Here is a 65660-nt window from a genome sequence, read left to right as displayed (position 1 = left end):
GTACATTCGTACATGGTATATAACTATTCTATACCACACTGTATATTAAAGGGGTTATCCAGGAAACAAAAATAATATTGTGAACTATCCCGCTTCCCAATACCATCCTATGTCTAATATACATGTATAACAGCTTGCACCCTTTCCCTGTTTTTGTCTCATTCTTATCCTCTCTGGATGTCTAAAATCATTTTCTCTATGTCCACTCTGACAACGCTCAGCTCCCTCTTCCCCCCTCCCTTTTTAGACACAAGACATGCAATCTCTGGGGGCCTTGTTAACTGTCTATTGACTTGGAGACATCATCTGCATTATCTCCATGCACCTGATCACTGCTAGCGAAAGTGCTGCTTCCATAGACTTACATGTGTCCCTGAGCCTAGGTTTCTGTAATATGAAAAGTTATAGTTCTATCTCTGCTTGCTGTCAGTGAATGCAGACATAGGTGCCTGTTTTTCTGTCACAGCTCTGTATATTGTAAGGGTAATGGATGTTCTTAGAGCCTATATGAAACTTGAATGTTTTCATTCACAGTCAGCAAGAGCAGAGATCTAAACCTACACTAAACCCGTGGTAAACAGATGCCTGTTATACAGCACATAACTACACCATGTGTGCGTCAGCTCAGCTACATCATCAGCTAGTATGGAATACATATTGGGGTGATGTAATGCAAAATCAGTGAAAAAAACCGCCCAGTGTTTACTGTGCAATAGTAATGGCAGCAGTGGACAGGAAAGAAAGCTAAGGGAGCGAGTAGGCAAACAGGGAGATGCATTATGGGAAATGTAGTTTCCTGGCCGCACCATTTCGGATATAGATCAGCTTTTAGAAACACTTGTAGCACAGAAACGGCAGCAGCTAGAAAGACAGGAGATTTTTTTTTCTTGCTTTCTAAAATGGCAGCCGCCATTTTAGAAAGCAGGAAGTGTTCTGGGCGGAGAGGAGAAACATATAGTGATTGAGAGAGAAAAATAGAGAGTGCGAAAGATAGATAGGTAGATAGATTAGGCATAGGAGAGCAAAGGGTGCATAGAACAAAAACATGCTATACAGATATCTAAGTACTATACTGTCACCCTTGCGAGAGTGTATATGACATAGGTGTTTTCCTGAGGCACAAATATATACCTTGTGCATGTGTGTAGAATAAAATGCTAAAACTATAGTTAGACCCTTGCGTGAGTGTAGTGTAGAGACTGCTCCTTTACTGCATTTGTGACCTTTTTCCTGCATAGACCCTGTAATGGTGAATTTCCTGCATAGACCCTGTAAAGGTGAATATTGACGTCTAAAAAAAAAAAATTTAACTTTGAGATATTGAAAAAATAATGATGTTACTGACATGTAGAGCCCTAAATTCAACCAAATACACTACCCCCGTATCATATAGATGCTTTAAACTATGAAATCCGAAGAAATCCGAAATTCAGTCGAACCGAACTTTTTAAAAAAATCCGGAAGTCCGGTCGCAACAAACTTATATGTGCACACTACGTAATTTCCGCAGAGACTTCAAGCGGATTACGCCATGCGACCTCTGCTTAAGGTGCCGCCTGTTCCATAGACTCAATGATATTTGCCAGTGAATGCCACCGTCAGCCCAAAGAATTGACATGTTAATTCTTTGGGTGGACAGTGCAATTAAGTTTATGGAACAGGCAGAACTTCAAGCAGAGAATTCCGCCCTCCACCTAAGGAATTGACACGTCAATTCTTTGGGTGGACAGCGCAATTCACTGGCAAATATTATTGAGTTTATGGAGCGGGCAGAACTTCAAGCAGAGGCCACCTGGCGGAATCCGCTTTAAGTCTCTGCGGAAATTACGTGGTGTGCATGTACCCTTACAGTAGAGGTCAGAACTGCTAGAAACGGCAATGCAGAGTTATTCTCTTTGTTGGTAAGGAGTGGTCCAGGTCCTGGTAAGGACTAGACAGTTCTTGTACCTCCCTACAGTCTTCTGATCTGAGAAAAACAAGCTAAAATATCTGTAGTATAAAATGAAATCCTTCCTGTGACAGAGAGATTCCATTATTAGGCTTCTATCAGACAAAAAACAATATTTTGTGCAGCCCATTCTATATATGGCATTAAAGGTTGTTGTTTTTTTTTGCAAACGTAATAGTTAAAAACCATATACCTCCCTTTGGAGAAAAAAAAAAAAAAAAAAAGGACACATAATTATCTCCCCCGCTGCTCCAATGACGTCACACTCTTCTACTTAGCCTTGTGACTGGAAAATCCTAAAGTCAAAAAGTCAGTACATAGGTGAGCTGAATCTCAAGAGAATGTAAATCATCCAGCAAGACAAGAACTCAATGCACACAGGTCATTCAAAGAATGTTTGCATTCGCAGGTCCTGTAAATTACGAGCCCTACGGACGATTCCCCACCCGTCATGATTTATTAATATCATGGCGGCAGCGGGGAAACTTTTTGAATCCCTGCGGCACTGTAGTGACAGAGACACACGGTACGGATCACGGCCATGTACACACCTACAGATCTGTGCATGGGGCCATTGAAATACATTGATCCTATTTTTTGTCCGCAATCACTGACAGAATTGCGGACGTGTGAATAGGGCCTTAAGGGGGTATCCAGGATTAGAAAAAACACAGATACTTTTTTGCAGGAACTGCATCACCTCTGTCCTCAGGTTTAGGTTTATTAGGATTCAGCTCCACTCACTTCAATGGAACTGAATTTCAAAACCACGCTCGTACTGAGAACAAGAGTGGTGCTGTTTGTGGAAGAAGGCGGCCTATTTTTCTAAGGGCCCTATTACATGGAGCGATAATCAGCCAAATCAGGCCGATTATAGCTCAGTGTAATAGAGAAAATCATCATCGGCTGATCGTGTCAAATGGTCTGACACCAAAATCAACAGCCGCCAACGGCGCATCGCTACCATTGTAAGGGGGGCCATTGCTAATGATTGACTAAACTGTTACACATAACCTCTCTACGCTCCTGGAGTTCTCCTGGTCCCGGCCAGTGATTAGTTGAGCGGCCTGTCAGCAGAGGGAAGGTGGACACCAGGAACATGGAGAGGTAACGTATTAATAGTTTAGGGCAAAAGCTGCAGCCCTAGCTAGACGATGCCAGGGTCTGTACTGCTGCACAATTTTTTTGCGCAAATTTTTTTAAAAAAAAAAATCACACATATCTAAAGAAGAAGCTAATTTACACCATTCCCCTTCTCAAAAATAAAAATTTCAAAATTGACTCAGCCAGCGTAAACCTCTCCAAAATTACGCAAACACCAACATTGCTTAAAAAATTATGCAAACACCAACATTGCTTAAAAAATTACGCAGTGTGAAATAACGCAAAGTTAGCCAAAATAATGTCGCAAAGACAATGATAAAAGTGCCCCTAAAATTTTTAAATTAAAGTACTGACTTTATTCCAATAAAAATTATGTTGAAGATGTTTTGTACTGAGTAAGACCCTATTCACACGTCAGCAATTCCAGACAGAAAATAGGATTAATGTATTTCAATGGCTCCATTCACACATCCGTAGGTGTGTACAGGGCTGTGATCCGTACTACGAAAAAAAAAAGTCCAGGCCCTAATGCGGACTGAAATTCCTCCACGGACACACCAATAGAACTCTATGAGATCAGTATTTTTGGGGATGCGATCTGCAAAAATATGGATCAGCAAATAGTGACTAGGTTATTATTAACCACATTTTTACATTTTTGCGGATCAGCAAAAAAATACAGATGCGATACGGTTGGAAATTTGCGGATTGCTAATGAAAAACAACGGACTCAAATCAGTGAAAAATATACTGATGTGTGAATAGACCCTCATGGGCTACAATTCCTTTAAGTCAGGTGCAGGACTAATAAACAATAATGGTGCGTTTACACAGAGAGATTTATCTGACAGATTTCTGAAGCCAAAGCCAGGAATGTATATGAAAAGAGGACCCATTCCCTGTTTATGGTCCATTCCTGGTTTTGGCTTCAAAGATATGTCAGATAAATCTCTCTGTGTAAATGAACCTTATAAGGAAACAATTATGGTCTGTTTACATGTAGCGATCATTCGATCATTAACAATTTTTATGCTGATCGGCATTTAGAAACAGAGATAAATCGTTCAGAAAAAAAAAGCTCCTACGATCGCTTTAACCCCTTGCCTCTTAAGCATGTTTTGGCCCTAATGCCCAGGGCCTATTTTTCAAATCTGACCTGTTTCTCTTTATGTAGTGATAACTCTGCGGTGCTTTTAATTATCGCGGTTATTCTAAGATGGTTTTTTCGTGACATCATCCTCTTTATGTTTGCGGTATACTTTGGTTGACTCAGTAGTTTTTTGTAAAAAATTGTCACAGGACCAGACCCTAAAGGGCCCCCCCGAACCCCGCAAGCGCCACCGGCGGAAAAAGTGGACGCCAAGCAACACAAGTGTGAACAAGCTCTTACCTCTCTCCATTCCTCTGCAGGTAGAATGGGAGAATACTAGGAGATCCTCCCCTTATGGACACAGGTGCTTCCTGCTAATTTGGATTACATGGGTCTTACAAAGCACGAGTGCTAGCCACAATGAAAAAAGGGACAGACTACATAAAATATGCACAAGCCAAAAAGACAGAAATGGCTGCACATCGCACCCATGGCTGACACAAAAGCTTGTTCAGCTACATTTAAAACCAGTTTAAAACCAGTTCTGAAGTGGATCTGTGGGGCCTGTATGTTAGTTATCCCCATAAATCCCTCCACTGTAAAAACTGCACCCCTCAAAGTATTCAAAGTAACATTTCATAAGTTTATTAACCCTTTAGTTGTTTCGCAGAAATTTACGCAAGTTGGAGGGGAAATTTAAAATGTTAATTTTTTTGGCAGATATTCTATTTTAAATAATTTTTTCCTCTAACACAGCAAATACTAACTGAGAAATATCACTCACTATTTATTCCCCTTATTCCAGTGTTTCTAAAAATCATTTATTTGTATGGCACTGTAGAGCAACGGCTGTTGTGTGCTACATAGTGAGCACAACAAATTTAAACCAATGTAAATGAATGCATGCTGAAAATTACGGTTGTAGTTTTCCCATTCATTTACATTGTGTGAACATAGCCTTATGTTGTTTAACTATTTTATTAGTATACTTCATCCCACACACCCTGAAGTCAAACTCTCACTGAAGTCTAGCGCAAGGGTGACAGGTGTCATGCACTGTAGTGCGAAGATGACGTTAATGATTCAAATACGCATTCAAGGATTAGTATATATAGTACGACTGAAATTAGGAAACATAGTTGAAGCCTAATTCCAGCATTTTGCTGTGTAATTAGATCTAATGTCTTCTAAATCCAAGTGGATAATGACTGTGACTATGCTGTCAATATGCACAAGTACAATATACCCTCCTACACTTAAAGCGACTCCGTACCCACAATCTGACCCCCCCCAAACCACTTGTACCTTCGGATAGCTGCTTTTAATCAAAGATCTGTCTTGGGGTCCGTTCAGCAGGGGATGCAGTTATTGTCATTAAAAGCAACTTTTAATCCGTCAGCGCTGTGTCTAACGGCCGGGGCTTACATTTATATATGCATTTGGCTGGCACAACCTCTCTGTCCTTCCTCCCCACCCTCCTCATTATTAGGAATACTCCAGGCAGATTGCTTCCTATTCCCCACCTGTGGCAGCCCGGCACATGGGCCTGGATCGTTAATACACCTGTGCAAAGCTCAAATAGCAGTAAATGTTCCTGGATCATTCCTAATAATGAGGAGGGTGGGGAGAAAGGACATAGAGGTGGTGCCAGCCTAATGCATATACAAATGTAAGCCCCAACCGTTAGACACAGCGCTGACGGATTAAAAGTTGCTTTTATGACAATAACTGCATCACCTGCTGAACAGACCCCAGGACAGATCTTGGATTAAAAGCAGCTATCCGAAGGTACATGTGGTTTGGGGGGGTCAGATTGTGGGTACGGAGTCGCTTTAAAAACAGAAAATTGGCTTGTGAACTGGGATGTGACAACCCCAGAAGTGGCCGCACAGCTGGGACAGAGCGGTGTGATACCAGTGGCGGTGTGGGAGCCAAGGAGTTGTTGTTTTTAATTATTGTTTTTAATCATCCCCCCTTTTCGAGCAGATAAGTTAAACTCCTCTGCCCGGACAACCCTATTAACCCCTTTCCAACATATGAGGAACCGGTACGCCATGGAAGTGAGTGACTTCCTGCCTTATGCTGTACCGGTAGGCCATAATGCGCAGGGGCTCTATGAAGTGAGCTTAGGAGGTGAGCTAACCTCATAGAGACTGAGAACCGGCTTCTATCAGCCAGGGTCTATGCCTGGCTACATTCAAACGCTTGGCTGATAGCACATGGTAATGTTTTTTTCACTTCTGCCCAGTGTGGTGTGGTTCCATTGGTGGCCATTGCTCTGGCAGCACTCTGTCTGGGGGTGGTGTTGCCCAGGGGGGCTATGACCTGCAGCATTAGGGCTGCTGGGTGACTGGGTTGCTGCCCCCTCTGGTGCAAATGTTGTTGTGTTGGCTGCTGTGTGGGGCTACCGCAGTTTTAGTTAGGTGCCCACAAGTATCATGAACCTTGACGCGGTGTGTGGGCTTATGCACTTTGATCAAAATGTAACTAACTCCTGATGTTAGTAGTATATAGTGCTGAGAAGCACAGTGATCAGTCATAAGTATATGGACGTGCGACCATGTCTGTTCTTTCTATAGAGATTTAAAACATTACTTTTATTTACATCAAAACCATGTGACCATATGCACTATACGCGCAGATACAATACATTCGCCGATAATCCAAATTACCACAGTGCTGCTACACTGTCGTCCAAGAGGGAATACGTGCCAGGAGCCAACACCACCAGTATGTATAAGTATAAATCTATCTTTGTGGGTGGCCATGGCCCGGCACCTATAAGTCCTCTTGGGAGGGTGGGAGGAGAAGAAGACTATAGAGATACAGCCTTGGGGTATCAATACGTACTTAGCGTGAGTTCTAAAAATGTCAATGGGGAGTGGTTACTGAGATGTGTCACCTAATTCACCCTACACTGTCGTGCCTTAGGCAGTAAATACCCCTATAAGGATGGTCCCATTCCGGAACCTACTTGTATCCTCCTACTTTGCCCTTGGCTAAAGATGGCAAATACCTGTGACTAGAGTATGTCAGATGCAGAAAAGTTATATACAGCTCTGAAGATAGTCTTACCCTAGATGTTTCAGTGCTATTCCAGCCATCTTAGTTCATATATGAGCTACAGTGGACAAGATTTAACGTTAAAGGGGTTGGCCACTTTATAGTAAAATACAGTGAAACCTCTATGAGCCAACCACCCAACTTTGCACAAAAAATTGGTCTTTCATGGAGGTAGTCTTCTCAAAGAACAAGGTATAGAAAATGCAAAATTAAGTGTCTAATTGAAACAGAAACATGAACAGAATACATTTATACACATATAATGATGAAAGAGCACACAAAGATGTATTTTATCATGTGTCTAATGAGACAGCATTCATACAGCAAAGAGTACTGTATTATGAACTTTTTTTCATACATCCTTACATATGGAAAGTATTGGCCAGCCCTAAAACTATTCTTGGAACTAAAGATAGTATAACATAGGTACAGTACCAGCTGTATATATAATTCTATTACATCACTGGTATCAGGAGCTCTACACACTATTCTATTACATCACTGTATCAGCTGTATACACACTATTCTATTACATCACTGGTATCAGCTGTATACACACTGTTCTATTACATCACTGGTATCAGCTGTATACACACTATTCTATTACATCACTGGTATCAGCTGTATACACACTATTCTAATACATCATTGTTATCAGCTGTATACACACTATTCTATTACATCACTGGTATCAGCTGTATACACACTGTTCTATTACATCACTGGTAGCAGCTGTATACACACTATTCTATTACATCACTGGTATCAGCTGTATACACACTATTCTAATACATCACTGTATCAGCTGTATACACACTATTCTATTACATCACTGGTATCAGCTGTATACACACCATTCTATTACATCACTGGTATCAGCCACCAGTGGCAGGGAAGAGGGGGGCAGAAATTGCGGCAGTGCACTCTGCCAGCCCTTCCCTCTCTCCCTGAGGCCTCTGTCCATGGCTACCATCAGGTCTCTGCGATCATATCACAGAGCCCCGTTGGTGAACAGAGGGAGCTCTACAGATGCTGCGGTCGTGCATTTATAGAGTTAAAGGGGAACTCCACATAAGAAAACTTTGTTTTTTATTAAAAGTACATTAAAAGTTATATATATATATATATATATATATATATATATATATATATATATAATGTATTACCGTATCTGCGGTTCTGCCACACTGGTAGCTGATAGAAATCCAGGAAGTGAAGAAAAATGGCCCCTGTGCCAATTCACATTGTGTCCTGCTGCCACTGCTCTCCCACCTTAGGAGACAAATCTTCCATGCCTCTGTCTCACATTGTGTGTTTGCTGAGCACAGGCTGATGATGCAGACAGGGGGCAGGGCATGATGTCACAGGAGGTGGGACTGGATCCCCCATTCTCCTGAGTGATTCACCATCTCTGACGGGCCAGAAGCAGCTCCTGCAAGAACTGTAGAGTGTGATGAACAGCTGAAGGAAAGCATTGCATTCTGGAACCAGTACTGCAATTTTAGGCTAGGTTCACACTCTGTATCTGTGCGGCTGTATTGCGGGCGGTAAATCATCGGCCGGATTTTTCCGGTTCATGCGTACGCTGGAAAGTATACGATATGCGGCTGCACAGCGCACACTATGTATGAATCTACGGCCCTATCGTAAACGGACCCGTAAAAAATGAACAAGACCATTGTTTGCAGCTGGAAATGCGGCCGTGGATTGACAGGCGGTCCGTACGGAGTACTTCAAAAATAGCCGGCAATGATGCCGAATGCCGATGCCTCTAATAGTTAATATATTAAATTAATAAAACACATTTTCTTTGTAATAAAGTCCCTTTCGTTGTTCAATAATTTAATTCTAACGAATCCATCATTGTGCAATTAAATATACTGTTAAAATAAATATATATATAAATAAATGTATATTTATATATATATTTATTTTTTGACAGTATATTTAATTGCACAATGATGGATTCGCTTAAATTAAATTATTGAACAACGAAACTGATTTTATTTCAACGAAAATGTGTTTTATTAATTAAATATTAATTAGTACAGGAAGCTCCATAAGCCCTTAATTCATATTGCCCGCAATAGAGCTTTCTGTACTAATCATCACTTTACTTTAATTAAAACATCAAATGTTTCTTCTAATTATGTTATCACAATAGCATTATTAGAAGAAACATTTAGAATTATATGTGCGCTCAGCTGATTGGCTGATCGCACATATAATTAGCGGGTCCGCAGCACAGTGACTTCATTGTGCTGCGGACCAGCGAAGAGGACACATCGGGGTGAGTATAGAGCTCTCCCCACCCCCTCCCCAGCACTGCACCCCTCCCAGCAAGGAAGGGGGGTCACTTAACCCCTTCCTTGCTGGGATGGGTGCAGTCTGACATCAGTCTGGCCCCCAAGGGGTTAAGGGGGATACAATACATCCTCCCTTAACCCCTTGGGGGCCAGACTGTAAGCAGCGATCTGTAAAGATGCTGCATACTGTAAGGAGCACAACACCACTCACAATGATGGGTGTTGTGCTCCTGTTTGTGTGTTTCTCCCTTTTTGTTTTTCAAATATCGGTATCCTGTGGATTACGTCGGATTCCGTGGACTACGTCGATGACCAGCGGTTGTTTTTTTTTTTTTTTTAATAAAATGGTCAATGAGGGGTGTGGGGGTGTTTTTATTTGAATAAAATTTTTTTTAACTTGTGTCTTGTCTTTATTTCTTTACTTTATAGACTTAGTAGTGGAAGCCGTCTAATAGACGGAATCCATTACTAAGTCAGGGCCTAGTGTTAGCCGGTATAAAATGGCTAACACTAACCCCCTATCATTACCCCAGTACCCAATGCCACCAGGGGTACTGGGAAGAGCCGGGTGCCAGTGGTCCCGGAGCGTCAGAATTGGCGCTCCTGGACCGGGCGGCAGCAGGCTGGTAAGATTTAGGCTGGGGAGGGCCTAAACCAATGGCTCTTCCCACCCTGGTGTTACCAGGCTGCTGTCGTTCGGTTTTTAACCCGGCTAGTTATAAAAATAGGGGGGACCCTATGCGTTTTTTTTAATTATTTTTTTTAAAAAACGCATAGGGTCCCCCCTATTTTTATAACCAGCCGGGTTAAAAACCAAACGACAGCAGCGTGGTAACACCAGGGTGGGAAGAGCCATTGGTTTAGGCCCTCCCCAGCCTAAATCTTACCAGCCTGCTGCCGCCCGGTCCAGGAGCGCCAATTTTGACGCTCCGGGACCACTGGCACCCGGCTCTTCCCAGTACCCCTGGTGGCATTGGGTACTGGGGTAATAATGGGGGGTTAGTGTTAGCCATTTTATACCGCTAACACTAGGCCCCAACTTAGTAATGGATTCTATTAGACGGCTTCCACTACTAAGTCTATAAAGTAAAGAAATAAAGACAAGACACAAGTTAAAAAAAATTTTTATTCAAATAAAAACACCCCCACACCCCTCATTGACCATTTTATAAAAAAAAAAAAAAAAACCCAACCGCTGCTCATCGACGTAGTCCACGGAATCCGACGTAATACACAGGATACCGATATCTGAAAAACAAAAAGGGAGAAACACACAAAAAACACACAAACAGGAGCACAACACCCATCATTGTGAGCGGTGTTGTGCTCCTTACAGTATGCAGCATCTTTACAGATCGCTGCTTACAGTCTGGCCCCCAAGGGGTTAAGGGAGGATGTATTGCATCCCCCTTAACCCCTCGGGGGCCAGACTGATGTCAGACTGCACCCATCCCAGCAAGGAAGGGGTTAAGTGACCCCCCTTCCTTGCTGGGAGGGGTGCAGTGCTGGGGAGGGGGTGGGGAGAGCTCTATACTCACCCCGATGTTGTCTCTTCGCTGGTCCGCAGCACAATGAAGTCACTGTACTGTGGACCGGCTCTTTATATGTGCGCTGAGCCGATCAGCCAATCAGCTGAGCGCACATATAATTCTAAATGTTTCTTCTAATAATGCTATTGTGATAACATAATTAGAAGAAACATTTGATGTTTTCATTAAAGTAAAGTGATGATTAGTACAGAATGCTCTATTGCCGGGAATATGAATTAACGGCTTACTGGAGCTTCCTGTACTAATTAATATTTAATTAATAAAACACATTTTCGTTGAAATAAAATCAGTTTTGTTGTTCAATAATTTAATTTAAACGAATCCATCATTGTGCAATTAAATATACTGTCAAAAAATAAATATATATATAAATATACATTTATTTATATATATATTTATTTTAACAGTATATTTAATTGAAAAATGATGGATTAGTTTAAATTTAATTATTGAACAACGAAAGGGACTTTATTACAACGAAAATGTGTTTTATTATTTTAATATATTAACCATGAGAGACATCGGCTATAGTGCAGAGGATCGCAAACCCCGGTAATAGCAATTCATGTAAACTGTGTTCCCTGCTTTCCCAGATGCATCCAGAGGTGTTTCCATCACTTTCTTAAGATTTTATTTGTTATTTTTAGTTGAACCAGATTTCCAAGTAAATGACCGTATGTTTTCAGCCGCATGTCTATTTTTTCCCACGGCCGTAGTTTCAGCCGCACATTTACAGCCGCATAAAAAATACAGCCGCACACATACATAGTGTGAACATAGCCTTAACATGTAAGTCCTGCTTCTGGTCTTTTTATGGGGGTCTTCAACTACAAAATCTGCACAAAAAAGTGGTCTTTGGTCTGCTAAGGGGGTGGTCTTCTCAAAAAGAGGTAGTGTCCATAGGAAATAATGGTTAAAAAAATCGGTCACAAAAAAAAAAATCGATCTGGAAGGGGGGTGGTCTTCGCAAAAAAGGGGTCTGCTCGGGAGGTTTCACTGTAGTTCAGTGTACAGTATTATTAAGTGTACTCACTGCACTCACTGGCAGCAGCTCCCTGTGTACCTCAGAGCTAGAATCAGTCTTCCCTCCTCCAGGCTGTGCTGTCCTGCTCTGTGGTGTTTCCGTCCATAAGATGGCCGACATGGAGGAACATGTGACCATGACCCACTCCCAGTGTCCTCCATAGACATATACAGGCTCAGTGGTGGACACAGATCAAATCACATTTAAAGGGGAACAAACCAACTTAAAAAAACTTATGACATTAAAAGTCCTATCTATGCTGTACTGCACATGTCCAGAATAGCCTCAGACTCAGCAGACATGCACAGTACAGTGAAGATAAGATGCAGGAAGTGGTGTATTCTTTCCAGTCTGACACAGTGCTCTCTGCTGCCACCACTGTCTATGTCAGGAACTGTCCAGAGCAGCAGCAAATCCCCATAGAAAATCTCTGGGCATTTGTTAAAATACTTTTGAAAAATTTTCAATAAAAAGATTGAACATAAAATCTCTCCTGCTCTCCAGACTGGAAAGGATACACCAATTCTTGCAGGACATACGGTAGCTGATAAGTACTTGAAGACTGGAGATTTTTTTAATTGAAGTAAATTACAAATCTCTGGCACTTTATGGCAACAGTTGATTTAAAAGAAAAAAAAATTGTGAGTAACCCCTTTAATTTTCTCTCTTTGCCTTGGGTCCGCTTTTCTAGTGGTCCCTTCTTCTCTTTTCTTTTAATCTTGAGCCGTCTTGACTCTGGAGTCTCCTCGATCCGCTAGTTCTTATGTTACAGAGATGTAAAATGTGAAGTTGGGGCACCGCATTATTTCACATGAGCACTTTGATTCCACTGTATTCCTGTTCAACTATGTGTCTGTGTTGCTATGTACTCATTGTGCTTATACATTCATGTTTGCCTATGGGGATGTCCCCACTTTGCTGACTTGCCAAAGTTGTGGTTTTGTATAAATAGAACACAACAGGAATCAATACAAGAATGTTCTCTCTGTATACCTGCCAGGCGGCCAGATATGCTTGCAAATGGCATGTATTGCATGTATTGCAGTTAATTAATAGGGTTATAATAGTTTTTTAGGTGATTGGTTCCCTTTATGTACATTTGTCTGATGTATCTGATTAATGTACTGTATATATATTATTAAATACATTGCTTTTTATATTACTTTTTAACTTGATTAAAATAAATGTATACCTTTTTTTTGTTTATACATCAACCTCTGTTGAGTGGCTGCAGTAAGGGGCGACACAACCCCTCTTTTCTTACCCTCATCCTCATCTGAACTGTGACCCTGCTGTTGTCATCAAAGTGCAGACACTTTCCCACAATCCCCCTTCTAAGGATACTTGCTCCCCAAATGGAGGGCACCAAGCAGGGAGGGAGAGGGGTGCCGGTGGATCAAACTACCTCCTCCCTCCATCTCTGCTTGGTGCAATGGGACAGATAGCTATGAGCAGATTATGGGAAAAGTAGTACCAGAGACATCCCCAGCACCAAGCCCCCTCCTCGTCTGACATACCCCCCCCCCCCCCCGACACACACACACGCACACGGTAATCTCCTGGTCCCCATCAGGGAGGGAGAAAGGTGCCAGTGCCTCTAACTACCTCCTCTCTCCCTCCCTGCTTGGTGCAGTGGGATAGATAGACACTACTCCTCCCATCATCTGCTCATAGTATGAGCAGATGATGGGAATAGTAGTACCAGAGACATCCCCAGCACCAAGCCCCCTCCTCGTCTGACATACCCTCCACCCCACCCCCCCCCCCCCCGACACACACACACGCACACGGTAATCTCCTGGTCCCCATCAGGGAGGGAGAAAGGTGCCAGTGCCTCTAACTACCTCCTCTCTCCCTCCCTGCTTGGTGCAGTGAGATAGATAGACACTACTCCTCCCATCATCTGCTCATAGTATGAGCAGATGATGGGAATAGTAGTACCAGAGACATCCCAAGCACCAAGCCCCCCCCTCAGCTGACAAATCCCCCAACACACCCTCCGCCGCCGTCGGTAACCTCCCAGATCCGGTTCCCATCACCAACCCCGCAGCCTCCCCCACCGCCGGACGACCGCCCACTTCCCTGCCGGTCCCGGACTGCCAGATCACTGCTGCCCCCGTGTCCTGCCGACTCAGTCCCGGATGTCACCCCCAGCAGCTCTCATCATCCGGGACCGAGTCGGCAGGACGTGGGGGCGGCAGTGATCTGGCAGTCCGGGACCGGAAGGAAAGTGGGCGGTCGTGCGGCAGTGGGGGAGGCTGGGGGGTTGGTGCTGGGGATCTCTCTGGTACTACTCCTCTCATCATCTGCTCATACTATGAGCAGATGATGGTAGGAGGAGTAGTGTCTATCTATCCCACTGCACCAAGCAGGGACGGAGAGAGTAGGTAGTTAGATGCACCGGCACCTCTCTCCCTCCCTGCTTGGTGCCCTCCATTTATTCCATACACAATGTCCATTACTAAAGTGTAGTTTTTACATTACATTTAGAGATGAGCAAACAGGGTTCGGGTTCGAGTCAATCCGAACCCGAACTTTCGGCATTTGATTAGCGAGGGCTGTTGAGCTTGGATAAAGCTCTAAGGTTGTCTGGAAAAACTGGATACAGCCAATGACTATATCCATGTTTTCCACAAAGCCTTAGTGCTTTATCCAACTTCAGCAGCCACCGCTAATCAAATGCCGAAAGTTCGGGTTCGGATGAACTCGAGCATGCTCCAGGTTCGCTCATCTCTAATTACATTATATACTTCATATACTTCAATACAGTCCATAAGCTTTTACATATACTGCGCCCCCTGCTGGACACTCCATAGGAATTACACCTGATTTGTGACATCACGGTTTTTGAGAGAATTTAAAGGGGTTATCCAGCGCTACAAAAACATGGCCACTTTTCCCCCTACTGTTGTCTCCAGTTCAGGTGCAGTTTGCAATTAAGCTCCATTTACTTCAATGGAACTGAGTTTCAAAACCCCACCCAAACTGGAGACAACAGTAGGGGGAAATTGGCCATGTTTTTGTAGCGCTGTATAACCCCTTTAAAGTCTTCATGATCTAATAAATTAGGGGAAATAACCCTATATATGCATTTCCCATAATTAATGTACATTAGGAATTTGCCTAACTTTCCATAAGTAATAACATATTAAAAAATACTTTTGGCCGAACTTTTCCTTTAACGTGTCACTGTCGTTACAAAAAGCTTTTGACATGTCATAGAGAAATGTCCAAAAATTTGATTGGTCTGGGTCTGATTGTACTGCGTGTCCACTCTATACTGAGTTATAACTCAAAGCTGAGAGTGGATCTTCTCCCCTTTCGTTCTCACGATCGGTGCGGGTGTGAACACTCAGACCCAGACCATTCAAAATTCTTTTGACATTCTCTATGACATTTCAAATGTTTTTTTTGTAATGACAGTGACACTTTAATGAGGTATAGTGTTCTGTGTCCCCCTGAACAGTGTTTCATACTCGCCTGACCTGTTCCTGCTCTGCAACCTGCTCTTCAGGTCTGGCTCCTGGTGTAAGATTGTGGCAGCTGATAACCTACCTGTCTCTATCTCTCATAGAGTGGTGGTGCACTTACACTGCCAAGTGCTCGCAAACGCAGCACATGTCAGTAGCTATTAAAGTGACAGGGAGGGGTGTGTTTGTGTGGAGGGGGCTCCATATACACAGAACTTTGTTAGGAAATATAACAGATTAGTGTATATAACCCCATATACCTGCTTATACATTCATGTTTGCCTACGGGGATGTCCCCACTTTGCTGACTTACAAAAGTTGTGGCTTTGTATAAATAGAACAGAACGGGAATCAATACAAGAATGTTTTCTCTGTATACCTGCCAGGCGGCCAGATATGCTTGCAAAGTTTATTATGGCATGTATTGCAGTTATTTAATAGGGTTATAATAGTTTTTTTAGGTGATTGGTTCCCTTTATGTACATTACACTCATTTGTCTGATGTATCTGAGTAATGTACTGTATACATATTTTTAAATACATTGCTTTTTATATTACTTTTTAACTTGACTAAAATAAATGTATACTTTTTTTTGTTTATACATCAACTTCTGTTGAGTGGCTGCAGTAAGGGGCGACACAACCCCTCTTTTCTTACCTTCATCCTCATCTGAACTGTGACCCTGCTGTTGTCATTAAAGTGCAGACACTTTCCCACTAATGGGACAGATCAGGTGACTGCATCAGCATAGGTGACCCCATCTAGTGGATGTGGGAGGGCTGAAACCAAGGGCAACAGGGTATCAAAACAAGACAGGCACATGGGGGATTAGTGAGTGGAGCATCAGTATAGACCTAGTTTTCTTTGTGACACCGCCCCAGTTTGTATAGGAGGAGGGGGCTTGTATAGTGCCCAATTTGTATAGTAAATAAAGTGTGGATTCTAACCTGCTGCACTGCAACCCCCCCCCCCCCAATGAGGTATAATGCACTGTGCAACCATATTACCTAATGAGTTATAATGCACTGCAACCCCCCCCCCCCATGAGGTATAATGCACTGCACACTCCCCTCCATGAGGTATAATGCACTGCAACCCCCCATGAGGTATAAAGCACTGTGCCACCTTAATGCACTATGTACCCAGCCCCCCACCTATCCCATTGATGAGATGTAATACACTATGCACTCCCCCACCTCACTGCCGTTACAAAAACTTTTATAGACATGTCAACAAATTTGATCGGTCCGGGTCTGAATGTTCACACCCACACCGATTGTGAGAATGAGCGGAGAGAAGATGCGCTGCAGCAAGTCCACCCTCTGTTTTGAGTTATAGCTCAGAGCGGACGCACAGAACACTCACTCTCCCACCTTAAAGTGTCACTGTCATAGAGACATGTCCAAAAATTTGATTGGTCTGGGTCTGAGTGTTCTCTCTCCACTGAGTTATAACTCAGAGCTGAGCGTGGACTTGCTGCAGTGCATCTTCTCCCCTTTCGTTCTCTCGATCGCTGCGGGTGTGAACACTCAGACCCAGACCAAGTTCTTTTGACATTCTCTATGACATTTCAAAAGTTTTTAGTAATGACAGTGACATGTTAATGAGATATAATGTTCTGTGTCCCCCTGAACAGTGTTTCATACTCGCCTGACCTGTTCCTACTCTGCAACCTGCTCATTAGGTCTGGCCCCTGGTGTAAGATGGTGGCAGATGATTACCTACCTGTCTCTATCTCACATAGAGTGGTGGTGCACTTACACTGCCAAGTGCCCGCAAACGCAGCACATGTCAGTAGCTATTAAAGTGACAGGGAGGGGTGTGTGTGTGTGGGGCTCCATATACACAGAACTTTTTATTGAAATATAACAGATTAGTGTATATAACGCCATATACCTGACCTTACTGTGTGGTACATATAATAGTGTATAGAATGCCATACACCTGACCCCACTGTGTGGTATGTATAGTAGTGTATATAACACATCATATACCTGACTGTACTGTGTGGTATATAATAGTGTATATAACACCATATACCTGACCATACTGTGTGGTATATATAATAGTGTATATAACGCCATACACCTGACCCCACTGTGTGGTATGTATAGTAGTGTATATAACACCATATACCTGACCATACTGTGTGGTATACATAATAGGGTATATAACGCTATATACCTGACCATACTGTGTGGTATACATAATAGGGTATATAACGCTATACACCTGACCCCACTGTGTGGTATGTATAGTACTGTATATAACACACAATATACCTGACCATACTGTGTGGTATATATAATAGTGTATATAACACCATATACCTGACCATACTGTGTGGTATATGATAGTGTATATAACATCATATACCTGACCATACTGTGTGGTATGTATAGTAGTGTATATAACACATCATATACCTGACCATACTGTGTGGTATACATAATAGTGTATATAACACATCATATACCTGACCATACTGTGTGGTATACATAATAGTGTATATAACACATCATATACCTGACCGTACTGTGTGGTATATAATAGTGTATATAACGCCATATACCTGACCATACTGTGTGGTACATATAATAGGGTATATAACGCCATATACCTGACCATACTGTGTGGTATATATAATAGTGTATATAACACCATATACCTGACCGTACTGTGTGGTATATATAATAGTGTATATAACACCATATACCTGACCATACTGTGTGGTATATATAATAGTGTATATAACACCATATACCTGACCATACTGTGTGGTATATATAATAGTGTATATAACACCATATACCTGACCATACTGTGTGGTACATATAATAGGGTATATAATGCTATATACCTGAGCGCGCTGTGTGGTACCGTATATAGAATAGTGTATACAACACTATATACCTGACTGTACTATGTGGTGTATATAATAATATATATAACGCCAAATACCTGACTGTACTGTGTAGTATCGTATATATAATAGTGTATATAACACCATATACCTTATCGCTCTGTGTGATATATATAATAGTGTATATAACACTATATATAATAGTATATATAACACACCATATACCCAACTGTACTGTGTGGTATATATAATAGTATATATAACGCCATACACCTCATCGTACTATTCGGTACCGTATATAGAATAGTGTATATAATAGTGTATATAACATCGCTGTGTGGTACATAATATAGTGTATATAATAGTGTATATAACACGGCTGTCAGGTACATATAATATTATATATAATAGCATATATAACACTGCTGTGAAGTACATATAATAGTGTATATAACACTGCTGTGTGGTACATAATATAGTATATAGAATAGTGTATATAACATGGCTGTCAGGTACATATAATAGTATATAGAATAGTGTATATAATAGTGTATATAACACCGCTGTGTAGTACATATAATATTATATATAATAGCATATATAACACTGCTGTGAAGTATATAGAATAGTGTATATAACACGGCTGTCAGGTACATATAATAGTATATAGAATAGTGTATATAACACGGCTGTCAGGTACATATAATAGTATATAGAATAGTGTATATAACACCGCTGTCAGGTACATATAATAGTATATAGAATAGTGTATATAATAGTGTATATAACACCGCTGTGTAGTACATATAATATTATATATAATAGCATATATAACACTGCTGTGAAGTATATAGAATAGTGTATATAACACGGCTGTCAGGTACATAATATAGTATATAGAATAGTGTATATAACACCGCTGTCAGGTACATATAATAGTATATAGAATAGTGTATATAATAGTGTATATAACACCGCTGTGTAGTACATATAATATTATATATAATAGCATATATAACACTGCTGTGAAGTATATAGAATAGTGTATATAACACCGCTGTCAGGTACATATAATAGTATATAGAATAGTGTATATAACACTGCTGTCAGGTACATATAATAGTATATATAACACCGCTGTGTGGTACATAATATAGTATATAGAATAGTGTATATAACACCGCTGTCAGGTACATATAATAGTATATAGAATAGTGTATATAACATCGCTGTGTGTTACATAATACAGTATATATAATAGTGTATATAACACCGCTGTGTGGTACATAATATAGTATATAGAATAGTGTATATAACACCGCTGTCAGGTACATATAATAGTATATAGAATAGTGTATATAATAGCGTATATAACACCGCTGTGTGGTACATAATATAGTATATAGAATAGTGTATATAACACCGCTGTCAGGTACATATAATAGTATATAGAATAGTGTATATAACATGGCTGTGTGGTACATAATATAGTATATAGAATAGTGTATATAACATGGCTGTCAGGTACATATAATAGTATATAGAATAGTATATATAATAGTGTATATAACACCGCTGTGTGGTACATAATACAGTATATATAATAGTGTATATAACACCGCTGTCAGGTACCTCATGTACCTCAGACGCCCGCGGCATCCCGTGGTCTCCACCTCAGGCGGGATGCGGCCGCGCTCTCCTCCCCGGGCCCTCCCCCTCTCCTCCCCGGGCCCTCCCCCTCTCCTCCCCGGGCCCTCCCCCTCTCTTCCCCGGGCCCTCCCTCAGCTCCCTCACTACCTCAGTCACACACAGCGGTCTCTCATCTCCCGACTCGTCGCAGCCCAGGCAAGATGTCGCAGTGGTGAGTGCTCGCTTCTGGCTGTCCGCAGCTTTTATCCCTAATCTATCTTTACTGTGAGCCCGTAGCCGTCTTCACCTTGTATTGGCCATATGCAGCATCCCGTACAGCTCCAATAGCGATGTGTGCGGCTGCTGCCTGGGATGAAGTAATGGTGGTATCAGTAGTAGTCATCCCTTATAGCGGGATCCCAGACTCCTACTGAGAGACCTTGCCCCAGCCGGGTCAGGTTACTGGCAGCAGCTGCTTGTTCTTTAGGTTCCAGGTTCAACTTTTTGTAAAAAAATTTCTGTTGTGATCGACAGGTCTGCACAGGGCTCTGTGAGGTATGAGAGAAACGCATCTATACTGCATAAAAGGATAAGAGAGTGTCCTAGTGCCCTACATTTATAGTATATATGGTCATTTACATTCATTTGCATCCTATAGTGGTTCAAACTACTAACTATAGAGAAATACATGAATGTTCAATGTATATATTATAGTATATATATAATATAGTATAGTATAGTATAGACCCTTATGGTCCGTTTACACTTAACGATATGTATAGTATAGTATAGTATATAATATTATAGTATAGTATATAATATTCAAGGTATCTGGCAGACGGATGTCAGTGAATGTGACCCGACAGGTATAGTGAAAACTGGAAAATACAGCTACAAAAGTATGGAGGGGGGGGGGGGGGGCTTTCACGTCCAATGTAAACCAGTGTAAAGAAAAAAAACTATAAACCTTTGCATGATGCTTGAACTTTTTGCAACGCACAGGAAAAGTCGCAAGTTTTTGACCACTTGAGCAGTTGCGCAAAAATTTGACAAGTTTACACTAAAAACAGGGATAAATTCGTCGCTATGTGCCTTTCCTCCTTCTTAAAGTGTACCTGTCACTCCAAAGACTTTTGACATGTTGTACCGACAAAAATAGAAAAAAAAAAGCTGCAAGTGTCAGGACTCTCCGCATATACTGCCTGCAGCGTACATACAATACAGAACCTCGGCTAACGTTTTTTTTTTTTTTTTTAGTTTTTTTTTTATAAAAATGAGGTTCTTAGCAAACCATTTGAGCAAATAGAACGTACCATCTCACCACGGTAAGAAGGTTGATACGTTTAATTCGATCAGATGGTTTGCTAAGAAACTTTTTTTAAAAAAACAAGATTTTAGAACAGAGTCCTGTAATGGGGGGGGGGGGTTGATGTGCTCAGCCAGTCACTGCTAATACCTGCTCTATGTGCATGGCAGGAGGTGGTCCTGTACACTTTCTATAGAAGTTTTAAAGGGGTAATCCAGCGTTAGACAAAAATGGCCGCTTTCTTTCAAAGACAGCACCACTCTTGTCTCAAGTTTGGCTGCAGGTTTTGTAATGGTTTGTTTACACCAGGGATGGGGAACCTTCGGCCCTCCAGCTGTTGCAAAACTACAATTCCCATCATGCCTGGACAGCCGAAGCTTTAGCTTCGGCTGTCCAGGCATGATGGGAATTGTAGTTTTGCAACAGCTGGAGGGCCGAAGATTCCCCATCCCTGGTTTACACGGAACGGTTATTGTTGGAAATTTCGTGATAACGATCGCATTTGAGCAATAATTGGCTTATATAAACACATCGAACAATCATTTGATCAGCGAGAAATGATTCGTCGCGATTTTTAAACATGTTCTCAAATCGTCGTTGGTTGTTTGTGGATCGCTTCGTCTAAACAGTCTTTCAACCATTCACCCTATGTGTGAGACGGGCTGAAGCAATCTGAAAAACGATTGCAATAACTATTTTTCCAAACGATATATCGTTCCATCGCTGATTGTTATAAAAACACATAGGGTGCCTTTACACGAAGAGATTTATCTGACAGATTTTTTTAAGCCAAAGCCAGGAACAGACTATAAACAGAGAACAGGTCATAAAGGAACGATTGAGATTTCACCTTTTTTTTAAAATCCATTCCTGGCTTTGGCTTCTAAATTCTGCCAGATAAATCTTTCTGTGTAAAGGCACCCTTACTTCGAAATTGCTAATAGTTTGATTGGGCACATATCGTTAAGTGTAAACGGACCATAAGGGTCTATATACACAGAAAGATTATCTGCCAAAGATTGGAAGCCAAAGCCAGAAACGGACTATAAACAGAGATCAGGTCATAAAGGAAAGCCTGAGATATTTCTTTTTTTTTTCAAAACCATTCCTGGCTTTGGCTTTAAATCTTTGGCAGATAATCTGTCAAATAATCTTTCTGTGTAAACAAACCCTAACACGGAACGATTATAATGCGAATTTGCACGATAACGATCTAATTTGAACGATAACCGTACGTGTAAACGCAGCAAACGATCGAGCGACGAGCGAGAAATCGTTCATTTTGATTTTTGAACATGTTCTCAAATCGTCGTTGGTCGTTCGCAAAAAATTTGCAGATGGTTCCGTGTAAACAGTATCTCACCGATTTAACCTATGTGCGAGATAGACTTCAAGAGGACCTGTCACCCCCCGTGCCGGGGTGACAGGCTCCCGACCCCCCGTTAGATCCCCATATACATACCTCATCGCGCCGGGTCCCGCTTTCTGAGCCGGTCGGGTGCACGTGCTGACAGGAGAGTCTGGTGCCCATAGAGAATGAATGGGGAGTCCGATGCTCCGTCATTCTCTATGGCTTCGGGCGCTGAAATCTCAGTCACCCGACCGGCTCAGAAAGCAGAACCCGGCGCAATGAGGTAAGTATAGGGGGATCTAACAGGGGGTCGGGAGCCTGTCACCCCGGGGGGTGACAGGTTTCCTTTAAGCGATCGCAAAACGATTTTTCTGGACGATATATCGTTCCGTCTAAACGCTGATCGTTATAAAAAAAAAAAACATCATTACTTCGAAATCGCTAATAGTTTGATTGGGCGAATTATCGCTCCGTGTAAACGGGCCATTACTCTTTTATCCATTGAAGTAAATGGAGCTTATTTGCAAACCACACCTGACCCTGAGACAAGAGCGGTGCTTGAAGAGAGCGCACTACAGGAGACATTTACGAAGGCTGCACCATTGGTGTATACCAGAGAGAAGACGCAGATCCACCCCCTTGGTGTACGTCAGCCATATCCCCCACAAGCCCGATTTGGGGGGGGGGGTGCAAGGAGGAAGCATGAAATATATTTCTGTGACGGAATAGTAACCATCATTGAAAACAACAAAGTAAAAAATGGGGAAAGCAGTTGGTAAGATACTTCCTATCTTCAGAGAACAATACAGTGCAGCAAGGTACTAGTTGGATTGGGATCAGACGCGTCCGTGTATAACAATCACCTGACGCTCTGTAGAACTAGTTTCTTCCTCCTATTCTTGTGATAACCAGATTCTGTGTGGCTAGGGCTCGGAAGGAGGTGTTCTATTGTCTCACAGTGTCTTACAACACGACGGTACGCTCGGTGATGGAGCAATTGTTGATTGATTCCAGTTTGGCGACCGGCATGTGAGTGTCGTGTTTCCAGATCTGATAAACTCCTGTCTGTGTGTAAATCTTGTCACCAGGATACAATGTGTCATTTTATGGCGTCATGATTCTGACTCATTCTATCAATACTCCGGGCTCACCCTTCACCTGATCCTTGATCTACAGGTTGTGGCGATAGATTAGTATAGAGGGCTTTACGTTTACAATGTACAAGCTTTCATAAAGCGCTATATTAAAGGGTTTCAAGTTCTTTCAAATCAACCGGTTTCAGAAAGTTATATAGATTTGTAATTTACTTCTATTTAAAAAATATTAAGTCTTCCAGTACTTATCATCTGCTGTATGTGCTGCAGATTCTTTCCAGTCTGACACAGTGCTCTCTGCTGCCACCTCTGTCCATGTCAGAAACTGTCCAGAGCAGGAGAGGTTTTCTATGGGGATTTGCTGCTGCTCTGGACAATTCCTGACATGGACAGGGGTGGCAGCAGAGAGCGCTGTGTCAGAGTGGAAAGAATACACCACTTCCCGCAGGACATACAGCGGCTGATTAGTACTGGAAGACTGGAGATTTTTTAATAGAAGTAAATTACAAATCTGTATAACTTTCTGAAACCAGTTGATTTGAAAGAAAAAGATTTTCGTTGGAGCACCCCTTTAATATTTCCACACCAATCTTATGCATGTCTGCAAGCACGATTCCAATGTTTTGATGTCCAAACATTTTTTCAATAAATCTGCATATGAATATTCCTCTGAAAGTAAATATATAATTTTTTTTTTTTTTTCATACAATCCCCTGTAAAGACACACAAAGACTTGCACGAAAGTTTATATAACTGTTACAGTATAAAATGCTGAATGACAATGTACTCTAAAATATATTGCCCAAAGAAATACATTTTATTTTGCCATTCAAAAAATACGGTATTTACAGAGAAGTTATTGTGACTGCAGGGCCCAAGTCATACCTAGTTCTGTCTCTTGCCAAATGCACATGACGTGGGACATGTTCTTAAGAAAGAAAAAAAATGACATTTAAAAAATATTGCGTGTACTTTTAGCAAATTTATATCTGAACACCTTATGTTTGGAGCCTTTATCTATTTACAGGGCAAGTATAGTTTTTGTTTTCTTTTTGGAGTGGTTTCACCCCTTATGGACACAGTGGATTTGAATTTTTGCCATGTAAGGGCTTTTTTTTTTTTCAGAAACAAATGTACTTTGTAATGGTGCCTTTCAATCTACCATAAAATATATGGCAAAACCCCCAAATATATTATTTATGAGGAGTAATAGAGGGAAAAAAGCAATTTAGCCAATTTTAGGGGGTTTCCGTGTTTATGTAATGCGCTTTACGGTAAACCTGACACCTTATCTTTATTCCATACCTCAGTCTTAATACAACTCTAGTCATGTTTACATAGCTTTACTATATTTTAACTGTGAAATTATTTTTTTTTGCAAATAATTATGATTACTTTTTTTTCATATATTTTAATAGATCGGACAATTATACATGCTATAATATCAAATATATTTAATTATTTTTACATGTCATCTGTAAAATGAGAATGTGGGTAATTTTAACTTTTATTGGGGGAGGGGCTTTGGCTTTTTTCTTTTTTACCTAATTTCTATTATCTTTTATTTTTTTAAGTCTACATGGAATCATTAGATTGCATACACTGGTCAGTGCTATGCCAATGCATAGCATTGATCAGTGTTATCTGCCTGAGACAGACTCTATGAGAAGATCACCGATTGGACTGCAGAGATCAAGTACTCCATCTCCGGCAGTCGGGACCCCTGCAGTCACATTTAAGGGCCCTATTACATAGGGAAATAATTGCTCTGTGTAAAAGGACCAGCATTCAGCTGACGAACAAGCAAACTTACAATTTTCAGCATGCCTCATGCCATATAATAGGGCCCCAAAAGCCCCTATACACCTTATACTTTTGTCCGCCATACCCGCCTGCTCACGGGTTTGTCTGTCAGTGTAAGGCGTATGGGGCTCTTTCGACCATCCCCCAACAGATGATATCGGTGGAGATGATGGCCAGGTGTGATGGGAAAGATCAACTGTCTGTGTAAACGCACTTTTACATATTTGTCATTTTTCACTACCCACATTTACACAATGTGTGCACATACGCCTGTTTTTTTCCATAGACTTTAATATATCCCATTCTATATCTTTTTTACCGTCGTATTTCAATTATTTTCCTTGTGTGTGTGTAGATATAGCCTTAGGGTACGTTCACACTACAGGATTTGCAGCAGTTTTGTTTTTAGTCATTTATTTACAATATTACAGCATCTGCCGCATTAAAATCTGCAGCAGATTCTGTACGTGTGAATGGAGCTTGAAAAGTCGCTGTAAATTAACTCTTTGTTGTCCTGTTTTGGTGCCTCATCTCCCTCTACCCCTCCCCTTTCCATAGAGAACAGTGAAGACAGGGGGGAGAGCTTCAAACTGCTTTTTCATGATAAAAATGCATTTTTCGGCTAATAAACCCAATTACAAAGTTTCTTAAAATCGCCTGTACTATTGATTTTTACAAAAAAAAAATAAAAAATTAAACAACAGTGACACTTTAAAATTCTTTAGTACCATTAGAATAAAAGCTGCCTTTTCCGTTTCATGGAAGTGCAGAGGGTTCTATACCCTAAGGGCCAGTTCACACTGAGCAAACACGGCGCAATTCCGCTCTCCCCGCCGCGGAATCCTGCCGTGCTCAGTGTCCTGCTGTTAAGTGAATGGAGAGGACGCGCGCTCGTCCGCTGCCGCCACTCTTCGCTCAAAGAATGAACACTGAGCACGGCGAGATTCTGCGGCGGAGAGAGCGGAATTGCGCCATGTTTGCTCAGTGTGAACCGGCCCTAACAGTGTCGGCAGTGTGGAACATGAATTGCAGCCGACAGATTCCCTTTGTTATTACGCTATACAGTACGAGGGAAACTTAGAGTTTCATATAAAAGTTTTAGTGAATCATAAATATATATATCTCTATTGCTTTACATTCTAAACTTTGCTCTTTTGTATAGATTTAGAAAGATAACCATACATTACATGCAATAAATGAGGCATAAGGAAATATAGGTTTTATTTCCCCCTCGGTTCAGAGCCGCAGTATAACCTTGTTAGAATGACAAAGCTATAAATCAGGGATAAGGTCTAGCGTTCTGCTGCTCGGGGTTCTGCTCAAAGTCTTTAACCCCTTGTAATCTGCACCAAAATTCTGCAACGAGCGCAACCAGTGATAATGTAGTATATGCTGCCGTTTGTTCTGGGCATGCTGTAGATTTTCTGATCTGAAGCATGTCCAGTCTATTGTAGCGTCGTAAGAGAAATGGGGATTATATATTATAAACACTTAAAGGGGTACTCCGGGCTGGGGGGCTTTCTTGCGTATGGCTGGGGAGGAGGTGGATAAGGGCAATGACGTCCCCTAACCTCCCCGGTTCCAGAGTTGTGTCCGGCATCGTGCCGCTCCAGTCCGCGCTGCCTGGCTACTTCCTGGTCACTGACACAGGCTTGAGACGTTATGTTTCAAGTCCGCTTAGGCAGTCAGTGTCAGAGGCGGGATCCCGCCTCTGCTACTAATACTGACTGGCTGAGCGGATATGAAACATCTTGTCTCAAGCCTGTGTCAGTGACCAGGAAGTGGCCAGGCAGCGCGGATCGGAGTGGCGCGATGCGGGACACGTCGCTGGAACTGGGGAGGTAAGGGGACGTCATTGCCTTCATCCACCTCCTCCCCGACCATACGCAAAAAAGCCCCCCAGCCTGGAGTATCCCTTTAAAGATCTGAGTGAGTGCCAGAGATTTGTAACTTCAATTAAAAAATCTCAAGTCTTCCTATACTTCTCAGCTGCTGTATGTCCTGCTGGAAGTGGTGCATTTGTTCCAGTCTGTAGCGCAGGAGAGGTTTTCTATAGGGATTTGCTGCTGCTCTGGACAGTTCCTGACATGGACAGAGGTGGCAGCAGAGAGCACTGTGTCAGACTGGAGAGAATACACCACTTCCTGCAGGACATACAGCAGCTGAGAAAGTGGCATCAATTTATGTTGAGGACTTCAAAGGTACAATATATGTAATAATTCGCTTTTGAGCCTTATTCACATTCATCATTAAAGATTCATGCCGATTTTGTATCAATTTTCAATTTAGAGAAGCAAAGAATAACATAACAATTGTGCTGATATGGTTCTCTGCAGCGCAGTACAATCTACTGTGCATCTCCGGGCACATACCAGCCATGGCTGTACTTTTATTCTGAAGTTCGAGGCCTGTAACTTTTCATCTGGGCCGTGACTAGTCACCACTCTCTACTCTGAGCTGGCCGTGACTAGTCACCACTCTCTACTCTGAGCTGGCCGTGACTAGTCACCACTCTCTGCCTGTCAGCGCGCTCTGCAGGGATGATTGGCCAGTAAACGTTCTCTCTGCCTTTCAATCATCCCCACACTGCTTGCTGACAGGCACAGAGTGGTGACTAGTCACGGCCAGCTCCCTATGACTAGTTGACTAGTTCCCACCCCTCTCCCTGTCTTGCAGGGCAGAATGAAAGTACTTTTTCTCCTTACTAAAGCTACTGCATGTACGTGCCCGCAGTAGCTCCATACTATGATTCTGGTACCATATCAGCACAATCTGATTGGTTCCCTTTTATAATGTTATTCTTTGCTACTCTGAATAGGAAATTGACATAGTTTTACTCTGTGTGAACATACCCTTGAAGTGGGCACTATGTCATTGCTATTAGCCATACGTGGATGCGCGCTGTTGCCAGGTCTAAGATTTCTTGGCCGCTGCAGTGTAAGTGCGTCTTATTCTATTATGTTCATCACTTTCCAATAAGAAACAATTCTTATCTGAATTTGTAGCAGCTTAGATCAAGGCAAAAAGCTCTTTTCCAGTTATTTGTTCTGATCTATTACAAATAACACAGGAGGCAGCTTTAATATAGCAAATGAGCACTTGTGGCCGAATAGAGGCCGTGCAGTAATAACATTCCTTAGTAAAAAAAAAAAAAAAAGTAATTTGATCTCTGGAACTTGACTCATAAAGATTCATTGTTGGATCACACAGGTGCACTAGCTCACATACATTCACATATATGATCAGGAATAGAGAGATCAAATGGCTTCTTTATTGCAAGAATCTGGGACAATGTGTTCTTCATGGAAAATCATAAAGTGTAAAATAAAGTGCGGAGTACCCTCCAAGTAACTCGTAAATACTGTAAGAGGGTGTGTTACTTGTTATTATCAAAAGGCAACTTGTTTCATATCATATCAGTGGTGCGTTTGTAAGCTAACACCTTTTTATTCTTTAGGAATTACACAATTTTTTTGTTTTGTCGCTCGGTCATGAGAATCAACCATGGTGGTTAAACTAGACTTGCTGGTTAGGTAACAGAGGCTTAGGTCTGGTGATGGATAAGCTTGGATAGCTTCCTTATTGCTGAGTTGTATTTACATTTTGCATTGTTGGGCTATTGATAAGAGCCATGCATTCTCCAGATATAACAACCTAGTTCCGGCTCAGAAACCTCAAATTTATTGTGCAAACACTTTTAGATGGATGCCAAGATGCCATTGCCTACTGTTTGTTCTGTAAAGGGAATCTGTCACTAGGTTTATGCCGCCTTAAGTGAGGGCAGCATAAACTTGTGACAAATGCTGAACCGATCAAGGTATTACTTATATCATTCTCCTCAGCCGTTCTCCTAATATGCAGGAGAATAGGAATCTTGCCACACCCCTCCCCCCGCCCCCCAGCTGCTGATTGACAGTTGACTGCCTATACACAGCATGGATAGATAACTGCCAATCAGCAGCTGGTGGGCGGAGTTTTCTGCTTCTCATGAATATCCAGGATTACCTGCAGCCGGTAAAAACCGGCAACTGGTCTACCGACCTTGGCAGACAACAGCCATCGAACAACCTGGAATTTATTCTTATGTCATTTTATATTATATTGCACTTCCTCTACAGTAAAATGCAATTCATAGTGAGTATTGCATGCGGTATGTTAATATGAATGCATTGGTGAGATTGGCAGTTCAAGATCATTTTAAACCATAAAACGTTAATAAATTAAAGGGGAACTATCATCAGGTTAGACGAATCTAACCTGCTGATATGTCCCAATTGGAGATACTGAGGAGGAAGATGATGTCTCTTGCCTTCATCCTCTGTGTCGTCCTGTGCTTCACGGTCTGGTTAGATAGTTAGGAGCACTGCCGCCCCCATAGCGCCGAGGCAGATTGGTGCTATAGGAGTGGGCAGCGCTCCTAATGGTGCACAGGACCGTGGAGCAAACTACTAACTGCATCGGAACAGTGTCGAGGATGAAGGTAAGAGACATACTATAAGAGACATACCTTCCTCCTTGGTGGTGTCTCCTGTGCTGTATCAGCAGGTTAGATTTGTCTAACCTGCTGACAGTTCCCCTTTAAAGAGGACCTGTCACCCCCCGCGCCGGGGTGACAGCTCCCGACCCTCAGCTAGATCCCCTTATAGTTACCGCATGTCGCCGAGTCCCGCTGCCGGAGCCGGTTCCGGGACGGAGATATCCCGGTGAGAAGCCGGCGCGCGCGCTGTGGAGATGGGTCCAGCGTCCATAGAGAATGAATGGAGCCGGACTCATATCTGCTACGCGCGCACGGCTCCATTCATTCTCTATGGACGCCGGACTCATCTGGACAGCGCGCGCGTCGGCTTCTCACCGGGATATCTCCATCCGGGGACCGGCTCCGGCAGCGGGACTCGTTGACATGCGGTAACTATAAGGGGATCTAGCTGGGGGTCCGGAGCCTGTCACCCTGGCGCGGGGGGTGACAGGTCTCCTTTAAGGCCTAAAATGAGAAATACTTGGAGGCAATATGCAAGTTGTCAGACCTTGCTATAATTGTCACTTAAAGAGTAAGGCAACCTCTTATAAAGTAGTCTCCCTTATATCTACTCTGCCTTTTCGAAAATGCCTCGTGAACCGTGGTCTTATTTTTACACCCCTCAATAGGTATCCCTGTTACAAATACATGTGTCCTCCTGCCAGAATGCTTACAAAGCCCAGTTTGATTTCCACGTCCTATTCCCTTCCCGTTAACCAGCATTTTACTGCGCATGGAGTAGAAAGACGTCTTTCATTGCAAAAGCCCCATTTAATTGCTTCGAAACTGAAGAGGCTTCTCTGTAATGTAAACGTGCCAGGCCGGGTGTGTGTGAGGCGTTTTAAAGGTGATTCGAATCATGCTAACCTCTGAAGCCTCTATCCACATAAGATCAGGAAAGCTTGCTTGATAATTGTGCTATTCACTCCGAAAGGCTAACATACCAGTTCTCACATCCCCCCCCCCCCCCAACCACTCTTAAAAAAAAAAGTACAAGACAAGCATTAGAACCAGTGGTAGATATCCTAAACTAATGAAGAGATGCAGAGAATCTGTCTACATGCTACAAGTATCTTATATTACATCTTCTTCTATGTTCTTGAGGGTTTCAAGAGTACTTGTAAGCCAGCACGTTCTGCTCTACATGACACAGTATCTATACTTCACACAAAAAAGGAGCAAATCTTTCCATTACAGTGGTGCCTTGGATTACGAGAATAATTCCTTCCGGGACCGTGCTTGTAATCCAAAGAAAATTTTCCCACAAGGGTTCCACACCCTAAAAATCACTTTTTTTTTATTCTGAATAACAGGTAAAACTAATGAAGCTAACATTTAGAAAGCTGGATATGTGATATTATAAGTTACTGTACAGTATAACAATCAGCATGTGGAGTATAATGTATAGTAAGTGCATAAACTTGAAAAAAACAGCAGCTGTTCAGAGATACAGGATGGAGTTGTAGATCCCCATAATGCAGTAGTGTAGTACAACAGGCTAGAATAGATAAGCAGGGCTGCTGTCAGAGGTCTGTGTGGTCACAGGACAGCAATGGGGAAGGGGGTGTGTTCAGCATGGGCCAATCAGGAAGTCAGAATCACAGCTGTGCAGGAGGACAGAGACAGAGACTTCACTATACAGTAGTGTGAATGGCTGTGTATAAGTGCAGTCACGTTATAGGAGCAGTGTGTATAGCTGAGTATAAGTGCAGACACATTATAGGAGCAGTGTGTATAGCTGTGTATAAGTGCAGTCACGTTATAGGGGCACTGTGTATAGCTGAGTATAAGTGCAGACACATTATAGGAGCAGTGTGTATAGCTGAGTATAAGTGCAGACACATTATAGCTGGAATGGAGAGGATGGGAAACACAAGGACTGACAGAGACTGCAGGGAGCAAGAAGGAATGAGCAGGACAGATGTGGGCACAGTACAGCAGCACTCTCTGTCCGGGGAGAGAGGGGTTACAGCTATGGAGAGATTACTTCCACAGTTCTGTCCCCTGATGTAAGCCCCAGCCTGAAGTGGATCTGCTATGATTTGGAAGGTGAGGGAGACTTCCTGGGTCAGAGTACAGTGCTGTAGACCCGCTATGCAGACCATACCCCTCCCTCACTCCCCCTCCCACCCAGTACAGGGAGCTCTTAAACCAAAGCAATGCTCCTAAACCAAGTTACCATTTTGAAAAACTTGAAAAGGTTACTCTTAAACCAAGGTACCACTGTATAGTCTTTCTTTGTCTGTTCCACCTCTGGCTAAAAAATACTGACCAAAACACTGTGTGAGAACACGGCCTTAATCTGATATTAAGAGACGTTCAGTCACATCCATTTTTTTAGCTGGGGAGGATAAAAGAAATAGCATGCTCTTACCTCCCCTGCTCCAGCGCTGGTGGTCGCGTACCGCCGCTCCGGCCCCCGGGCGCCCAGCTACTTCCTGATCTGAGCAGGGACCCAGGTCGTAACATGTGAGGGCCGCTCAGCCAGTCAGCAGCTGTAGTGGGGTCCGGCCTCGGCCGCTGACTGGCTGAGCAGACTGTACACGTCATGACCCGGGTCTCTGCTCAGATCAGGAAGCTGCCAGGCACCCAGGGACCGGAGCGGAGGTATGTAGCAACCAGTGGGGGAGGTAAGAGCATGCTATTACTTTTATCCTTCCCCTCACCAGCACTGGCTAAAAAAAGTGACTCTGGCTGGACTTTTCCTTTAAATTAAGTGTAAGGGTATGTACACACTGAAGAGTAAAATTTCAGATGGTTTTTGGCGAGACAATACACATCTAAATTCCATGTGGAGGCACAACTAGAATGTGCTGGGCCTTATCCCATCCTGAGCTGTTGAGCATTCAACAGCTCTGTGTGAAAGTCACTTGTGCTCACATATCAATACAGTAAGGTTATATGGTGGACACATAAATATAACATTTTGGTGCCTTTTGCAAGTAGCAAACTAATAGTTTGTGTTAACTTAAAGGGGGTTGTTCACCTAAAAACAAAATTCTTTCAAATCAACTGGTGCAGGAGATTAGTAATTAGTAACTTCTATTAAAAAATATTCCAGTACTTATCAGCTGCTGTATGTCCTGCAGGAAGTGGTGTATTCTCTCTAGTCTGGGGTTTTGCTACTGCTCTGGACAGTTTCCTGACATGGACAGAGATGGCAACAGAGAGCACTGTGTCAGACTGGAAAGAATACATCACTTCCTGCAGGGCATGCAGCAGCTGATAAGTACTGGAAGAGTTGAGATTTTTCTTAAATGTAAATTTAAAATCTCTGGCACTTTCTGCCACCAGTTGATTTGAAAGAATTTTTTGGGGGGGTTAACAACCCGCTTTAAGCGAGACTACAAATTAGACAGATATATCCGCTTAAAGGAGTCCTGTAACCCAGGCTCCTGGTGTGAAGCCCACTGACCCCCCTGGTGGAGCCCCTTATACTTACCCCTTCCTTGAAGTCCTGGTCCCGGACCACGCCCCGCTTCTAAGAAATCCCCGTCGGAAGTCGTGCGTGCGCTCACCAGAGATGAGTCCGACACCTATAGAGAATGACTGCTCATCTCTGGTGAGCGTGCGCAAGGCTTCCACAGATTTCTCAGTGTCGGGACGGGGTCCAGGACCGGGACTTCGAGAGGGGGATAAGTATAAAGGGCTCCACCGGGGGGTCAGGCGGGCTTCACCCCGGCAGCTGGGGTGACAGGTCTCCTTTTAAGGCTGGGTTCACACTACGTACATTTCAGTCAGTATTGTGGTCCTCATATTGCAACCAAAACCAGGAGTGGATTAAAAACACAGAAAGGCTCTGTTCACACAATGTTGAAATTGAGTGGATGGCCACCATATAACAGTAAATAACGGCTATTATTTCAATATAACAGCCGTTGTTTTAAAATAACAGCAAATATTTGCCATTAAATGGCGGCCATCCACTCAATTACAACATTATGTGAACAGATCCTTTCTGTGTATTTAATCCACTCCTGGTTTTGGTTGCAATACTGACTGAAATATACGTAGTGTGAACCCAGCCTTATGCCCCTATTCCACGAGTCGTTTGGAGGAGCAAACGAGCGCTATTAGCGCTCGTTTGCTCCTCGTTCCCCGCTCGCTGCCGCCGCTATTCAACGCGGCTGCAGCGAGCGGGAGGGGGCGGCGGGGGGGCTGCCCGGGGGATCGCTGATCGTCTGGGCAGCCCATAGGATATAGCAGCATCTGCTGCCGATGCTCCTATTCAACGGAGCGACGGCAGCAGATCGCTGGTATATCAGTCGCTTGTTTTTCAACATGTTGAAAAACAAGCGACTGCAACGATCAACCGACATGAACGATGTCGGCTGATCGTTGCACTCTATTCCACGGGACGAATATCGTTCGTAGCGGCCGATATCGGCCGAATACGAACGATATTGCTCCTCTAAACGACCCGTGGAATAGGGCCTTAAGGTTGCATTGTCTACAGGTTAAATCAATATTAAATTCCTACCAACGTGTTTTTGACATAAAATCCACATGGAATCCATGTAAAGAAAAAAAGTCAATATGAACATATTTTAAGTGTTACATTAACTTTTTGTGCATGTGTGGATCTGTGTATATATAAGTCTTACCAATGAGTTTGTTACATTTTACACATTATGGGGGGGGGGGGGGAGTATTACATATCCTTCGAGTTACGTTAAGAATTATATCATTTTACATGTGGAAGACAAAACCTTTAAACCTTGACATTTAACACCTAAGAAATACAGGTAATAGAAACTGTTTATGTAATTAGGTGGGACCATCTGCCGAAGGGCCAGAGAAGATCTTTTGTACAGTCGGTATAGGATAATGTATAGTGTTTATGAAGTCTTTTCTTTCTGTACGTACTGTATAGTGAAACTCTAATAATGGTATCTGATCTGTTTGCAGGAAAAAGAGAGTCTACCAAAGTGTGTGCATCTCATTCTGCTTAGTCATCATGTTGACCATCTTCCAAAGAGGGACATCCCCGGGACATCTTTTCACTCAAAGTAATACGGATTCTGAAGAGCTTTTGAGTGCTGTGAAAAGGGACACCTATCCCGTCCCAGGTGGGTTTTGGGCAGGCAAAACAGAAGAGTCGACCGCAGCTTCTATTACTAATATACATCCTAATGAATGGGATGTAACGTCTACCAACTGCACTGCTAATGGGAACCTCACCAATTTGGACTGGTTTAAGTCACTGGAACCTAACTTCCAGCAGTTTATTTTGTATCGCCACTGTCGTTATTTTCCCATGATTATGAACAACCCTCAGAAATGCTACGGAGACATTGATCTTTTGATCGTGGTTAAGTCAATAATAACTCAGCATGACCGCAGGGAAGTCATCCGTAAAACCTGGGGAAAGGAGAAAGAAGTTAACGGCAAAAAGATAAGAACTGTGTTTCTGCTCGGAACTGCCATGAAAGATGAGGAGCGAGCAAACTACCAAAAATTGTTGGAATTTGAAAACCAGATATACGGAGATATTCTACAGTGGGATTTTTTAGATTCCTTTTTTAACTTAACGCTAAAGGAAGTACATTTCTTAAAGTGGATGACTATCTACTGTGAGCATGTATCCTATATTTTCAAAGGGGATGACGATGTGTTTGTCAGCCCCGATAATATTTTGGACTATTTGGATGGTAATAACAGTCCGGACCTCTTTCTAGGAGATGTACTCTACAAAGCACGACCCATTCGGAGGAAAGATAATAAATACTACATTCCAACCTCACTGTATGACAAAAGCCTTTATCCTCCGTATGCTGGTGGTGGTGGCTTTGTCATGGCAGGTTCTTTGGTGAAGAGATTGTTAAAGGCTTCCGAAACCTTGGATCTGTATCCGATCGATGATGTGTTTCTGGGGATGTGCCTAGAAATTGTTAAGGTTAACCCTATAATGCATGAAGGGTTTAAAACATTTGGTATTGTAAGAAATAAGAACAGTAAGATGAACAAAGATCCATGTTTTTTCCGTAGTATGCTGGTCGTGCACAAACTTCTGCCTCCTGATCTACTACAAATGTGGGAACTTGTGCATAGTAATTTAACCTGTTCACGGAAGGTCAACATGCTTTAGTGGCTGGAAGAGGACAGGAGAGAAATCCTGAAACGAAAAAAAAAACAAAAAACTTTTATTTTTATAATAACTTTTCCTGGCAGGTTTCGGGAGAAAACGCATCATAAAAGATTTATTTTCTTAGTTCTTGTACATATGGGCAATAGAAGTTTGTGACCTTCTTGTTAAGAGATTTATAAGAGCCCTCTCCTAGGTACGATAACTTATGTGTCATGAATGGAACCTTGTTTTTAAGCCCTGGATTTGTATATGTGACGTGAAGGATGCTTATATCGCAAAACTTTCTATGGACGAACCAAAAGAAAATTCTATAGATTATACATTTAACACTGGGTATAACTGTAACATGGAGAAAAGCCATGTAGAGTTCGACAATTTTCTACAATAAATGGTGCTGTCTGTTTGTGGTCCATGGGGTGGGTTTAGCTCTCCGGACGTTGCGGTCTCCGGAAAGCTGACCTCTAAACGCTTGAAACCATAATTGTTTTATAATATTTATATTCATATTGTACTGATGATTGATCTGTGTGTTTAATGATTTTAAATATTTTTGTTCTGATAATTGTTAATTTATAAAAGTAAATGTTAAATTAAAACATTGAGCATCCTAATAGTTTTTTTTTAAATGCATAAGTGTATTTACCTAGTAAAATAGTTAATAGGGTTAAAAGAAGACAAGAGTCCATCAGGTTCAACCTGGAGAAACCCTTCTGCGTTGATCCAGAGAAAGGCAAAAATAAAAACCCTAAGAGGCAGATGACAATTGCCCCATCACAGGAAGAAAACTCCTTCCCAATTCCAATGGCGATCAGAATAATCCCTGGATCAGTGTACCACCAGAGATGTAATGCCCATATTTTGAAATATTATATTTTTGAAGAAAAGAATCCAGGCCTCCCTCTCACTTATTTAATGATTTAGCCATGACAACATCATGTGGCAGAGAGTTCCACACTTTCACTGCTCTTACAGTAAAGAATCCGGGTCTGTGCTGATAGTGAAACCTTCTTTCCTCTAGACGTAGAGGATGCCCCCTTGTCATTACAGGCCTAGGAGTAAAAAAGACCACTACAAGATCTCTGTCCTGTCCAGTCATATATTCGTACATTGGGATCGGATCGCCCCTAAGACGTCTTTTTTTTTTCTAGCGTAAATAACCCCAAGCTTGATAACCTGTCTTGGTACTGTAACTCATTCATTCCCTTATTGACCTTTGTCGCCCTCCTCTGCACCCCCTCCAGTTCACCGGTGTGCTTCTTATATACTGGTGCCTGGTGCTGTACACAGTATTCCATGTGTGGTCTAACCAGTAATTTATAAAGAGACAAAACTATGTTCTCATCTTTAGCATCTCGGCCTCTTTTGATGCATCCCATTATTTTATTAGCCTTGGCAGCTGCTGCCTGGCACTGATCACTAAAGTTGAGTTTATGGTCCACTAATTCCCCCAGCTCCTTTTCAGAAGCAGTGTTACCCAGTGTTTTATTATTTAGCACATACCTGTACTTATTATTTCTACGGCCCAAATGCATAACATTACATAACTTAACATTACATTTATCCACATTAAACTTCATCTCCGCCCAAGCCGGCAGCTTCTCCGAATCCCTCTGTAATACGAAAGTGTCCTCCTTTGTGGTGATAAACTACCCTGTTTAAAATTATGTTTTAATTCATTGTAAAATAGTGCCTTTTACGTAGCATATTTTGGTGCTGTTTGGGTATGTCCACACTAAGGAATACCATTGGAAATTGCAAACGGTGGTCACGCAGCCTCCCCGCATTTGCAAAGGTAAGTCAAAAGGGCTCCTTTAGTTACTTACTAGAGATGAGCGAACCAGGTTCGGGTTCGAGTCGATCTGAACCCGAACGTTCGGTATTTGATTAGCGGCGGTTGCTGAACTTGGATAAAGCTCTAAGGTTGTCTGGAAAACCTGGATACAGCCGATGACTATATCCATGATTTCCACATAGCCTTTAGGCTTTATCCAACTTCATCAGCCACCGCTAATCAAATACTGAAAGTTCGTGTTCGGATGGACTCCAGCATGCTCCAGGTTCGCTTATCTCTATAACTTACCAATCTTTTTTTAAAAATTGGGGGTAGATTTTATGACGCTTTATGTCTCTTGCCCACATCAACCAACACAGCTTTATATTTTGAAGAGCTGAATGTGAAATAGAAGGTGCGCTGTGTTTGGTGGCTATTAGCAACAGAGAAGGTCTTACTTTTAGACAGCTTTATGGATCACTTTTTGGCTATGTTCCCAAAACAAGACTTCGCACCTGTACCCCCGAATAGCCGTCAATAAGATGCTTGTATTTTCATAATGAATATAAACGTAATTTGCTGTCATCATTACTAGAGATGAGCGAACCGGTTTGGGTTCGAGACGATCCGAACCCGAACGTTCGGCATTTGATTAGCTGGGGCTGATGAACTTGGAAAAAGCTCTAAGGTTGCCTGGAAAACATGGATACAGCCAATGACTATATCCATGATTTCCATGATTGGCTTTATCCAACTTCAGCAGCCACCGCTAATCAAATGCCGAAAGTTCGGGTTCGGATGGACTCGAGCATGCTCAAGGTTCGCTCATCTCTAATCATTACCAGTAGACAGCCATCATTTAGTGCTAAAATGGTGGTCGTCTGGAAAGATGGACCTCATTTTTACGTAATGGGAACATAGCCTTCATGTTAAAAAATAATATATATATATATATATATATTATCAAGAAAACCAAAGTGGGATCCGCGGAAACACTTGTCCGATGCACAGTCCCCAGGGGGCTCGACTCGTCTCCCCAATATCAATAGTAGAAGCAAGTAGAGGACAGCATCTTCTTCCAATTTAAAAGACTTTATTGTGCCAGTCTACATAACAATGCAACGTTTCAGCTTGTGAACCCGAGCCTTTCTCAAGCATGCAATTCGGCAATTAACTTATCGGGTAGGTGGCACCAGATAAACCAATTTGTTCTCACTGGGGAGCCAATTTTCATTTTAGGCAGTACCCAATTCGCTCACTCAAAATTATAACACACCAACGCCGCTGTAATCCGAACATACCACCTGATGCCGGGTATTGAGTATAAGGTCTTGCTATCCTCAGACACAAAAAAATATATAAATACAGATTAACTGTTCCACACTACCAGATGGTGAAAACAGGCAAATATATACTGACTTTATTATACATTGCAAACATGGTGCATATTACTTATAATCTACAAAAAGTCCCATCCTGGTGGTTGTTGCAACCACCTTTTGAGATATTGCACATCTGTTTGCAGCAATTGATTTCTGAGAAAGGTGCACGTTTAAAAAAAGAATATATAAAATGTGTGTGTATGTGTATATATATATATATATATATATATATATATATATATCCAATATGTAAACAGCGCAGTAAAACAACAAGCAGGGTGCACAGTTCGGGAAACAGACTCCGAGAATCCTTTTAGCACGCTACATAAAAAGTGCTCCATAACTACCTGTGAAATCACAATTTTCATACATAAACCACTGATTTCACAGAGAAGTAATAGAGTACCATCCTTTACTTTGATATGTCTTATAATAGAAATTCAGAATCCTCCTCCTTTAAGGTTAAAAAAAAAAAAAAAAAAGGCTGAACAACCAAAAAAAGAATTGGCATTGACATTTAAAGGAATGTTTGAGGTGTTGAAAAGATATAGATTCCACATGGTACATTAGTCATAAAAAAAAGTTATATACTCCACAATAGTCAATATAAACCACAGATCACATTACAAAGGAAACCCTCACAGAGCTCTGCAGAGGAAAAAAAAAAAATTTTTTTCAGAAGTAAGAATATGGCGATGCAAAGCAATTTTATTGTTTAAAGTGACTGTACCACCCACCAGGCCGCGGCTAAAGCACTGGAGGCGGGCAAAGTAAAGGATGCCATCATAAAATATAACTTGTCCCATATAAGCAAGCTGCTATGTGAATATGCGAAGAAAAATTATATGTTATAAAAGCCTTTTCACCAGTCACTCCCACAGTGCCTACATAAAGGGATTTGCATATCCTCCCAGATTTCCCCTACAGCTACAGTTCTCACTTAAAGCAATGAAAATACAATAGGAAACATTATTCAAACATCTGTTGAGCACTGCTAATAGTTTTATAAGCTTCATTTTGAACTGTTTCCCTTTTAAAATAATGCTAGAAACTGATCATAAATAGAGGACATGTACGGAGGAAAGGACGTCTGTTTTCTGATCCACTCCTGGCCTTGTATTCAATAAAATTCCTGAATGTGTGAACACAGCCTTAGGCCTCATCCACACTGCCGTACTTTGCAGTCTGCAATTGCTGACTGTATAGGGCATGTTAAAGAAACTCTGTCTGCAGGTTTCTGGTGTCCTATCACAGGATAGCATAGATTAGTGACAGAGAAGCTGAGCAGAAGGAGGTATCACTTATGTTGTTCTGCTGATCCAGAGATCTCCTCCTGAATAACATGGACAATAAGTAGTCCTGGATATTCATGAGAAGCAGAAAACTCCACCCACCAGCTGCTGATTGGCAGTTATCTATCCATGCTGTGTATAGGCAGTTACCTGTCAATCAGCAGCTGGAGGGCGGGGGGAGGGGTGTGGCAAAAATCCTATTCTCCTGCGTATTAGGAGAACGGCTGAACAGAATGATGTAAGTAATGCACTGATCTGTTCAGCGTTTCGGTCATTAGTTTATGCTGCCCTCATTTAAGGTGGAATAAACCTAATGACAGATTCCCTTTAAAGGCTATGGGACAATGCAAACAACTGTGAATGCCACGGTCCGTGCGTTTCTCCAGCCTCCATGACCCATACGGTAAAACAAAGGTCAAAAAGTCGCTTTAAAAAAATCCAAATAACAAGCCCCCACATACAATAGCTTTGTCAACTGAGAAATTACAACCTACGACTGTCAGAATATGGCAACAGTGGGTGCTGAGACCCTCACTGATCAGAAGAATAAAGGGGCAGATGTGCACAGCACTGCATGCTCTGCCTCTTCACTTCGTCTCACTTCTTAAGTAGCGGTGGACAGAATTATAATGGAGCGTGGAACGTCCCGTACAGCAATTACCGGAAATTCCATAGGGCTCCACAGGACGTTCCATAGGGCTCCATTATAATTCCATCAACTACTACTTTAACAGTGAGATTAAAAAGGCAGAGCTACATTTAAAGGTGCACGCCTCTTAGTAAATCCATCAGGTCCTGAGCCTGTTGCAAGGTGGGTGCAGAAATCTAAACCTGCTCATCTATAATTGCTCTAATTACACGGCTGTGATAATTAACCAGCTATTGGCAAAAGCTATTACACGGTCACGGTTGCGACTGGCGGCAGATGATTTTAAACTTGTTGAAGGACAAACTGCATTTGTTCTAGGGCATAGGTCAGCCACACAGCAACAGGCGATGGGTGCCGACGCCGCCTACCACTCTCTGTCGGAAAAAAGTGGCCGTGGTTCCTATGGATTTACATGGGCTTACCGCAGAATAGGAAGTCGTTCCTCATTTTGGTTAAACACCAGAATGTTGTCTTGGTAAACTAAACATATTCTGCCTTTTTTTCTTTAACCCTTTGTTCTTTAACCCTTTTACAACCTAGGGTCATTGATGCATCAATGCCCAGGTCGTTTTTGGACATCAACTTATGGGGTCATAATGATCCCTTAAGCTGATGTCCGTATGTCTGCCCATCTCCTCTGTCCCCTGCCGCTGTTACAATCTTGTGACAGCGGCAGTGGAGGGAGGGGGCAGAGCCCACGGCTGCGCACCCCGCACTCCCAGCCTTCCCTCCCCCCACCGGCCTCCATAGCCACTAAACCAGAAGCCTAAGGCTTCCGGTTTCCATGGCTACCATCGGGGCTCTGCGATCACTTCACAGAGCCCCAATGGACACCGGACACCTGTCAGAAGCCCTATAGATGATGCGGTCACGCTGACCGCAGTATCTATAAGGTTAACTTTCAGCACCGAAGCGCGGCTCCGGTTCTGAGAGTTGCGGTGGGTCCCTGGTTATGACTGATAGCCGGGACACGCCGTGGATGACACAGGCACAGCTCCTGCACCTGTGTCATCCTGCAGCGTAAATTAACGTCGATGCAGCATCAGGCATAGGCTGCAGCAAAGCTAATTTACAGTGCAGCGGTGGGAGGGGGTTAATATCCTTGTGAAGGCATAAGGGGCTACCGGAAGGCCAGATACCATGGCTGTGGTCATACGTCTGTCCTTGGGTCCTATAGGGTTTACTCTCAATACAAAAGGGTCATGTGCCGGTTTCTTCAGATCTAAAAAGGTCTTGTGTGCCCGATATCTTCCTTTGACCTCCAGTATGAAGTCTGACCCAAACAAATTTGACTTTCCTAAGTTTGGAAATTCATGACTTTTTGGAGCAAAGTTGGACAAGCCTGCAGCTGTTCTCCAGTGGGTTCTACATAATTGAATGTCTCCCTTATCATAAGAGCCGCTATGCTTGCAGCTTTAAGCATGGCCATTTTGGAAGAGTGCAAAAATCCCCTCTTGCTCAACTTTCCGGAGAATAAGTAGAAGGGAACCCACCGCATCTGCCATTTTGAATTGAATATTGTGCATGGTGTTATCAGTGGTGTCATATGATATAGGGTTTCCTGTGATGAATAACAGGGCTGGGTCAATTTCTGGCACATTTGGAGCCTGTATATCAGGAATGCCAATATTATATCTAAGGACCAAATTGTCGTCCTTATTAAGTGTGGCCCTAAATGCCAGTTCTGCATAATTTCTTATGTCCGAGGACTTTGCTGTGGCCAAAAGTTAGGGGGTGTCCTGCATGACAACATCACTCATTTGAAGATGACCCCTCTGGGACGAGGCGGCTGACCTTGTAACAAAGTCACTCTCCCAATCCACTTCCAAAGGGGAAACTTTAGGGAAGCAATTGCTTCATTAAAGGGGTTGTTTACCATTTTTTTTCTTTCAGATTAACTGGTTTCAGCAAGTGCCAGAGATTTGTAATTTACTTTTATATAAAAAAAAAATCTCAAGTTTTCTAGTACTTATCAGCTGCTGTATGTCCTGCAGGAAGTGGTGTTTTTTTTTACAGTCTGGCACAGTGCTCTCTGCTGCCACCTCTGTCTATGTCAGGAACTGTCTTGCTCGCCAGACTTGAAAGAGTATACCTCTTCCTGCAGGACATAAAGCAGCTGATAAGTACTGGAAGACTGGAGATTTTTTTATAAAAGTAAATTACAAATCTCTTGCACTTTCTAGCACCAGTTGATTTAAAAGAATTTTTTTTTGTTAACTACCCCTTTAAGTGAGTTGTGTAGACTAGTGCTCAAATGACTAGAAGAGACAGAAGCTTTTCCTTTATTTAATGTGGAAAATATAATGTTTGGTGCCTCTATATTTTCCCTCAGACAAGGTTATACAAAACGAAAAAACGAAAATAGTTATATCTTTCAAATTTAAACGATAATCCTCCTGTGTAATTACAGGCAACGATCGCAAAATCGTTTGTGTGTCATTGATCGTTGATCGTTTAGATCTGACCCTAAAATCATCCTTAATTGTTCGCTAATCGTTCAGTGTAATTGCACAATGGTAACTAACAAATATCCCTCTGTGTAATATGGTGAACAATTTCAGGTTAACGATAATCTCGTTTGCTATCGTTAATTGGTAAAAATCGCTTCGACTATGGGTCCATTTACACATAAAGATTATCTGACAGATTAGCTGCCAAAGATTTGAAGCCAAAGCCAGAAACAGACTATAAACAGAGAACAGGTCATAAAGGAAAGCCTCTTTTCATAGATGGAGGGCAGGTATAAAGTAAATACTTTTTTTTTTTTTTTTTTTCAAGATACATTCCTGGATTTGTATTTGATAATTGCAAATAAAACAGGCACAACGTTTTACTAAAAATATAGTAAAAAAAAATCATAATAATTACATTGCTTGTGTCATGAACAGACAGCGGGACGGAACTCCCAGCATCATGTATCATTATGATGCAGGGAGCTCCAAAACCATTTTAATCTTTGTGGAGCTGTACTGACACAGCCGCACAATCTGCTCTGTTGCACACCATCCATATAGATGGACTGGGCACGGAACGTGGGAATAAGGCCTAAGGCCCTATTACACTGGCTGATTCGGCCAATTATCGCTCCATGTAATAGAGTAATGTTGTACTGTGTTAACCATAGAATACTGCTTTCCATGCAATAAAGACAATGGGGGTGATTTATTAAACATGGTGTAAAGTGAAACTGGCTCAGTCGCCCCTAGCAACCAATCAGATTCCACCTTTCATTTTCAAAAGAGTCTGTGAGGAATGAAAGGTGGAATGTGATTGGTTGCCGGGGGCAACTGAGACAGTGTCACATTACACCATGTTTGATAAATCTCCTCCAATGATCAGCCAACAACAACAATCATCGGCTCATCATTGATTTAGGTTTGCACCTAAAATTGCCAGGTGCCGACCGCGCATCACTATGTATACAGCTGACAATTCCCCAAACACCTGATACCCTACCTCTCCCGGCTCTCGGTCTTTTCTCCTGTGCTCCGCAGCTTCCCATTCCCGGCAGCAGCGTCTGAGTGACTTGTCAGCTGACAAGCTGCTCAGCCAATCACAGGCCGCAGCGGTCTCGTCCTGTGATTGGCTGAGCAGCCTGTCAGCTGACAGGCCGCTCAGGCAGTCCTGCCGCCGGGACCAGGAAGCTGCGGAGCACAGAAGAGAAGACCAGGAGCTGCAAGGTGTCAAGTGTTTGCGCAAAGGCTGCATGGACATCGCTAATGATGTCCATACAGCCCTTACTGCCTGATTATTGGTCCGGCTACTAGGTCCACTAAATGAGTGCCGAGCTACTAAATAGGCGCTCATTTACTAAAATGATCGGGCCTGTGTAATAGGACCCTAACTCTATGAGCATTTAGGGGGAGATTTATCAAACATGGTGTAATGTAGAACTGGCTCAGTCACCCCTAGCAACCAATCAGATTCCACCTTTCATTTCTCGCAGATTCTTTGAAAAATTAAAGGTGGAATCTGATTGGTTGCTAGGGGTAACTGAGACAATTCTGCTTTACACCAGTTTGAAAAATCTCCCCTTTAGTCTGTAGGTATCCAAGACATCAGAAAGAAGGTCATTAGAGGCCATAGGGGAGGTTTCCCCATACCATCAGACTCATTTCTCCAGAGATCGTGCCTGCCCGCCAGGCTTATGAATAGTTTGTGTAATCGGCTTAGTCATGTCACAGTTGTACTGTAAACCTGTAGTACTGATAATTACTTGTGGGATAGACGAGATTTTGTTTTATTAATTATTTGCTGTCAGTCAACAATGTAGAATAACAAGATTGTGGGAAACTCCGAAACATTCAGGTTTTGTGACATTTTCTTTCCCAGTCACACACATTTTTTACTATAAAAAGCTGCATTGCTAAACCCGAAAGTCTAAGGCCGCGTTCACATTATGTATGCACAGCCGCCGCTGTTTGTGATGTTTACCTACTGCAGTAACGGCCGGATGAACATCACTTTATTTGAATAAGAATGCGGGCACCTTTGGGTGTACATTCGGGTGTGCCTGCCCTTCAATTAGCCATAGAGCACAATGTAAAGTATAGCCGCCGGGAGACAAACTATACATTGTGTGCACAGACTATGGAATAGTTTCTGCACAGCCGCATGGAATCCCGGCCATAGTGTATACAGTGTGTATACAGAGTGCAGTGTATATACTATGGCCGTTGTTCCATAGAAAACAATGTTATTTTACATTTCAATAGATAGCGGCTGGTGTTGCTATGGTGTCCCACCACGGGTGTTGCCATTAGTTACACCCTTCGCAAAAGCCTGTACTTTTCTGTGTTAGTGGTGATGTAGCAGTGATAAAGTTTTGCCACAAGATGTCGCTATTCTAAGTATATGTACTTAGTTCCTGCACAGCTGAAGTATGGAAATGGTTATTGCTTGTTTATGTGTCACATGGATTTGTAGACCAATGAGACTATCTTCTTCTCTTATCCTATCATCCCCTTCTTTTCTTCTTCTGTATGCACTCTTCACCCATTCACAGCGCACCTTACAGTGGCTGTAAATAGGAGGTCACATGGGTAGAGGAAGTGTATGGGTTCTTTGATATTGGACTTTGTAGGGGAAGGATGCAAGCTAGAACCCTCCATACAGAGGTTCCTTTGGGCCCTGGCCCTCTGCCAGGTCCCCAGCCTTAGTATGTAGTCTTAGGTTCCTGTACAGTGAGGAAGCAAGACAGGACGCACCTCCTCAAGTCCCTCCACTCAGCACTATGCACTATGCAGTCCCTCCACTCAGCACTATGCAGTGTTAAACTCTTCCCTAGAGAGTCAGAGACCATCTCAACCCACGCCGGGAACTAGGAGAGTCACAGAGCAGGACAGTATCCATAAAGTCAGAAAGCTAGGAACTGATCCGGATTGAGCAAACCTGCTAGAAGCCTTTGAACTCTATCTCGCACCACAGCTGTCAGCAGGGAACCCTCAGCATTCCGCTCATCCCAGGTAACAAGGTCTGGGGCTTGTGTCACCATCTGGGACGGGTCCCCTGACATCGGTAGGGCAATAGGTGGTTCATTCCAACAAGAGTCGATGCACGGGCACAAGTATTCTCTCACAAGTATTCTTCTATTTCTACCTCATCCTCCAACATCCCAGCAGAGCACAGTACTACTTGGGTTTAAACTCTCACGACATCCTCCTCTCTGCTCCTCTGATTCTCCTTTGTACCTCTCAACACGCAACCCAGTCGGCACGACTGTACCCCTCTCTACACTCTCATAGATCTGGATCCTAAACTATTAAGTGTCTTATCAAGTGTAAAGTATTCTGTCAAGGTAAAGCTGTATGTTCTGCTGCACACAAGTATCTTCAGAGTAAACAAGATTCTATTTATGATAAGGAGACTCTGTATATACAGTATACACACACTCCTTGGGACATTTCCCTTTTCTGTGGGTGGCAGTACCAATAGTCCGGTTGGGTCATTACTCGACTCCGCTTCCGAGTTATGAAATGTCCTATTTTTAAATGGAACAGCTTGGAGATCTGTGAAAACACTGAGCATGTCAATAGCCCAATACAAAGCAATGGGCTATAAATTTGTCTGTGCGCAAGGATCAGCTGATCGCGGCAGTCGTTTGTCTTTCAACATGTTGAAGGACAAACGCCTTGAAAAGAAGCGGCGGCAGCAGATCACCGCCATCCTCTATGGACTGCCCGGATGATCTAGTGATCGCCCGGGCACCTCCCCGCGGCCCCCTTTTGCACTCACCCGCTTGCTGCCGACTCGTATAATAGCAGCGGCAGCAAGCGGGGAACGAGGAGCAAGCGAGCGCTGACAGTGCTCTCCGTCGCTCAGTGTAATAGGGGCTTTAGCAATCGGTTATCTTCCCCAGAGAGGTAAGCTGCAGTCAGACTGCCCCATTGATGGCTTATCTCTCCAAGAACAAAGGGCAGTGAAATTCCATCATACCTTAACCAAATGACATCATCTGTTGGTGGAATCTCGAGAGAGTGGCCAACATAAGTATAAAGTGAACAGGGTCCTCCAAGGAGTTTCCCAGGCAAAATTCACTGGTGACCTATCCACTGTGATTGGTGAGGTGCCAACATCTGGTCCCCACGCTGATCTGCTGTTCAGTGACGCACACCACAGTCATCCGAGTCTGTCTCATTCATTGTGTAGATGTGGCAATGAGAATCAGAGTCAATAGTATATTATTACAGGACACACCCAAACGTAAGAGCAGTCAATACTGAGCTAAAATAATATTCCTAAGGCTGATATTGCAATATCAGGAACATGCTAAACAATGGCCGTGGTTTGTACAGCGTGTGAACATAGCCTAAGGGTGTCATTTTATATTTAATGTTTAATAAAAAATAAATAGCTATTATGCAGCCCTGTGCACAACTGTAATGTTTCTAAATAAATGTCATTTTAAATTTGGCGCCTAAATACCTTAAAGGGATTGTTCACCAATTTATTTTTTATTTTTTTTATTTTTTTTAAACTGCTGCCATAAAGTAAAGTTGAAATTTACTTCCAATAAAAAATGTCCAGTCTTCCAGTACCAGGAGGGAGATGTAAAGGGATACTCCAGCCAAAGTCTTTATCTTTCAAATCAACTAGTTTCAGAAAGTTTTATAAATTTGTAATATACTTCTATTTTAAAATCTACAGTCTTCCAATACTTATCAGCTGCTGTATATCCTTCAGGAAGTGATGTATTCTCTCCAGTCTGACACAGTGCTCTCTGCTGCCACCTCTGTCCATGTCAGGAACTGTCCAGAGCAGCAGCAAATCCCTATAAAAAACCTCCCCTGCTCTCCAGACTGGAGAGAATACACCTCTTCCTTCAGGACGTACAGCAGCTGATAAGTTCAGGAAGGCTGGAGAATTTAAATAGAAGTAAATTACAAATTACAGTAACATGCCAGTTTTGTAGAGCAAATTGTACCAAAATTCTGTTATATTTGCAGTAGTAAGTCTGCCCCAATATTCTCCAGGAGTGCAGTATTTTCAGGTCATTTGGGTATTTTGTAAAAAGCTATAATTAAAGGGGTTATCCAGCGCTACAAAAACATGGCCACTTTCTTCCAGAGACAGCACCACTCCAGTTTGGGTGCAGATTTTGTTACTCTGTTCCATTAAAGTGAATAGAGCTTAAAGGGGTTGTTCACCAAAAAAAATGTTTCCTTTCAAATCAACCAGTGCCAGAAAGTGGCAGAGATTTGTAATTTACTTCTATTAAAAAATCTCAAGTCCTCCAGTACTTATCATCTGCTGTATGTCCTGCAAGAAGTGGACAGCACTGAGTCAGACTGGAGAGAATACACCACTTCCTGCAGGACATACAGCAGCTGGAAGACTTTTTGGGGTGAACTACCCCTTTAAATACAAACACAGCTGAACTGGAGACAGAAGAGGTGCTGTCTCTGGAAGAAAGTGGCCATGTTTTTGTAGCACTGGGTAAATGCTTAGCAGTTCTCTATAGCAGTGTAGTATTCATAGTGCTGGCTCAATTCATAGCTAGATCTTTGCATCAAATATTTGGCCGCTTTGTAGACCTGGGCAACCTCCCAGCTCACTCACATTATTATTCACAACTGGGGATTCAGCGTTTCCCTGGTTATCCAGTGAGCGATTGCACTCATGATCCAGTAGTCAGCTGTTTATTCCATTGTGATATACTGTAGCGCCATAGCGCACAATCATGTGCATAGTCATATATTTTTGATCCTATGACTGTATGGTGATGTAGTGAGTAACGTCCAGGCGGTTAAGGCACACATCCAGGTTTTGTGTGGTGACTGCATTACTTTTGTTCTAAAATGATGGAACTACTATTAAATTTAAAGGAGAAGTCCGGCCTCCGTTGTTGTTTTTCTTTTTAATTTTTTTGAATGGCAGGGCACCGGGGGGGGGGGGGGAAGGTCTTAAAGGAGAAGTCCGGCCAAAAGTATTTTTTATATGTTATTACTTATGGGAAGTTAGACAAATTTCTAATGTACATTAATTATGGGAAATGCTCATATACTGCTATTTCCCTTAATTTAGTAGATCATGGAGTGTTAGAATTCTCTCAGAAACCGTGACGTCACGACAAAGGGTGTAATTCAGTGTCCAGCAGGGGGCGCACTATATATATAAAAGTCAATGCGTACCATTGACTTCTATATATAGTGCGCCCCTGCTGGACACTCTATTGAATCAATGGATGTGTATGTAAAAATGTTATGCACAGTACGTTTTGATTGAATACATTTATGGAATACTTTGGGGAGCAAATATCCCATAAATGTATGAATACATTTGCACAGCGCTCCCGGTGCTTCCTGGTGTCCCCGGTCTCCCTGCGGGGTGGGGGAGGGCTGACACACCTGGCATGCAGTGCAGACCAAGAGCCGGTATGTAGGAGCAGAGAGCGGCGGCCGGAGGCGGGGAGTCAGCGGCGGGATAGTGTGAGGAGCGGCCCTTGTGTGAGGAGCGGCGCGGGCGGTGGCGGCGATGTGATGGGGATAGCACAGGTACTACTCCCCATTATCTGCTCATACTATGAGCAGATGATGGGAGGAGTAGTACTGTGTATATGTGCCCAGCACCGAGCAGGGAGGGAGGGGGGAGGTAGATGCACGGGCACCTCTCTCCCTCCCTGCTTGGTGCCCTCCAAATGTATTCATTGAATACATTTATGGGATACTTTGGGGAGCAAGGACACTTGCTCCCCAAAGTATTCCATAAATGTATTCAATCAAAACGCACTGTACATAACATTTTTACATACACATCCATTGATTCAATAGAGTGTCCAGCAGGGGCGCACTATATATAGAAGTCAACGGTACTCATTGACTTCTATATATAGTGCGCCCCCTGCTGGACACTCCATAGGAATTACACCCTTCGTCGTGACATCACAGTTTCTGAGAGAATTCTTACACTCCATGATCTAATAAATTAAGGGAAATAGCAGTATACGAGCATTTCCCATAATTAATGTACATTAGAAATTTGTCTAACTTTCCATTAGTAATAACATATTAAAAAATACTTTTGGCCGAACTTCTCCTTTAACTTACCTCTCCCCATGCTTCTTGAGCACTGGATCGCTGCTCTGGGGCCCCCGCTGAGCTCTGGGATCTGCTCAGCCAGTCAGGGACCAGGACGGGACATGGCTCCAGTCACTGATTGGCTGATCGGGCTGTCCATCAGTCGGGACAGACATTTTCCCTAAAATTCCGACTCGGGGGTCTTCTATCGAGGGTGCCAGGGCCAGTCCCTCTGCGTACCGTGGGCATAAGGAGAGGTAAGCAATGCTTCATTGTTACTCTCTCCTCGGCCCCGGCCGCCTGTCACATCCTTGCCAGGGCCGGAATTCTCCTTTAAAGCTACGTGTGATGAACTTCTAATAGGTTACCAAATATTGACACATAAAGGAGAGAACAGAGTGGCCGAGCACTGTCACATTCCTTGTCGTCTGTGTAAATAGTCCCATTCATCCGGTACGGTGGATAATTGCTGTGGCTTAAACCATAGGTCTTTTTGATGCACAGTGTAACACATACAGGACGAAATCTAAGATGGTCAGCTTCAGGTTACAGATCAGGCCTTCAAAAAGAAAACACTCACCACAAAAACTACATATACTGATGCACATGGAAAAAAATGGATTTTTTCACCTACAGACCCACATGATTTTCCCATAAAATATGCTGTGAAACCAAAAAAAAAATCAATTGTGCATTAAAAAAAATAAAGGGAATTTGTTTACATTTCGGGGACTTTCGTGTTTACGCTGTTCGTCCTATAGTAAAACTGACATGTTATCTATGTTCCTATGTATCTATGTCAGTACGATTACAACGATATGCAACTATTATAACTTTAATTTGACAGCTTTTAAAAAATTAAAACCTTTTTTTAGAAAAACTAAATGTGTGCCCTATGACCATGCTTATAACGCCTTTATTTTTTGGTCTATGGGGAGGTGTCACTTCTTGCGCCATGATCTGTACTCTCTATCGGTACCTTGCTTGCCTATATGCAACTTTTTTATCACTTTTTATTAAAATTTTTCTGGATTTGATGCAACCAAAAATGGGCAATTTTGCACTTTGGATTATTTTTGCGCTTATGCTGTTTACCGTGCGAGATCAGGAATGTGATAATTTAATAGGTCAGGCGATTACGCAGGCGGCGATGCCAAACATGTTTATTTATAAAATTGGAAAAGGGGGGGGGGGGGGTGATTTGGACTTTATTAGGGGAGGATATATATTTTTTTTTTATTAACAATATTTTTTTAAATTTTTTTAAACTAACTAGAAGTCCCGCTAACTTCTAAATACACAGAATTGATCTCTCATAGAGATTAATTCTGTTTATATACACAGGACTGATCCATTCGATCAGTGATACATTGCTCTGGGCTGCTGCAGCCCAGAGCAATGTATTGCCAATTCAGGATCAGCGTCAGTGCGATGCCGAGGCCCGGCCCGAGGAGAAGAATGGATCTTCATCTCACTAGACACCAGGGATGTCTTCTTTAGACCTAAAGAGCTAATAGAGAAGCTCCCTACCTGCTGATACCTGCAGGGAGCGGGGTCCCGGCGTGACCCCTCTCTGAACCCCCCCAACATGATGTATGAGGTACGTCATGGGACGGGAAGGGGTTAAACAACGCCTCACATTTCCAAACACTGTTGCCCATCTGTCCACCCTTATCCAATTGGTTCCTAACCTCATCATTTTTAGCCTTGTTTTTAATTTATAAGGGTAGTCCACCCCAAAAAAATTTGTTTCAAATCAGCTGGTGCCAGGAAGTGCCAAAGATTTGTAATTTACTTCTGTTCAAAAAAAAAAAAAGTTTACTAGAAGAGGGGGATTGGAGTTATTATAACATCCCTGACAAGCCTGACAAGAGTTGGGCAATTGTGTTAGTGAATACAGAAAACAATGTAGATTAAAAAACAACTACAGGCCGGTATGCCAGGACCCTGAGTTGTTGATTGATGACACTCGATATTACCCTACAAGAATAACTTTTGGAACAATATTCAGTTATTCTCTTGATATATATTCTCTTTGTAAAAATTTGTGGATCCCTCCAGAAGTTCTATTGTCTCTATTGTCTCTAGTGTTCTATTGTCTATTGGGGTAGGTTACATTTTTCACTCTTTTAGCCACCTGTTCAGATAAGGTCTTAAAGGGAACCAATCATGAGGATTTAGGGTTTCGAATTACAATAATGATGTTCTGAAGAATACTGAAGCGTTTCCTACCATATAACCTGCCAGTACTTCACCCCCAACATCTCTCCCTCAACTAGTCATGGCTCCTGGGCTGTAGTCACTCCAGTCTGAGCTATAATCCCGCATCTGAATGATGTAACAGGGTCCTGGCCGGTGAATCACACCCAGAGAGTCAGGATTACAGCGCGGAGGGGGATAACTACAGCCCGGGAGCTGCGACTACAGCCCGGAGTTGTGACTACAGCCATGGAGCCTCGACTATGTGGTGTCCCACCACGGTTGTTGCTATTGGTTACACCCTTCGTAAAAGCCTGTATTTTTTGAGTGTAAATGGTGGTTTAGTAGTATCAGAGTTTCGCCACAAGATGTTGTTGTTACAAGTGTTTATACTCAGTTATTGCACAGCGTTTAAGGGGTTATTGTTTATTTGTATGTCACATGGATCTGTACGCCAATGAGAGTACTTTCTTCTTCTATTCTATCATCTCTCTATTTACTTCACACATACACTCTCCTCACCCACTCAAAGCGCACCTTGCAGGGGCTGTAGGAGAGAAGTCACATGGGTAGAGGAAGTGTAGGGTCATTTGTCTTTAGACTCTGTAGAGGTAGGACACAAGCCAGAACTTTTCCTACAGTTTTCTCTCAAACAACCGTATTCTACACTATGCAGTGTTAATCTTCCACTAGAGAGGTCAATTCAGGGATCATCTCAACCCACGCCGTGATCCAGGAGAGACACAGAGCAGGAGAGTAAAGGAACTGATCTGGATAGAGCAACGTTGCTAGAAGCCTATGAACTCTGTCTTGCAGCATTCCACTTTTCCCAGGTTAAAAGGTCTGGGACTTGCGTCACCCTCTAGGACGGGTCACTCAACACTGGTGGGCAATAGGTGTTGCAAAGACCAAAGAGTCAAAACACAGGCACAAGTATTCTCTCTCTCTTCTCAAGTATTCTTCTACTCCTACCTCCAAAGTTCTGGCAGAGCACAGTACTACTTGGGTTAGCACTCTCACAACATCCTCCTCTCTACTCTACTGATTCTCTTATACCTCTCAGCACGCAACTCAGTCAACACGACTGTACCACTCTCTATACTCTCACTACAGATCTGGATCCTAAATTATCAAGTGTCTTATCAAATGTAAAGTGTTATATCAATGCAAAGCTGTATGATCTGCTGCATAAAAGTATCTTCAGATTTTGTTTATGATAAAGAGACTCTGTGATTCCTCGTCAAGCACCAACATAGTACACCCCCACTCCTTGGGTCATCTCCCCTTTCTGTGGGTGGCAGTGCCAATAGTCTGGGTGGGTCACTATTCCACTCCGGACCACCGTGATAAGCATCCAAGGGACCCCGCAACAACCCTGCAGGACACTGTCCACAGGGGAACAAGGTGTAGACGGCCCTTTAAAATAAAAGCAGGTGTGCCACCATACCTGTGTGCCCAACCGGCACTGGCATCACGACATAACATCACTGGGCCCTACTGTATTTCGGCCAACCACCATAGTACTGACATCACACCTCACCATCTGGAAAGTGACCGGCCGTGTCGTCTACACACCGGAGGTGTACCATACCCCAACTACAGTCCGGGAGCCGTGACTACAGCCCGGGAACCTTGACTACAGCCCGGGAACCTTGACTACAGCCCGGGAGCCATGACTACAGCCCGGGAACCTTGACTATAGCCTCGGAACCTTTAATCCTCATGATCGGTTCCCTTTAAGAAAACATACTGTACAGGTCAGAGACAGGGAAGACATTAAGTGAAATTGAGTGAACTGGAATTGAATAGGAGTATTGTTTTTTTTTTTGCATCTCCGCATGTCCTACGTCTCTACACCAGTACGGATCACGGGAAAGGATCGCACGCTGTAGGGAGAACCCCTGAGGAAGAACAGGACACAACATTTTTTAATGTCACTGTTAGAGATAATATAAAGTTATTATTTCTGCTTTTTTGTGTGATGTTTGGCCACAGCCATGGGATCTAATGTGGCCCCTAAATATCTGAATATTCATGTTATGATTTTAGAATAAATGTGTGTACTTGTTAGAAACTTACCTGTCCGCACTCCTGCACCATCCTCTTCACCTCCTGCACGGCGTGGGATGCGGACCATGTTGTGGACTGCTTGTGACGTCTGCGGCCTGGCAGTCTATAAGGAATGCTGAAGTGCCGGGTCAATTACAGGTGGCCCAGCGCTCGACGGTGACACCTGGAGGGAGATTTAAAGGATTACTCTGGCAAAAAAAAATTTCTTTCAAATCAACTGGTTTCAGAAAGTTATATAGATTTGTAGTCTACTTAATTTAAAATTCCATGGCCTCCCTTCCCTGCATGTGCACGCTTTGCGGGGTTGGCGGTCGCTGACCGACACGGTGTGGAGTTAGCGTAGGGACCCGTGTGGACCAGAGGACCTGCGCGGTGGTACACGGGGCAATATGGCTTGATCAATTCATATACAGACACTCTGGTGTTGATTTTTAATATAGGCCTAGCGGCATTAGTATCAGCCATAGATGGGATGTGCAGCCGTTCCATTCTCTCCAGTTCGTGTTTCTTAATTTAAAATCTACCTATTTAAAAATCTACAGTCTTCCCATACTTATCAGCTGCTGTATGTCCTGCAGGAAGTGGTGTATTCTCTCCAGTCTGACATAGTGCTCTCTGCTGCCACCTCTGTCCATATCAGGAACTGTCCAGAGCAGCAGCAAATCCCCATAGAAAATTGAGGATTGAGGACAAAAATTAATTTTTTCACATTTTTAACAGAAGGAGCACAAGGGGGACATTTAGTATTGGCAAAGTTTCTACAGAGTATTTGTCTGTTTTTTAGCCAGCAGAATAGGACTGATTTAACAAACTATTCATAAATTTGTAAATAGAATATTCTCAGAATATTCACAAAAAAATGCGCAAACATATTCAGCCAGTGCTGACCAGACATAGGCCTGCACCAGTTTGTGTGACTTTTTAAAGTCACGAATGGTAAATTTGGCAGGAAATCCCAGATTATGTGAATCAAAACAAGTAGATCAAAAAGCTGCATCTAAAAAATATTTGCCCGTCAAATACTGGTTCATATATAGACCTTGAAAAGAAATGGGCAAAAAATCCAATTATTCGCCTAAAAATATAGGTGCAAAGCCCTTGATAAATGTCCCCCTAGGTCTCTGAACTAAGGTTTAGGATAACTGATGGTATACAAGAACTCAGGAGAAGTGGCATCGGTCTATTCCTGACCACTGGCCCAGCATGGAGCACCAGGGGCAGGTCCACCGACTCCCAGTGTGACAAACCCCCTCCCCTCAATAGAGCCACATCACTGTGGGGAGGGGAGATCGTCACACTGGGGGCTGGCGGGCCGGCCCCCAGTGCTCCAAGCCGGGCCAGTGCTTAGGAATAGACTGGCTCCGTGCTCAGGAATCAGGTGGTGGTTTGAAAGAAGGACAACACCACCGGCGCCAGTCTATTAATGTTAAGAACCCAAAGTGCTGTACCTAGTTGTACATTCTCGTTAAAGGGGTACTCCGGTGAAAAGCTTTTTCCCAGTAATTGAAACACATTACAAAGTTATATAAACTTAGTAATATGCTTCAATCACCCATCTGTCCCCCTTCCCTATCTTTTCCCCCCTTAACCCCTCACCAAGAAGTAAAGTAAACTCATTCTTACCTAATGACTGTTGACCCCAGGCTGTTCTGTGGCAGCCATTTTGTGACAATGAGGGAGGCGGGTCTAAGCCCTGTTAGTCCAGCCTCCCTTTGTCAGATGACTCAGGTTGTTCAGCTCTGATTGGCTGAGCAAGCTGTAAGCCATCTAACAGTTCTACAGAGTCAGTTAGACATCACAGGACACAAAGTGCATCATGGGAAAGCCCAAACCAGGAAGTGAAGAAAAAATGAAGACACCAACTGGAGCTTCAGTTCAGTTTTTTTTTATATCAGCACCAGAGTTTTCCTTTAAGATTGTACTCCTAGTGTGAACTGTTCAGGGGTGCTTGCAGCTACTATAGCCATTATATTGTTACACTGTTGTACAGTTATTGTTGTTATGCTTGTGCCCAACTTTGGTTCTGTAAATTTTTAACTATGGATTTAAAAAAATAAATACATTTTTGCCCCAGGATGATGCATGGGGATGCTATGTTTGAAGTTCAGAAGCAGCAAGACATTCTTATTCTTTTTGATGGTTTTTAGTTGTTCTTGCATCACATAAAGGTTGGTGAGGCCAGGTTCTCTGTTGAATCTCCTTGACAACCTTAATATTTAGCTTGGAGGTTTCACAAGGTAATTATAGGAAGACAAGATGGACATAATGACCACTGCTGCCAAATTGTCCCCTCCTGCCCTTGTCCATCGCGTATCTCTGGTTTTACTAGTCTTTAACTAATTCATAGATTCTCTAGGCCAAAACAGACTGGATTTAAATGGAATTTTGCAGACAGAACAAGTTTTCTGTTTGTCCTTGAATAGAAGCATTGAGTCTATGTCCCCATTTGCGACCATTTATCGTGGGCTCCTCCTGGTGGGCATCTTTGCAGTGCAACTCATGCATCCGCAGTAAAACAGCAGAGACTCCCGACACCGGTTGTAATTGCCGGGCCCCCAATGTAATCGCATCAGGTCTCCTGCAGCTTTCACCCTTGGGGCCCTATCACACGATTATCGCAGGGAAAATCGTTACATCGTTTGAATTTAAACGATAATCGTCCTGTGTAATTGCAGCCAAAAAATTGTTCCTGTTTTGTTGATCGTTGATTCAGCTTTGACCCTAAAATAATTGTTAATTCTTCACTAATCATTCACTAATCGCTCAATGTAATGGTCTGTTTACATAAAGCGATTTAAAGATCGTATTAAAGCAAAAAACGGCTCGTGTAAACACAGCGAACGATCAATCGACGAGCGAGAAATCGTTCATCGTGGTCTCTTAACGTTCTCAAATCGTCGTTGGACGTTCAATGCAATTAACCACTAAACGGACAAAAGGAAGGAAGGGTCTCGATTTTTTTAGGGTCCAATTAGACGAGCTGTTGGCGACCTGATCAGTAATGCAAAGGAGAATCAATCTGCTAGATCGGCGCTCGTTTACTGAGCCTATTACACGGCCCAATAATTGTTTAGCAGTGATTGGTTGAGCGGCCAGTAAGCTCAGAGACCGCTCTGAAGCCGCAGCACCGGGAAGCGAGCAGAGGGCAGAAGAAGACCGGGAGCGTGGAGAGGTAATGTTTAACAATTTATTCAATCGTAGCCGCTGGCCATGCGTCACTGTTACACATAGCTATCACATGTAACAATGCCAGGTCGGCGGCCGATAATTTTGGTGTCAGACCATTTGACACAATCGTCCATTGACCGGTTTATTGGCTGGTCGTTGTCTCTATGACGCAGGGCAATAATCAGCCGAATCAGCCTGGTTTATCGCTCCGTGTAATTGGGCCCATGATCCAAACCAGATGGAACATTAAGAGACAAAACAACAAGGAGAACTTTAAAAAATACTTCTCTGGCTCTTCCATTTGGCTATCCCACTCAATACCCGTCTACATTTTCCAACAGAGAAAAGCCTCAATGCATTACTGACGTTACAAACATTTTAAGGACTAGTTAACAAATTCCAGCCAAGTGACTGTAAATAGAAAACGAGTAAAGCAAAGTATAATCCATGTGAAAATCGTTAATATTAGGACCGAAGGCGAACAATGATATGAAGACAAGCTGGACATAATAACCGCTGACGTCAAAACGTCACCTCCTGCCCTTGTCCATCACATATCTCTGGTTTTACTAGTCTAACTAATCTTTAGGGCAAAACAGATAGGACTAGACTGGGATTGTAGTGACAGAACAAGTTTTCTATTTGATGGATTACTGTTTGTCCTTGAATAATGCCGCCTATAGGCTATGTCCACATTTGTGACCATTTTTGTTTTAGTGGACGTGTCTCCATGGTTATAGATTACAAACAGTTGGTAGTTTGCTCTTGTAGTCAAGATTTTTTCCCCCCATCTTTTACCCACTTCTGGGAAACATATAGTATAATTGTACAAGCAATCTAATGTGTGCAGCTATTTTTGTTAACAGGGCCAGCTACGGGTGTATGTGGGCCCCTGGGTGACAGAGTCTTAACGGGCCCCTAAGCAGTGCAAACAGCAGAAACTACTGACAGTGAATGTAGTCCCCGGGTGTCTGCTTTAATTGCATCAGGTCTCCTGTAGCTTTTAACTTTTGTAAAAAAAAATTGTTAAAATTTCATCCATAATGCTGCTACTGCAGATTACAGGTTAGTTGCTGGCAAATCCCGTATACCAAGATCAGTATTACTAATATAAACAAGATATAAGGAACACAAAAGACCAATATTCCCATATAAAGTGACCATATATTGGTAGATACCAGTTTTACACAGGCTCTTAAAACCATACTAATGATAAAAGTGAACCTATATCCATTGATATAGCTGCCATGTTCTCTGATCTTACCCGTAGGTAGTCCTCCTGGTAGTTAGTATCCTCTTTATACCTACCCTCTGTAGGGAGTCTTCCTGCTAGTAAAAGGGGTACTCCGGCGCTGATAAAGAAAAAAAATCAATCAATCAAACATAATTTTTTACATTTACCATCCCACCGGAGTCTGTTTCCGTTTGAATTTCCCGCTGTTTGCAGGTCCCTGAAGCTCCAGTTGGTGGCTTCATTTTTTCTTTACTTCCCGGTTCGGGCTTTCCCATGATGCACTTTGTCTCCTGCGATGTCGAACTGACTCTGTAGAAGTGTTAGATGGCTTACAGCTTGCTCAGCTAATCAGGGCTGAGCAACCTGAGTCATCTGACAAAGGGAAGCTGGCCTAACAGGGCTTAGACCTCCCTCTTGATGATGTCATTGTCACAAAATGGCTGCCCCAGAAAAACCTGGGGTCAACAGTCATAAGGTAAGAATGAGTTTTCTTCACTTCCTGGTGGGGGAAAAGATAGGGAAGGGGGCGGATTACTGGGAAAAAGCTTTTCGCTGGAGTACCCCTTTAAACCACCTGTAATTAGTATCTCCCATGTAGGTACCCCTTTAAAAAAAAACAAAAAAAACACTCATACTCACCTGGCTCCCGTGCAGTCCAACAGCATCTCCTCTCCTCTGCAAGAGCACCGCATTTAATTAAAAGGGTTTGCCAGGCACAGCCCTAGTTGTTAAAAGAGAGGTCTGGGGTCGGAATTTCTTTTTTCAGACGAGCCTGGGAGGAGATGGCTGAACATAACAACATGCACCTACTTCCCCGCCTCCATCCACTCTGGTTCCTGGTCCCCCGGCTGCTTCCTGGTCTGAGCGGGAACCCAGGTTGTGACCACTCAGGCCCACTCAGCCAGTCAGCCGTCAAGAGACCGGGAACCGGAGCAAAGGACAGCAGACCCCAACGATGAAGCTGGGGAGGTAAGTGCATGTTCTTATGTTCAGCCACCTCCTCTCCGGCTCTTTAAAAAAAAAAAAAAGTCCAACCCTGGACTTCTCCTTTAAATCTTGATGAAATTTGCAACATCTGCTACTATATATATATATATATATATATAAAATACTTTTTATGGACTTTTACAACAAATTGTGCTGATTTTTAAAAACAAAAGAAAAGATAAACCCTTAGTAAATCTTAAACTAGGACCCCTCTTAAATGAGACGCCTTTAGTAGCAAGGATAGGAAAGTTCTATTTGGTCTCTGTAATGCACATGGATAATGTACACTGTGGTGATGTCACAGTATAGGGATAATCTACACAATATTATCACAATAGAGGGGCAGCGTACACACTGAGGTTACAATATAACAACTAGATTTGCATTGCCAGGGAAATACATAGTGCTTGAAAGGAGCGCCCCTTTAACAGGGCCTTCCTTTTAAGAGAGACTTTAACCCTTGATACCCTCCCTTTAAGAGCGACTTTGGCACTGTCCCTTTAAGAGCAACTTTGGAACAGTTCCTTAAGCAGAGACTTTGGTGCCAACCCTTTAAGAGTGTAATATGTACTGCCCCTTTAAGACCAGCTTATGTACTGTCCCTTTAAAAGCAACTTAGGTACCACCATTTGAAGAGCAACTTTAGCACTGTTTCTTTAAGGGTGACTTTGGCCCTGGGCCTTTAATAACAACTTTAATATTGTCCCTTTAGGAGTGACTTATGTACCGTCCCTTTAAGAGAGCGTTTGTTACTGGCACTTTCAGAGTGACTTTGGTACTACCCCTTTAAAAGTGACTTTGGTACCATCACTTGGTGCGGGGCTTAAGGTTGCTGTACTCGTACATCGGTCTTCATAAATATCTCCAAAAAAGTTTATGTTTCACTGTGACCTCACATAACAGAATTTAACTCTGTCTTTGTCTAGATATATCTTGGGACCATGCAGGACCATGGGGAGCAGGGTTTTTATAGACCTGAAATAAACAGGATTTATGGGTTAACCAACATACTTGAATATGTAACTGTTTAAACGTGTAAAAGTTACATTACCGTCTGAGTTCCCGTAAAGGTGCATTGAACTCAATCCATACATAATAAACTAATGCCGCACCAAAGGCAAATATTAGGCTTTATATCAAAGGTTCTTTTTGTCTTTGTAGTTTATTTCTTATTGACCATGACAAGTACATGAGATGCTATCCACTAAGAGATGGTTTCTGGATCTGATAGCTTGGACTGTGTGGCCGGTCACTTGTACACTTCATTTCTTTCTTTCATTGATCGCCATACCTAGACAAGATTGGGCAAAGATATGTCGATATCACGTGGAAAATCTTATCAGTTGGGAACACATATAGTTTTACACATGAATTGTCACATAATCCAAGAGCGGTAGGACATGGTGATGTTTTTCCTTGTTCAGCACTCACAGGAACGATTACTGGTCCATGAAAAAGGGCCAGTGATCAACTCATCATATCCCTTCTGTGACCATTTAAAGGATCAGCAGGTTAGAGGAATCTAACAGAAAAAAATATCGCAGCACATCTATGTCTCTGTTCACACTGTAGGCTGCACGCCGCATGTAGCTAAAGTACAGACAAAAAAAAAGAAAGTGCAACAGCAACCTACAGGTGCAAGTGCTTACCTTACATATTCCCCTCAACACACGATAAAAACCTGCTCTATAGATATTAAAATATGAGAATCTTAGCAAACAATTTGCTCAAACAGAGTGTCCCATGTCACATTACAGTGTGTCCCATGTCACCACGTTACAGAGTGTATCATGTCACCACGTTAAGGTGTCCTCAGAGACATGGTCCCTACTCTAGCATTCCCACACTAGCAATGGCCTCTCCTGGGCTAAATAGGCCTACAAACTGGGCTGTAGGTGCTGTAAATAGAGATTACTTGGATCCTGTCTGCCCAGTTGTAGGCTTGTTCAGCCCAGGTAAGGCCATTGCTGGAGTCGGAATGCTAAAGTAGGACCAAGTCTCTAAGGACACCTTAACGTGGTGACATGGTACACTCTGATCAAAGGGTTTGCTAAGATCCTCTTTTTTTAAAATAAACCTGTCACCTGAGAAGAGAGGGAAGAGCACGCCAGACCCCCCGGTGGAGCCCCGGATACCTACCTACCTACCTGGGGCTGTTATTTCCTATGGACGTTGGACTCATCTCTTCTCATTAACATATCGCGTGCGCAGACCGTCGGGTGGCGATTTCTCTGCGGCGGGACCGGCTTCTTGAGTGGGACTTGCAGGATGAGGTAAGTATCCGGGGCTCCACCAGGGGGTCAGGCGGGCTCTTCCCTCTCTTCTCAGGTGACAGGTTCCATTTAATATCTATAGAGCAGGTTTTTATGGTGTGTACGGCAGGGGTAGTATGTACGGTAAGCACTTGCACCTGTAGGTTGCTGTTGCACTTTTTGTTTTTTGGTTGGAGGAATCTAACCTGCTGATATGTCCCTATTGCACATGGGGCACCGAGGAGGACGGTATGTGTCTTACCATCCTCCTCAGCCCCATTTCCATGCAGTTAGCAGTGTAATCTTCAGTCCGGCGCACAATTAGGAGCACTGCCCCGCCCCCAGGGCATGAGTCGATCCTCTCCTTCTAATGATAATCAGTGGAGCAGGCGGGCCATGTGAACTCAATCACCAATCAGAGAGATCAGCGCTTGTTATCGAACCCTGTTGACCTGTGCAAAAGGGGCTAGAGGCTTTCTGTGTATATATGTAATTTCCATAGATTTTAGTAGAGAGAACTGTGTACTTTCAAGGTGGGTGAGTGTTATTTTCTGGTGCAATAGCTAAGTTTGATGTAAAGTGTGATATGTTATGTTAATGGTAACCAGTTCTACCTGTATTTGCAGGTGATGTGCAGGAATGTGTGTACCCTCATGTCTCGTGCTCAGGAAACCTGCTGACCTGTGCGAAAGGGCCTAAAGGGCTTTTTGGGCTTATTTGTAACTCCCGTTGAGGCAATGGGAGAGAACTGGCAAAGGGGGTACGCCGGTAAAAAAAAAACGTTTTTAAATGTGCTGTGTAAGAAATGTTATACAAATTTGTAAATTAGGTATTTGATCACCTACCAACCAGCAACATTTTTTTTTTAAACAAGCTCCTCCTACTCTGTACTCATTACCTGGATTAATTGCACCTGTCTGAACGTGTTACTTGTTAAAAAGAAAAAAAACAAAAACACCTGTCCACACACATCAATCTCACTCCAACCTCTCCACCATGGCCAAAACCAAAGACCTTTCAAAGGACACGAGGGACAAAGTTGTAGACCTGCACAAGGTTGGGATGGGCTACAGGACAATAGTCAAGCAGCTTGGTGAGACTTGGTGATGACTGTCAATCTTCCTTGGTCTGGTGCTCCATGCAAGATCTCACCCCATGGGTTAAGGATAATTCTCAAATTTTTAAAAACACTCCCCCAACAAAAATTAAAATCACCCCCTGTCCCATTTCATAAATAAAACATATAAAAATAAATGAAGTAAATAAACATATTATATACCATAGCGTGTGTAATTGTCCGATCTATTAAAATATAACAATCGTCATCCCGAATGGCGTAAGCGAAAAGAGGGAAATGGTGCCAGGACTGACGATTTTTTTGTTACATTATATATTTAAAAAAATTAATAAAAAGTGATCAAAACGTCCGATCTACACAAATATGGCATTAATAAATAGTAAAGATCATGGCGCAAAAAATGACACCCTTATACAGCCCCGTAGGTGAAAAAATAAAACCGTTATAAGGGTCACAATAGGCCCATTTTATTAATAATTAATTGCAAAAAAAAATTCATAAAAAAAAATATATAACATAAGAGAATCTGTGTAAACCTGCATGTGGTTGTGTTCGGACTGTCCTATAGAATATTGTAACTTTTGGGGGGTTCCTGTGTCTATGTAATGCACTATATGGTAAATAGCGCCCGCCCACTATGCATATTTATATACGCATAGTTAGGCCGCTTGTTACGGCTCATGTGCAGGAAGCAGCCCATAACAAGCGGCCTAGCTATGCATATATAAATATGCATAGTGGGCGGTCCAGGAGGGGGCAGGCTAGGCGGGCTGAGCGGGTGATCCGGGAGCATAGGGAACGCCCCAAATTCTCGGAACCCGCTAATTAGCATTTCAGCAGTTAACAGAAAACTAACATATACCGGACCCCACAGGAATATGAATTGCAGACCGGGAATCCTGAGGTAAATAGCGTCTGGCTTATATCAGCAGGTTCACTGGTCACTGTCATTATAACTGCTAAAACCTAAATCAGCAGCAGATGTGATATAAAGCTAGTTTGCAATTTACATTCATTATTTTTTTTTTTTTAGTTATCATAGAAAACAGGGCACCTCCTCTGTTCTGACTTTTTTTCCCCCCCCAGAGAAGGCAGTCATGTAATTGATGGACGTATTGAGCTGTGACTCCCTGTACTGGCTGGGACTTCATGTGTTTAGTTTCTTTTTTTTTTTTTTTTTTCAAACAGCACAAGACAGCTGCTGTATGTCCTGCAGGAAGTGTTTTGTTTTTTTTTCAGTCTGGCACAGTGCTGCCACCTCTGTCCATGTCAGGAACTGTGCAGAGCAGCAGCAAATCCGCATAGAAAACCTCTCCTGCTCTGGACAGTTCCTGACATGGACAGAGGTGGCAGCAAAGAACACTGTCAGACTGGGAAAAAAACACCACTTCCTGCAGGACATACAGCAGCTGATAAGTACTGGAAGACTTGAGAATTTTAAATAGAAGTAACATATGCTGCGTTAACACGGAGCGATTATCGTTCGAATTTTCGCATTAACAATTGCATTTGAGCGATAATCGTACCGTGTAAACACAGCAAACGATCAAGCAACGAGCGAGAAATCGTTCATTTTGACCTTTCAACATGTTCTTAAATCGTCGTTGGCTGAAAATTCGCAGATGGCTTTGTGTAAACATTCTTTCACTGATTTACCCTATGTAACAGATGGGCTTAAGCGATCTTAAAAACGATCGCAATAGCGATTTTTCTTACCAATTTTCGAGCGATTTTTCTAACGATTTATTCGTCTAAGCGGTGATCGTTCTAAAAACCAAATCGTTGTTTTAAAATCGTTAAACGATCGATTGGGCGAATTATCGCTCTGTGTAAAGGCAGAATCTCTATAACTTTCTG

At 42.6% G+C, this 65660-nt stretch overlaps 1 protein-coding gene across 2 annotated transcripts; it reads left to right on the top strand.

The window, feature by feature from the left end:
* The first annotated feature begins 20203 nt into the window (after positions 1-20203).
* B3GNT7 (UDP-GlcNAc:betaGal beta-1,3-N-acetylglucosaminyltransferase 7) lies at positions 20204-36817 on the top strand. Of its 2 annotated transcripts, none has more exons than XM_069974461.1 (2): positions 20204-20280; positions 35027-36817. In XM_069974461.1, the coding sequence occupies exons 1-2, from the start codon at positions 20270-20272 to the stop codon at positions 36204-36206; spliced, it is 1191 nt and encodes a 396-aa protein (XP_069830562.1). In that variant the 5' UTR covers positions 20204-20269; the 3' UTR covers positions 36207-36817. The 2 variants fall into 2 exon arrangements, with proteins under 2 accessions (XP_069830562.1, XP_069830563.1); XM_069974462.1 differs by lacking the exon at positions 20204-20280 and adding an exon at positions 29634-29736.
* Positions 36818-65660: the final 28843 nt, after the last annotated feature.

The sequence above is a fragment of the Dendropsophus ebraccatus genome, chromosome 6 (genome assembly GCF_027789765.1).
Source record: "Dendropsophus ebraccatus isolate aDenEbr1 chromosome 6, aDenEbr1.pat, whole genome shotgun sequence".
Taxonomy (NCBI): Eukaryota; Metazoa; Chordata; class Amphibia; order Anura; family Hylidae; genus Dendropsophus; species Dendropsophus ebraccatus.
Note: the sequence above shows the minus strand (reverse complement) of the source record. Positions and strands in the feature narration are given on the sequence as shown.